Source organism: Gymnodraco acuticeps, unplaced genomic scaffold (genome assembly GCF_902827175.1).
Source record: "Gymnodraco acuticeps unplaced genomic scaffold, fGymAcu1.1, whole genome shotgun sequence".
Classification (NCBI taxonomy): domain Eukaryota; kingdom Metazoa; phylum Chordata; class Actinopteri; order Perciformes; family Bathydraconidae; genus Gymnodraco; species Gymnodraco acuticeps.
The window spans coordinates 246,475-318,563 of NW_022992339.1; the positions used below are offsets into that span (position 1 = coordinate 246,475).

A 72,089-nucleotide genomic window follows, 5' to 3' on the forward strand; every position below is an offset into this window, starting at 1 on the left:
GTTCTACTATGTTTTAATCTTCTACTAATCTGTGGATGCTTTATGTGTAAATGCAATATGCTACTCACTATCTTTTAAATAACATTCAACCTCTCCCTCCTGTGGTGACAGATATGGCTCAATGTAGCTGGTTTTCAAAACACCCTTGTGCTGAAGATGCATTACCTGGTGGTCTGGCCCTCTGAGCTTCCTCATTGTTGTGGTTGATACCAGGCTGTCAGTGGCATTTGGTTCATGTTTGGCAATGCTGTTCGTCTTTGACATCCCTGAGACCCCCTGCTTCTGTCGTAATCATGGAAACCTCCCCCAGGGTAACTACATGGAAGGCCGTTGTTTGGTGCATGTGGTGGGTGTTGCCTTAGTAGTTGCGGGCAATCTCTGGTCCAATGGCCCATTTGGTTGCAATGGTAACATCCCTCAAACCGTAAACGTCTTCTGCCTGTGCCTCCTTGGAAACCTCCTGGTTGTTGGTTCTGCATCTGATTCTCTGGCACTATCTGAGATTTAACTGTTTGAGGTGTCTGCTCTGAATTCTCTGGTTCTTCCTGAGCTTGAATTGTTGGAGGTGTCTGCCCTGCCTTCTCTGGAAGTTTCCCCTCCCTTCTCCTTGTCTTGTTCCTACAAGCTACGGTGTCTTTTGGTGACATGTTTCTTAAATAGGTGAATGAAATTATTAAGTTATCAAAGATGAAGCACCAATCCTCTGACTAGCACCTTCGTTCCTGATCGTCCGAACTTTAAATCTGTTTTTTTTATTTTTTTTATTTAATAAGGTCAATCTATAGAATATTAAAAAAAAATTATTTTTTGAAGTTAATCTATAAAATATAAATGAATTTCTCTTGTTTTTCTTTTTTAATTATGCTATTGTAAAAATTGTACAGTGTATAGTTTTGACTTTGAAATATGAAAATTAGAAATCTGGTGAAAATGTACTGTGTTCCACTTTCCGAAGTGTTTGGAATTATGTAAATGTCATAACTTGTGTTAGCTTCAATACATTTGTTTGCTTTTTTGAAAGAGTATTATGTAAAGTTTCTTATCTTATAATTAGAAACCACTTGCAATTCTATCTCGGCGATGAAGCATGTGTTTATTTATAACACTTAAACTTAATTAAACTTCAAAATGCTATTGAGTGCTATCTATGTAATAATGCTGTACTACCAGCAGAGTGCGCTATTGTAATTTCCAGCTTAATCCACTAGGGATTACTGTTGCAAAACTAACCTCTATTTAACAAGAAAAGCTTATTTTTCTTCTTAAAAATGGAAAGAGAATTACACTAGGGAAGAACATTATACTATGGTAAAACAACACAGCACATAACCGCCAAAACACATTTGCAAACTGGACTATTTAAAAAAAACGTCAATTCAAACTTCCAAGCAGAAAAGAAACTTCCAAAATCAGATCCCCACAAATACCAAACTTCCCACGGTAAAATAACCTGTCTATTTTATAGTTCCAACTCTGCAAAGAAATATGATTTGTCCTTCTCAAGATGGAGTGCCTAGCCTCATGTGAGTAGGACTGAGTACTTTCAAATTAGCATTTCACGAAATGGCGACTGCCATTGCTCATTGTAAACATGAGGGCAAGACGGCAACTGATTTTCCAACCTTTGACCTGAAGAACAAAGGGATTTGAAAACACCTCGTGGCTCTCACAGCGGAGTTGAAATAATGAGGGGGATCTTTTAGTTGTAGAAAATTCAACACAAAACAACACTGCAGTTTAAAATAACATTTCTATGTAATTTACAATTATAAATGGGCCTCATACCCTTACGTCACAGCCCTCAACGCTATCATGGGACAAAGTAAGACGCTAATCAAACACAATCAGTAGAATATCGTCTATCTAACGCACAAATGTCGCACTTCTCATCGTAATCCACACGCAATGTCTGTTTGAAAACAGAAAAAACAACCACTGAAAGCTTCAAACTTTTCAGGCCTTTTCCCAGAAAAGGACTTTTAAAAAAAAAAAGCCTCACACTGTAATTAAAACACTCACTCAACTTTGTTCTTGTCTCAAACAGTCCCCACTGTTTAATGGCCTAAAACCATTCACGTTAAATTAAAACATAACAAGAAACACTTTGAAATGATTGCCCTCATCACACAAAGGACTTTTAAAAAGAAAAACAGCCTCACACTGTCTTTAACACAAACACTCACTCCAATATTCTCAGCTTCCACTGTGATTGTGTTCTTTGTCTCAAGCAGTCCCGACTGCTTAATAGCCTCAAACCATTCACGTTAACGTAAAACGTAACAAAAAACACTTATTGGAGCGATTAGCCTTTTGCCGACATGTAATAATAGACAAACGAATAGCATGCAGGGTTACATGTAAGAAAAAGAAGAAATTTGAACTCACCCTGCTTGTGAAAATGCAACGCCACGTGTTATGGAATTCTTATTGTTATAAATTTGGTTGTTTTAACATTAATTTAGGCAGTCTTTCTCAGGAGTCCAACTTACCAGACAGACACACACTCCTATTGTTCACTATGTAATCTATTGAAGATTTTGAATAAACAGGTACTTCTTTACCTTTCTGTATGGGCCCGAGTGCACTGTTCGAAATGGGGGGGAGCCAGGGGGAGCTTGGCTCCCCTAAAGAGGGGGGAGCTCCCCTGAAGGCCGACTTTGAGATAAATAGGGGGAGCCCAAAAAACTTGTGCATATTTGTGTCACACAGATTAGAAATGTTGAGTTTCTGTAAATAAAAGTTCTTGAAATAAATAATAGTCATTGTTCATTACAGTTTCTGAATATTTGTTTTATATTGTGAATATTTCTGGGTGTTGCCATCTGTACGTGGCGGCGCTGCATTCTTTACTCTACTTACGTTACTATGGTTACGGCGGCGATGCCGGCACGGTATTTGAAATGTTCATATTGAAACTCTGGCTTTGTAATAAAAAATATGGCAAAACGAAAACAGCCAAGCCTCGCAGCTTTTGGATTCACAAGCAAAGAAGCGAAGGAGTCTAAAATTGACAACGTGAACGGAACAACTTTTAGTTGGCTAGCTGTAAGCGGCGTTAGGGTCGAGTTTGACAGCTCCACACCGAGGGAGAGGCCTGCCGATGCGGAGCCTGAAGAGGCTTCAACAACGGCCACAGCCACCGGCGTAGTGTCACCGTCTGTAGTAGTAGCAGAGTGTTTTCATAGCAATTGATCGAATCTGCGCTGCTGCGCCAGTCAACAGAGCGTGCGTGTGATTATTTAGTAGCAGGATATGCACTGAAAAATCGGCTCCCCCGAAAGCAAATGGGTAATTCGAACACTGCCCGAGTGTATATCTGCCAGCATTGTTCAAGCTCCTTTGAAAACTGCAACTGCTCTCCCGGTGCAACAAGATCACGTCGGGGGTCGTTCCAATTGTTAACTGTGTTGGTTATTCTCGCGTCCAGGAAAGAGAAGCTTAAAAAGGAGACTAAATGGAGTCTCTGAGATTGTTTCAAAATTGGTACTTTAATTAATAAAAAGCGTGGTAAAGTCACAAACAGGATATTGTTCGACAGAAAAGCAGCTGTCTCTGGCTCTCGCTAGCAGAGAAAAGAGACCGAACCCCTCAGGTCTCGCTGTTTATATATCCTCTGCTGGCTCCTCCCTGCGGGCCGGCTCACCACGTTTCAATGTCCGTTTGTTATGCATATCGGAGGATACAGACATTGTACATTCAATATATATCTAAACACACCTTTTCTCCTCCTTAACTCTTTCATGACTTTTTATTTAACACATTCTAAACGCTGTAATCAATACTTCAAAAATACAGGAAATACGTCACAGCAGTTTGGTTTCCGGTCGTGCAACATCATATAATCTCGCTGCTAAATTCACCTCTATAGTAAATGGTATATTAGCCTCATGCTAACCGGAGATGACGGATTTTCAGAATAAAGCTTAACAACTGGTTGTGCACAAGAACTTCTGGTTTTTCAGTATAAAACAGCATTTAAACTGACGGTATGTTTAAGGTACATTATGCTATCAAAACATTGATTTTAATTTCTAACACATAATATAGCTAACTTGCCAGCAAACGCTAGCATTACATGCCACCCATATTACTTCCATGCTAACACAACACTAACATAACAATAATTCATACCTAAAACATATTTAATCATTCACGCCGAGACACGTATCACTTACACTTGTGCTAGACGCCATGTTGAAGTTGACCTGTCAGCTCCATGGATGTATATTAAGAATGTCAGCTCCGGTCCGGACTGCGCAAAAAGCGTAAATGAAGCGCTACGTCACGAACGCAAGAAATCCTACCCTCGTGGGGGCGCGCTCATGTGATTGGCTTAGACTAGAGGAGACATCTGATTGGCTATAGATGAGAGAAATTACAAGTACGAATCGGGTGAGCGTCAGGGGAGTCTCAAAAAACCCACACACAAATGCACAGCGATCCGTGCACAGAAAGCGGTTTGTGTTTGCAGGTTCAGAGGTTTTAAACGGAAAACTAATATGTGTGGATCAAAAATACACATGTAAAACTTTTTTCTGTGTTTGGATTTTATTTACATGTATATGAAACGGAACACATTTGTGTGTGCATTGAAAAACACAAGTGTGGATCCGGAAATACAAGTGTGAATCCTTTTGCGGATCATGAAATACAAGTGTGAATCCTTCTGTGTGCATGTGTGTATTATGAGACTGTTCTGAGCCCATAGAAAACAGCTGGTTGTTAGTCTCTCCCGGTCCAACGAAATTCAGGTCAGCGGGTCACCAATTGTTAACTGTGCTCGTTATTCTCGCGTCCAGGAGAGAAGCTTTAAAAAGGAGACTAATTGAGTCTCTGAGAAGGTTCAAATGTATACTTTAATTAATAAAAAGCGCGGTAATGTTACAAGCAGATGATGGTTCAGTCAGAAAAACAGCTGTGTTCTGGCTCTTGTGAGCGAAGGAAGAGGGCGAGCTCCACCTCTCCAGCTGTTATATCTCCTCTGCTGGCTCCTCCCTGTGTGCCGGTGTGCCGTAGATTGAAGCCTTGCCGTAGATTGAAGCCCTGTTCGCGGGGACGCGCAAACGTGATGTCATCGCCTGTATGGAGCGTTGGCCTAGTACAGGGGTCTGCAACCTTTTTGACCAAAAGAGCCATTTTGCTCCTTTTTCCCAAAAATGTTTTTGTCTGGAGCCGCAAAACATATTTCATAGTTTTTTATTGTTATACCAGACAAAAACTACAGTTTTTTTGCATTTATTAGGCTATTTATTACATGATATAAAACTGTTAACCTCTAATAAGAAACAAAGAACTCTTATAAGGAGAATTACAAATAATACACAGGCCTACTTTAAAATAAATTAAACACAGCACTTGGGGAGTCCTCTGCACATTTGAAGGAAAAAATATTATTAAAATGAGCCCACTTTGAAATAAATAAAACATATAGCTGCACCCTAAAAAGAGTTAAAGGTAAGAATGGATAAACCAGCTCGAGTGCACTAGAATTTGAAAGTACACAACCGGAAAAAATATGCCTCTTCCTTCAGACTTTCTTACAGAGTCCCTCCTCCAACACACACGAACGCGCACATGACCAATGAGGGCACGAGATAAATTTGTGCACAGATGGAAGGCTGACAGGCAGGTAGGCCATCCAGTTATTTTAGCCGGGCCGGCTCAGATGATTGGTCGTGCTTTTTACAGTGCTACGGCTTCCAGAGATTAATTTTTGTATGTATTTATTGTCAAAGCATTTAATATATTCATAGCTATCGGGACGTTAAGAGCATTCCATGGAATCCATGGAACAAAAAGTGTTTTCTGAAATAAATTACATACCCCATTTATTATGACTGAAGATCGTCAGCTGTCTTCCTCTCCCTTGTTGTTCCTCGATACGTAAAGGCTGCACCACCGTTGACAACTTCTCTCTACATATCAAACATACCGGTAAACCAGCATCGTTTGCTGTGAAAGCAGATAACTCTGTCCACGCAGAATTCAATCCTGTGTTCCTCCGGTACTTTTCTTTGATTTATCCATAGTTCGCTCATCGAGCCGGGGGTCAGGTTATTCGCCTCCAAGAAAAGGCGCTCGCGCGGGACCGTAGCTGGATGTTACGCATATTTTAGTTGACCTAATTAAAACCGTTTTGTTTTTTAGTTATGTGTCACAGTATCACCTCAAAATACAAGATACGAAACATTTTCAACCATGCAACAAAATATAAATAGTCCTACAAATACTTTTATTTTATTTCCTTCTTATTTTTGTCTAAACTCAAGGGAGCCAGAGCAGAGGGCTTAAAGGGCCGCATGCGGCCCGTGGGCCGGGTTGCCGACCCCTGGTCTAGTTTAATAAGCTTTTCTCTCTCTTTTGAATGATATATTTCCCATCAGATTAAACAGCAAACGGCTGAATAAATAATGTGCATACAATTGCGAGGAGGCTCGTTTTAAGGACACTTTTCAGATAGTCACAATCTTCGTATTGGAACAAACTTCCGTTTTTGAGTGCAGTCCCACTCTGTTATATTCCTCCTTCCTACAGAACAGACAATGACAGGATAAATTATGTCATTTGTCAGTATAGTCCTATTTCTTAAAACCTTCTCTGTTGTTTAAGTGTCTGATAACCACGAATAGTAAGCAATTATATGACAGTAATGATATAACATATGTCAGACACTGTGTTATTTTCAAGCAAGCCTAAAAGATAATATGTTCAAACTGGCTTCACTCGCTTTAATTGCTCCTTTGAATGTAATTTTCCTCTGTGGTTTCCTACTCAACACATGTTTGTATTGTAATGCCACTCATATTTTATTTTGTATTGTATTTTAAGGTGACATTGAATGCTTTGAAAGGTGCCCTAAAATAAAGTGTATTATTAATCTTATATCTGTGCCTATATCACACTATTAATGTTCCTTATTTTAGATCTGCACTGTTCTCTATAACATGTTCAGCAGAGCAGGTATTTCTCCTGCCAGATATCGCACCCGCCCTACAACTTTGTCCAGGACAGTCACAACTTCACCACAATCACACTGGTGTTGCATGTTCCCCTCTAGTTTGTGCTCACAAAAGCATTTTACTCTGGGCCCAGCAGTTGAAAAACTAAAGAGGAGGTTCCATATCCGGCAGTGCAGTTGTTAGAGCTGCCGGATTTTGAAGCGCCCCCTGTAATTTTGGCCAGGATAGTCACAGACTCACCAAAATCACACTGATGCTTGCTGTTCCCCTCTAGTTTGTGCTCACAAAAGCATTTTACTCTGGGCCCTGCAGGTGAAAAACTAAAGAGGGGCTTCAAAATCCGGCAGATCAGGTGTTGGTGCTGCCGGATTTGGAAGCCCCTCTTTAGTTTTGTACCTGCTAGGCCCAGAGTAAAATGCTTTGGTGAGCACAAACTAGAGGGGGAATAATTATTCAAAGCTGTATTTATCATCTGAATTTGCCGAAACAAGTTTAATATTCTGAAAGCCAAGACTTTGTTTATTTGAAATCAGATGAAAACAAACTGTAACGGACCCTGCGGTGTTATCTATGATTACTATGCCTTACATTCATAATGTCAGCGGAGGGAGGGGAAGCGGCGCTGTGGAAGAGCAGAGTGGCGAGTGAGAGGCGAGCTGTGTTCTTCCCTTTACAAGCTTCAAAAATGCCTGTAGCTAATGAGATTGAATATAACAATCAAAAATAACAAAATATACACAGCTAGATCAGATGGCGTTCTTTTTAGATGCGACTTTAGAGTAGAGGGGAATTATTGAAACGGGATGTGTACAGTGTTCCGCGGCATCTGCTGCTGCGAAAATGTGGGGCAGGGCCGTAAAGTGGGGCGGCCAATGGCCCCTGGCCCCCCCCGCTTCCGGCGCCCTTGCTAAGGAGGTCATATAGAATAGGCAAATTCCTCCCCAAAAGCATCTCCACAGGCAAACGTTCAACCCCCACGTTTAACAGATACCTTTGGCCTTCTACATCAACTATAAGTTCTACCTGTGGTTCTGGCTTGCAATCACCATGTACACATAAAACATCTGTCTGCTGGTTGTAGTCAATAGCACAAGGCACACAACTTTTCCTAATGAATGACATGGAGCTTCCAGAGTCAAGGAGAGCAGTTACCGTTTTACCATTAACTTTTACAGGGATCAATTGACACCCTCCTTCCCTGTCTTGACAGTCAATCTCCTCACCCTTTCTGGGCACATAACACAGTCCTGTCAGTTTTGGCTTCTTCGGGGGCAATCTGACGCTTTGTGTCCCTGCTGCTGACAATGATAACATACAAAAGATTTAGTCCCTGACTGAGCAGAGTGTCCCCTCTCATATGCCCCCCGATTACCTTGACCAGTCTTTGGCAAGTTGTCCCTGTGGTGATTCCAGTTCCTGGTTTCCACCCGTGTTGGGCATGGTGTCACCCCCTTTCTGGCGTTCAGGAACTGCATGGCCAACTTGGATGCTGTAAGACCATCCTGAGGTTCATGTTATTTTACCCACGTACGAGTATCTGGAGGAAGCACCTGCAGCAGCTGCTCCAGGATGATAGTCTCCCCCAGCTGTTCCCTACTATTCTGCTCCGGTCGCATCCAGCGACAATAGAGCCCTTTCAACCAGTGGTATGATTCTGTCTGTGTCTCCCCCGGTGGCGATGTGGTGGCCCGGAACCGTTGACGATAGGTCTCTGGAGAGCGCCTCCCTCAGATCTGGGTAGCAGTTGGACTTGTCTTCATCCATCGCTGTGTAGGCCTCCAGGGCTTTGCCAGTTAGCAAAGGGATAAGTCGACAGGCCCATTCCTCCCTTGGCCACTGCCATGTTTTGCCATGCGCTCGAAGCGTAGAAGGTCTTCAATGTCTTCACCATTTTGATATCATTTGTCAAAGGGGCACTACTAATAGACATGTTTGAGACATATTTTGAAATGTCAGAGGTTCCTAACCATTAATCTATTCTGGATTTGTAACTATCATTTGGTTTGATCCATGAAAATTGGTTGACAGTTGGATTCCTGTCCCTCCAAATATCTATTAGGCTGTTGGAATTTTAATAAATCCTTTAAGATGGTGTTCCATTGATTAGTACTATATTTTGAAGGACATCTTTGCCTTTCATCAGGTGTCAGATTTAGATCCCCCTCCCGTCAAAACAAGCTAGGTATGATACCTTTCTTTAAGCCTTCAACATTTAACACCACAACAAGCCAATGGCCGAACTCATCAGCCTTAAAACTGACTACCTTCCCAGAACATTTGGAAAACATACCATGAATGAGTCTCTTGTAAAAATACTGCTTGTGTTTAAAGAGATGAATAATACACTTATCTTTAACGTGAACAAAGTACAGAACTGCTGTAAGAAAAACAACAATACAATTTACAAATTAGCAGTAGCTCGAAGAGTGCATAATACTATTAAAGTTTTTCTTTTATTTCTTTTTAGAAGTAGAAAAACAAAAGAGTGGGTATTCCTCTTACATCCGAACAATGTACTCTACCTTATATATTTGAAAGACTTTCAATGTCTATAGTGATTACATTCTCACGCCTTAGCATAGATGCAGCGATTATTTATGAAACCAAAAGGTCCACGGTAATATGCCTTCTCACCGGCATCTCTTGCTTGCAGAATCTGTGGCAAAAGTTTCTCCCTTTCCAGCTTGTTGTCTTTATTCAGATCCCCGGTGAACCGAATCCCCTCAGAATCCTCCAGATGCCATCTCTGTGCTGACGTTTTGTAAACTCACCTGGCGTGTCTTGTCTGCCTCCATCCTCCCGAGGCGATCTACAGTGTCCACATACTCGTTCATTTTCTGGGACCATTTTCTGGGACCATTTTGGGGCGATTTCCCCAAGCAAACGTATCACATCTTGCCTGATGTTTTCAGCCATCTTCTCTTTTATTCTGTGTGACTGTATATTATTCAACATACTTATTGGTGCGAATGCTGTGCAACAGTATTCCACTATATTTCTTCTGTTTCTTTATTAGTGTGAATGCTGTTTACAGCTGTTTACAGCATTCACACTATAGTTCTTCGAATCTTCTTCTTATTTCAACCAATACTTTGGCTCTCAATAACTTCAGCATACTTTCAGCTACAGAACCCATTCCAATATCAAACTATTCAGCCTTTTCAGCACATGATGGGACACGTTCAACTTTTTCAAAATATGTTGTACTTTTTGAAATATTCAGCTTTTTAAACTCTTTTTAAACTCTAAAAATTCAAAAAGTCAAACTTTTATTACTTTTACTTCTGTCACGTAGTGATCATCTTTTCAATAAAACATCTTTGCTGATGTTTTTTAGAGTCCTCTGGCCAATCAGAATCAAGATTGTTGCCGGAAGTCCCCACGGAGAATAACTTTTTTTTTCTTTATACATCCATGGGTACAACTTCAGATAAAAATGAACACATAATGAAATATGACCCCCAGTTTGATGATTGACAGGTCACAGAACAATGGGGACTATCTACCCCACAATTCACACAGACAAGTTCAGCTGTCAGAAGTAGGGGTGTAACGGTTCACAGAAGTCACGGTTCGGTTCGTACCTCGGTTTGGGGATCACGGTTCGGTACGGGTTCGGTACAACAAGAAAAAGCAAAAAAAAAGTCCCAAATGCATAATTCCAGGTTAGTTTTTGATTTATTTTGAAGTACAAGTTTCATTATAAAAATAAGGAACTCTAACATTTTGAATAATTAACTGTATTACACCGATAAAAACAAACCACAAACAGTACCACACACACTCAGATGGCCAGATTATCTATAATGGCTGATGTCAAACAAAAAGGTTTCATCAAGCTGTAAAACTAGAAAGAATGTCTTGAAAATATTACAAAATAAATAATAAGGAAGTGTTTCAAGAGCGCATAGTCGTTGAAAAACATATGCCAAAAGCTTCCGTTATTTATGTCGGCTCTCATGTCTCTTGGCTTCTTACAAACAGCGGGGATCAGCTGTTGAACTGCTGTTGTCTTTTGCCGGGCTCCGGTGAGTGGCAAATCTGGGTGATCGCTTCTGATATGATTTAGCATGTTTGGCGTGTGTTCTCATTAGCATACCGCACCGCTGTCGAACAACGCCGACACACCGTCCTCGTCCGATCCACCACTCGCGCACTTCATCGTTATTGTAGTCCACAGGGAACCCGAAATGTTCCCACACAGCTGATTTAAAAGAAATAGGTGGGTTCTAGCTCCTGTGTGTTATCTGAAATCACCATACTAACTTTTCTTCTTCTTGTATTTTGTTCGTTTTGTTGTTGTTTCTTCTTGTTCTTCATTTGTTGTTTAAGGGCGGCTGGCAAACAGCTTTTAGGCGCAATACCGCCCCCTAGATTATAAATAGTGTAGTGGATACTGCTCTGAATGACAGACCTTTTTCCCACTCGTAAAAAAAGGCGTATTCGCCGTGTGACTGCATGTGCCGAACCGTGACGTCCGAACCGTAACGGTACGGGACGAATACGGATACCGTTACACCCCTAGTCAGAAGTGGTTTAAATTTCGGATCACGATTTATTGACAAAGGAAAAAGTGGGTCCCGAGGCCTGACCAGTAGAGAACCACTGATCTAAACAACACTCAGAGTCCTTTACCTCACTGAGCTGTAGTTATCAGCCTCTCAGTCTGTCAGGAGAGAGCTCTCATCCACCCTTGTTGTAGAAACATCTTCTTCTTATATCCGTTAGAGCAGCTAGCACCAGATTCTAATAACAACAGCGCCGGTACCGGTGCGCACTCCCTCTCTCCCTCTCTCCCTCTCTCCCTCTCTCCCTCTCTCCCTCTCTCCCTCTCTCCCTCTCTCCCTCTCTCCCTCTCTCCCTCTCTCCCTCTCTCCCTCGCTCGCTCCCACGCTCACTCACACTTTGGCTGTGACATCGTACAGGGCAAATGAAAAGTGTAACCGGGGTGAAAAGGGTGTTACATTTACTTCATTATGAATATTGTTACATCAAGGCCGAAAATTAGGATGAGTACCAACGGTCAAAAATGTGTTTTCTCTCCCAGTGCTGCCAGCGCAGCGCCTCCCCAGATCTGGCGCCCTAGGCGAACATCTATAACGCCAGTGCTACGGGCCGGCCCTGGTTATGCTACTGCAGCACTACACCCCTGAGCTGTTTGGGGTTCAGTGCCTTGCTGAAGAGCTCCTTTACAGTACCACAGTACAGTACAGTACAGGGTATTGAGCCAGTGTGTTATCTGTCAGTATCTGTTGGTGCTTGACATAAAGCTGTGTAATTATCTTGAAAGCTACAACTTCTTGTCATCCCTGTCAGTTTGAAAAAAGACATGTTATATTATTACTTTCCAACTATAGAGACTAGATCTATAATGAGAGGCTTGACCTCAGAGCTCACTCTACAGCTGCTGCACATTGGCAGGTGCTATCGGTCCGTCCTGCATAGTGTTAGGCTTACAACAGAGATTTATTGCCAAAGTCCCTCCCTTACCTTACCCACTGGTAGAGGACTACTATTTTAAGTCAAGGACACTCATTAATAATAGTTATTTCTGTGTTTCCATTGTCATGTAGACACACGACTCTACTCCATACTCTATAACATCATAATATATCAGGAAAGTAGTAGAATAGAAGTAGTAATAAAAAGTAAACATTTTGTTTCCTTCTATCAGACTTAAGTGGCTGCCTTTCAACATGTTCAAATATGGAGAGCTCATGTGTTTATGATGAAATGGATATGAGTGACCTAAAAAACATTCTCTCTGATGCTATTCCAATTGTCGCCAGGGCTATCAAACATGATTTTCCTGTGAGCACATTTCACACTGACTGATGATTAGATGCTTATATTATCTTATTGCAGATAAATTGGTTCTGTTTATGTCAGTCAGTCATCTGATACTTATATGATTTCTCATTATTTTCTTATCTTATGTTTAGTTTTATAGATTTGTCAATGTAACCAACAGTTAAACCACAAAATACTAATGTAAAAGCAATTATCTTAACCTGTATGTGTTAACCAGACGTACTCATAAGTTACAACGGGGGGGAGGGGGCATTAGATAAGCATTAACTGTCGTAAGAGTGCAGAGAAACTACTGTTCGCTAGCCACTCACAACCACATGCAGCCTGGCCACGTTAACAAAGTGCAGTAAAGGTCGGATTACAACACACACATGGAGAGTGACTTTATTCTCTGCTCAGGTTTGCTGCAACATTCATGCTCTGAAAATCGTAGGTAACCTTTAAAAACAAATGTATAGGGGTTTATATTTGGTTTATGTCAGAAGAGTATTTAATCAAAACAAGGATTTGTCATACAGTATTATTTTGCCTCATTATTATAACAGCCTCAGTTATTAAGAGGTCACTTTTATTTTGTATACTAACAGGAGAGAGTAGTTTAATATAGCTATATCTAAGGTTAGCTGTGGCTTTAAATAAGCATGCCATGTGCCGAGGTGAGAAATGAGCCAGGGTTTGAATTTTTAGGGTTAGGGTTAGGGTTAGCCCTAACCCTAACCCTAACCCTAACCTGTATTTTTCAATTACATACACAATAATATCTGTAACTCTTTATGTGATAAAACATGGGCAACATTTTCTCCAGGGTGTAACAATACTGCGTTTCACCCCTCTCTTGACAGTTGGCAGGAATAAATAGAAATACTTTTGATTCCCACGTGTTTGAACAACAAGTCATACAAACTAGTTCTGTTCAAGCATAATCAGCAGTGCAGTACAACAGATCAGTCATTTCACCAATCATCTAAATACTTCAATATTTACACAGTGTTTTATACCTAAAGGTGAATTCAAAGAATATGTGTCAAAATGACAGGTGGAGTTTCATTACAATTATTGTTGGTTGGCTTCTGTTGTTTCCTATTTATAGATCTCTCTCTAGTTACTCCTCCCTCCATCATCCTTGGAGAATTTTGAGTGCCACCCTCCTCCAACAATAAAGACTGAGGCAGTTATTGCTCTCAGTATTTTTGCTGTCTCTGAGTGCAGTGGTAGGTGAAAGGCAGGGAAGGAGCAGCAGTCATGGATGATGTATATAAAGCAGCGGTGAGTTCTTTTAGTTACGATAATTCCATTGGAGATGTTAACTTTTGAACATTTAATAATCAGAACATTTTGAACATTCTGATCCTATCTTTTTGTGAGATTCGTAAAGATTCAAAATATCGTATGAATTCAAAATATATGTTTAACACACAACGTAAAATCCAATGCAGTACATGTTTTCTTTGAAAAGATACATCAAACCAATGTTGAGACTGTTTCAACTGTATGCTCTTTACATTTGTGCAGCTCTATTAATGGTTTAGATTATATTGTCAGAATGTGTGCAACTATACATCAGAGAAAAAGGAACAGGAATGTAGATTACAGAATAGTTTTTAACATTTTAAGACTTTGACCTTCAGCAGAAAATATAATGAAACCTAACTAATAAAACAAGGAAAAAAAGAAATTGGAGTAAATGAAATGGTATCCTGACTGCATACGTATTTTCATTATGTTTTAAAGTCTTGTTAAAGTGTGTTGATTCAACTTGTATAACATTCAAACAGTATGTGTGATGAGCTCAGACAGAGGGAGGCTGCTGTGCTCAGTCTGTGGCCGACACAAAGACAGCTCAGGGAAAGAAGAGAAGGGACAGCTGATTGCTATTAAAACAAATGACCCAGCCAGACAGCAGCATGTGTCAAAAATCCCCCCTTTGTACTACAACAAGAATAGTAGGTGAGGAAAGCAGAGTGACATTGCAGTCCTTCTGCACTGAGAGCAGCCATCGTTCTGGTAGTGATTTATTGACAATAATCAGCATTATTTGCTTTCCTTAAAGGTTGAGAACTTGACAGAGGAGCAGAAAAATGGTGAGGAAACTTTAACTGTTAATACTTTGACCCATTACTTTCATTTTATCCATAATAATCATTATACTCCTAAGCTAATATACTTAATAGTTTTCTTCAAATATGAATACATCTACTATTAACAAGACTATTTTATAGTATAGACTTCATTAAAGTCAGTGAGAGAACTTCTAACTGGTTAGGGAAAAAGTCTATATAATACTGATGCCTTTACATGACCTATAACCTATACGTGACCATAAGTGAGAAGATTTGCTACTTCTATAGAATGTGTCTTAATGGTTGCCACCAGAGACAATAGGTCTGATTCCATAGAAATCAGAAAAATCCTGTTGCTAACTCCTTCAGCTCCAGCCTTGCTGCTACATGGTTTTCATGACAGCCATCTTGGTGTTATATTGTGCTCATGGATTCTCTTCATTAGTTATCAGCCCTGTCTGCGTATCAGTAACGGTTGCTGTGTCCCATTCCAGAGTTTAAGGCTGCGTTTGACATCTTCATCCAAGATGCAGAGGATGGCTGCATCAGCACCAAAGAGTTGGGGAAGGTGATGAGAATGCTGGGACAGAATCCCACCCCAGAAGAGTTACAGGAGATGATCGATGAGGTGGATGAGGATGGTATGTCAGCAGTAACCCCACTGTAGGCATTAGGGGCATGGGAGTTTTATTGAGTGGAAGAAAATTATTTTTACATTGAACATTAGAGAAACTTTACTCCAAATGTAATGGAAGAAAAACTGGATCTTAAGAGATTAAATAACTGCATAACAACTGCAATATAACTAGTGTATGTTGACAGGCAGTGGCACTGTGGATTTTGATGAGTTCTTGGTCATGATGGTCCGCTGTATGAAGGAGGAGAGCAAAGGAAAATCAGAGGAGGAATTGGCTGAACTGTTCCGCATGTTTGACAAGTAGGTTCTGCACAGAGCTGCTGTATTTCGAAAAATCTGCAAGTTGATGAAAGAAAAATGAGTTGACTAGTGATACTTAAAATATTTCTCAAAAAAACGTTGAATAAGGGTCAACATTTTGGAAAGAAATGACGTGGTTCATTACAGATGAGAATAAGACTGATTTGTTTATCTTGTGTTGAGGAACGGAGATGGCTACATAGATTTAGAAGAGCTGAAGGCCATGCTTGAGTCCACTGGAGAGGCCATCACAGAAGACGACATTGAAGAACTGATGAAGGATGGAGACAAAAACAACGATGGAAGAATTGATTATGACGGTACAGACATCTATAACATGTTATAACAATGTTCATAGATATACAGTCACTTAGAATTTCCCCACCCTCCTCAGTTGTACCTCGGCTGGCCGTAAGGGGTCCTTTCAGGGTCATTGCTGGGTCCTTGGTAAAAATAAATCCCCCCCCAGATGACATAGTGAACGCGTGGCTCACTTGTGACTTGGCTTTGGTGCATTATGCAGATATCAGTTACAATGATTCATCTATCCACCAGATGGAGGACAGATGGAAGCTAAGGGAGATGTAATGTGAGGAAATGTGCTTCATCATGAATGACCAGGTCAAGACAACATTACGCTGAAGCTTGTTTATGAATGTAATAGCCAGATGGTGAAAGAGGACACGCCTGTAGTGAGTCCTCAGAACCATTATTTAGTCTATGAAAGCTCTAACAACAATTAAAAACATTTTTGGCTAGCATAGTAAACCCTTAAAAACGTGGCGACGCAAGTAGCCAGTTCAACAATAAGAAGAGAGACAATGCGAGCGGACAGCTGTAATTCAGACTGGAGAGGAAATCAGCATTAACAATGAAACGTGCTATTAAATGCATAGTGTAGGTTTCAGTTTGTAGGTCTCTGCTCTTGTCCCCCTCAACTCCTAATGCTGGTTCCTTTTTGTAAACATCGCAGCATCTGTGCAAATAGCATACAGTAATTTTCAGTAACCAGGATTCTACTATTAATCATGTATATATGGGATATAAATAATCTTTCATATTTAACACTATATCTCAAATTTAGAAAACCAGGATGAGCCTAATAACCATATATTCCCTTCCTCATCGAAAAAATTATTCATTTATTTATTTGTTCATAACCTGGATACTCATTTGGAGAATAATTCAAAAAGGGATAGACAATAGAATCTCAAAGTTCTTTTAACGCAGAACTAAAAATATGGAAAGCTGAATCCTGAATTGTCATCATACTTGATGTGAGGGAGTCTGGTCCGGCAACATTTACTGTTTATCATAGCCTGGCATGATCATATCTAGATGATCAGGTTAGCACAATATCATGCAAAATAATTTTGTAAAACGCAATGTGTTGCGTTTTAAATGCAGTGTAAGTAGTGAGACATGTCTCTAGTTACTGATTTGTGGTTATGTTCTTTATAAGTAAGCTTTGCAAATGTATTATTCAACGAGATTCAAATGTAAATAGTATGCATTTAAATTGAATGATACGCAGCACTTATTTGATCAGAAATGTTAACTGTCAATGACATTATATTGTATTAATCTAGTATACAGTACGTAGTAACTTCTAACTTTCCTATATCAGTCTCACAAACACATAAACAACCAAACACACACACACACACACACACACACACACACACACACACACACACACACACACACACACACACACACACACACACACACACACACACACACACACACACACACACACACACACACACACACACACACACACACACACACACACAAGCTATGGTAGACAAAGCTGGTCATAGTGAAGTTTAGGAATACTCCTGAACAACCAATACATTCCAGGCGCTAATAAAAAAAAATTGGAAAAACATTGCGTATCTGATTGTTAGTGCACTCTAATAACCGTCTGTACACTTTTTCAGATTAGACTGTATTGCGGCTCATATTAGCAAAAGTATGCAGCCTTGCCGCATTGCCTCTATTATTTCAAACTGACTGACTATTCTTGCTCCCCCCGAGGGCAGTCAGATCAGATGATAGCTGTATGAAGCAGCTCGAAGAAACAAAACCACAGAAGTAATTAGCTGTTTTTTACTGCAAGAATCGCACCCAACCTCGTGCTGAGCAAAGAGCAAATCACATTTCATACGAATGCAGCTTTGCAGAAAGCTTAGGATGAGCTTTTAAACTCAAATCCCCAGAAAGTGCCAGTCACACTCAGTATTTGTGATCGGATCGCTAGAAACACGCTGTCATCAGACTGGCAGGGGCTGTTACTTGCTCTGCTCAACCCCCCTCCGTTTAAATAGACTCAGTCGTGCCCCCTGCTTCTGTGGAGAATAACTCAGGACATTTGTGAGAAAATACTCACAAATACTACTATATTTTCCTGCCAAAAGTCACGTGATATTCTTTTTCTCTGTAGGATTGATTTGTTGTAAAAGGTTTTGTATTTGTAAAACCTATGCTATATTCGTTTCTGCATTTGTATTCGTAGAAAATATTTGTGTGTACTTGTAAAACCTGTGCTGTATTTGTGACTGAAACATGATTTATTAGAAGAATGTAATGTTGTTGTTTGATAGATACGCTTTATTTGCAAAACTTAATGCATTAGTTTGAAGATGGTGATTTGATGTCTGCAAACTACACTGTGTTTGTTAGTGAATCATAAGGCATTTGTAAAACACGTTTATTTTGTTTGTGGAGTAATGGCAGGATATTATCTCCATACTAGAGAGGGGAAATTCTTGGTCACTGTATGAAATACAAATATTTTGGATTTGCAATTCAGGTTTGCAGGAAATGTAAGTCCTCTTCAGGTTTGCCACTGGAATTAAATACACCTTTTACTTAAACCTGTGAGTCCTAGTCCTGTATATCACTAAATGCTTTCATTTCATTGTGGAGATATATAGATCACTCACAGACTGTATTATGCTTTTCAGTCATAAAGTGCATTATGATTATATCAACAACAAAAAATACTTAAATTGAACAAAGCTACCCACTGTTTTCTTTTGAGTTAAATCATCTGTAAAATACATTTAATGTGATCAGTACACACCATTTTGTTTTTATAAAGATGATATATCAATCTATTTTAACTTTGTGCATTCTCTTTGACAGAGTTCCTTGAGTTCATGAAAGGAGTTGAATAAACAATCCAGCGTCCTCAAATTGCAGCATCTTCCATTCCTTAAGACATCATTCCACCTTGTGTCTGCGTCTAACAAAACCAACTGTCCTGTCACCTATTCTCAAAGAACCCCACCCAGGCCCTGAAAGGTCATTGACCGACTGACTGAAATAGCTTTACTTCTGATAGCGATGATTCATCAAAATGTCATAAAGACTGTTAATTAAAAAGATTATTATAATTGTTTCTTGTGTCTGTTTGACTTATTTGAGTATTACAAAGATGACACAGAATTTACTCTCTTAAAGATCCTACAAATCTGAAGGCGTTTACAGCCAGTTGATTATGGTAATGAATGTCTACTTGTATGCATTCTGTTGAGATTAATCAAAGATCAAAAATACTTTATATTTCGCATTGATTTATGGTTTGCATTATTAATTACACTGTTAAGCACGCTGAAAAATAAACGAAAATAGTGTTTAGTTTTTCTTGGGCTCGACATTAAGGACTGCCCGATGGCCCGGGGCCATCTAGTATTTAGCTCGGGCAATGAAGCCTCACCTGCTGGTTGCCCGATCGGGCAATCTATTGTGCCAGTATCATGCAACTTGCGGATCCAGTAATGAGTGACCCGACAGTAAAACTAAACATATCTATAACTAGTTTAGGTAGTTTGAGAGGTAATTAAAATAGCTACGTGTGTGTTTTGTCCGCTCACCGCTGCATGTGATCATGCAGAGCTGCTTGTCCACTTGTCAGCCTGCTCAGCTGATCTCTCTCTCCCGTCAGATTAGACTTCACTCGCGTTTATGTCCATATCGATCAGATCCAGCTAGTTCTAGCTAATGATATGACTACCTGTTTATTAAAAGACACCTACACAATAAGTGTCGCTATGCAACTGGGTGAGGCCACAAAGTATAGCGCAGCATTATGTATTTGTTTACATGCCCACCGGAACCCCGAGGCATTACCAACAGATCAACGCACAATCAACCCACACAGGACATCTCTTTCTCCACATTACGTGTTAGACATTAGAATTGACTATTCTCGTCTGTCACATACTCTTTTGTCTGTCACATAAGTGGCGCAACTGAAGCGGTATTGCGCTAAAGGGAAATTATTTTGACCGGACATTTAGATTTGCCGGCTCATGGGAACTATGACGTCGCCATTTTGTGTGCTTCGCGGATGCGCTCGGCTCCTCTCGACTGCTGCTCGGGTCTGCTCGGTCAGCTTCCGGATGAGGAGGCATTCGTTCGACCAACTTACAGTAGATAACATTACAAACATTTTTAACAGGGTTCATACCAGTGTAAATAATGTTTGTTTTGGCATTAATAACTGAATGTAATGTTTTCTACTTTTTTACATCTGGGAAGGCATTTGCCTTCATCAGATGGAAAGTGTCTTGACCAACAACTTAAGTGTTTCTTATAGCTATCCAGGGCATGCAAGCGAGCAAACACAAACAAGAACAAACAAACAAGTGAAATGAAGAATACAATTGAAATTGTACAATACAATATTGTGGTGGTTCATCTTATAATTCAGTCTAGAGAATGCACCAGACAGCATCTAAGACCTGCACAAATCTAAATTTTCTAGGGGGACGGAGGCCCCCCAAACCCTTCGTGCCATTTCGTCCGCGCGCATTTTTCAGGGCAATCTCTATTGGGCTCAGGGCCATCTGTAAATTAGCTTAGATGGCCCACAGGGCCATCTCCCAAAATCCTTAATGTCATGCACTGCACTATCAATTGTCTTGTCGAGCTCAATACATTTAGCATTACCATAACTGAAGGATTTAAACGTTGTTTCAGCAGAAACATGACTATATTGAAAGTCCCTGACCAAATGAAGTTTCCCCACAGTTAAAAAATATACATTTTTGACATACCTAGGAAAGACCTCTGCATGAGTGATATCAAAAGAAAAGATTGTAACAGCGATGCCCTCTGGAAATTGACTTCAGAAGAAAATATATCATTTTCACATTGTGAAGAGACGCATTAAACCCTGAGCTATTTCTTTCAAATAAAAACATCCCACCCTTTTTTATTGTGAGATCACCCTCTCCTGCTTTAAGGAAGGAGGTTTTCTTGTCTAAGCAACCTTAAACTTAAAGATCTTTTTTTTTAAAAACCAACATTCTCACATTCACAGGGTAGCAAAGACTACCTGTCCATCATGAGCGTTAAATGCACATCTGAGATGGAAAAAGGGAGACCAAAATGCATAAACATAAACGTAAAATAAAATAAAAAAGGCACAATAATACATTATATAACAATAGCAGACTTCACACACATTTGACATGTCAAGGTTATAATTTTACTAAAATGGATAAATATATAACAGCAGTACAAATATATACAAGTAGTTTTTAAACGGAGCAGAAATAGAACTAGTCTCCCACTCAGTGGCGTAGCGGAGGCCCCCGCACCCCCCGCGGTGCGGGGGAGCCCCGGAGCTTAGGGGGCCCCGCCCCCACTGTAGGCTATCCTCTTAGATTTCGTAACGCGGGAACAGGGTGCAGAGGGCGGGGCCCCCCCCTCCCTGCTATGTTGCTACGTCATGTGTACGCTGCCTGTAGTAGTACAACAGTGTATCATTATAATTATTTGTTCATCTGCGATAGGGCTAGCCGGCTGATAACTAATGTTCATTGGCAGGCTGGGCAGTGTTCAAAACAAAGCGGGAAGCATTGCTCATATAAATAACGTTCATTAGTTGCGTTGCCGGTAAACATGAAAAATGAAGCGCCACTACCCAAGCGGTGCTCAGAAAAGCAAAATGAGAGCGAAAGCCGAACAGGAGAGGGCAAAACTACCTAAAATAACGTCATTGTTCCGGCAGGCAGCAAAGGTAGACGTAGACTCTAACGTTACTGCAGATAGACCGCTAGCAACCCCCCCCGGCCCCCGGCCGTCAGCTCCGAGTCCAGGCAGACAGCCCAGCAGCCCCGTTACAGCCGAGCCAGCTAGTCGTGCCTCGCGCTTCGAGACAGGTAGACATTAGAATAATATAAAGTTTTATTCGCCATAACCAGTAGGCTACAGGTTACATTGGAATTGGAATCTAATCCGTTCATTTTTGCAGGTCAGCAAGAAGTCAGCTGTGCCCCCTCCGAGGCCAGTTCAGACATAGGCATAGACAAGGCTGCCCAGCCAGCTAGCCGTGCCCCCACAGACCCCAGCAGCCCCGTTACAGCCGAGCCAGCTAGTCGTGCCTCACGCTTCGAGACAGGTTAGAATAATAGAAAGTTTTATTCGCCAATCGCCATAAACAGTACGAGTCAGTATGCTACAGGTTACATTGGAATTGCAATATAATCCGTTCCTTTTTGCAGGTCAGCAAGAAGTCAGCTGTGCCCCCTCCGAGGCCAGTTCAGACATAGCCAAGGTTGCCCAGCCAGCTAGCCGTGCCCCGACAGTGACAGCAGCTCCCACCCACCCCAGGGACACGTTGGCCAGCGACAACTCTGTGACTGAATACCCTACTGATAGGGGGAAATTCCCTGTAGATTTAGAAGACGATGATGTTAAACGGTACATTCTGAATAACGGGCCATGCAAGCCTGAAGGGCCATTCAAAAGGGATGGGAAGGGAAGGTGCTTTTCAAAAGAGTTCTATAACAAAACATCCAAAATTGGATGTAGAATTCCACGAAAGTGGCTATGTTACTCGCCATCTATGGACCGGGTGTACTGTGAGCAGTGCTGGCTGTTCGGTGACAGACCGTCTGCCCATCACCTCCACCAAGCGTGGAGAATAGGAATAAATGATTGGCAGGGTCTCTCTAAAAAGATTAAGGAACACGAATTCTCTCGCTCTCATTTGGCAGCATGTGTCGTGTATGATACGTGGAAAAATAATCTGACCATTGACGCGCAAATATCATCTGAGTTTAAGAGAGAGGTGGGGTTTTGGACCGAGGTCCTAACCAGAATAACTGATGTTACACTAACACTGGCCTCTCGCAACTCTGCTTTCCGGGGTCACAGAGAGAAAATAGGTGATATAGATAATGGTAATTTCTTATCTACCATATAACTTATGGCGCGTTATGATCCAGTTCTGCAAAGGTTTATTGAAAGCAAAAAGAAGGTGAACTACCTAAGTCCTCAAACTCAAAACGAAATAATTTCATTGCTATCGAAAAAAGTGCAGGACACAATCATTACAGACATACAGAATGCAGAATTCTATTCGATTATAATGGATACTACCCAGGACATTTCAAAAGTAGACCAACTGAGTCAAGTGTTCAGATATGTTACTATAGCAAATGATGAAAATGGAAACCCTACAGAGGTGAAAATAAACGAAAGTTTTTTGGGCTTCCATGCAGTCACAGACCAAACTGCTGCAGGTCTAGAGAGAGAAATTCTCGAATCGATGGAGAGAAAGGGGATACTACTTGGGAAGTGCCGCGGACAAGGATATGACGTGGCTAGCAATATGAGTGGCGTCTACTCCGGTGTACAAAAACGCATAAGGGATAAAGAGCCCAACACAGTGTACATTCATTGTGCTGCGCACAATTTAAACCTTGTACTCAATGACGCATGCCAAAATATACCTGAGATAAAAGACTTCTACGACACTGTTGAAAGGCTATATGTATTCTTTAGTGGAAGCATCAAACGATGGGAGCTTTTGGAAACACACCTCTCAGTGCCCAAGGCTGGCCAGCCTACACTGAAGAGACTATGCCCGACACGATGGGCATCAAGACAAGACGCCGTCCAATCATTGCGGTTCCGTTATGCTGACATTATGCAAGCGCTAACTAAGATAGACTTGCTCTCCAAAAAAAGCGAGGAACGTGCCGAGGCGACTGGCTTGAAAAAGGCCATGGAGAGCTTTGAGTTTGTTGTAATGACTGTAATACAGGGCAAGGTCCTTGAAACAGTCAACATTGTGTCCCAAGCTCTCCAGCGCAAAGACGTGGACCTCTTACAGGCGACAGCAATGCTTGGTAACGCAACCGATACACTTGCCCAACTCCGAGGAGAGTTTGATGGCTTAAAAGGGCACGCGCAAGACCTGGCATCCTCATGGGGTGTCCACAGTCTCTTCAAAGACAGACGCGCAAGGCGCACAAAGAGGCACTTTTCAGAGCTTTGCGAGGACCAGCGGCTCCAAGACCCAGGGGAGCATTTTAGAGTGGCGGTATTTTACGCAAATATCGATATTGTCGTTGCCCAACTCAAAAATCGATTTGTTGGAATGAGTGAAGTTACACAGCGATTTTCTTTTCTGCTTCCCCGCGAACTTTTGCGCGCAACAGACAAGGATCTGTCTGAGTCCGCAAGTGCTTTATCAGGCCAGTATAAAGACGACCTGTCAGCCGAGTTTCCTTTCCAGATCCTGTCCCTCCGTAATGCTCTTAGGCCTACTATAAAGAAAATTGAGCGTGGAACAATCAAAGACCTTGCACAAACCCTGCTCATTGAAAATCAGTCCATTTTGCCAAGTATCCCCGATGTTGCCACAGCACTGAAATTGTTTTTAACTATACCCGTGACTGTTGCCAGTGCTGAGAGATCTTTCTCAAAACTTAAATTAATAAAGACATATTTGAGGAGCACAATGTCGCAAGAGAGACTGTCTGGGTTAGCAGTCCTTAGTATTGAGAGCCGACGCGCGCGCAGTATAGATTTAAAGACTGTTATACAGGACTTTGCGCAGAAGAATGCCAGGAGACGTGCTCGTATAAAATAATAGGCCTACAAAGCAGCTCCTGATTGCATCCTCTTTGTAGCCTATATAGGATGTGTTTTATTTGCTTGTTTTTTGTAGGCTACTTTTCTTTTATACAGAATGTTATGTGAACCGTTCCGTTGTGTGAACTCCAATGATGATAGGCTATAACGTTCTACAATATACCTTCATGTTACAAAAAATACACAGCCACTTGTTTGTATTTGTCAATTATGTTTCAATCAGATGTATATTATTATACAGTTCCTACTGACCTTACTGTTTAAATCAGATGTATATTATACAGAAAGTTCCTACTGACCCTATACTGTTTAAATCAGATGTATCTATACAGAAAGTTCCTACTGACCTATAGGCCTACTGTTTACAAAAGATGCCTGAAAAAATAAACATTTAAAAAAGTGGCCGCGATGTCTATCCCATGTCACTCTATTATTGATTTAGGGGAGGGGGCGGGGCCCCATGGTCCGACCTGCGGGGGAGCCCCGAAATATTGCGCAACGCCACTGCTCCCACTTCAAGTATCTTGGAGTCATACTGGACTCAAACTTGACTTTTAAGAAACATAATAAGAAAGTATCCAATACCATTAAATTCAACTTGCAACAAATTAGACCTTTCTTAACTGTCAATGCTGCAAAGTAGTACCTCCACTGTATGATTCTATCCCACATTGAATACTGTTTATACTTGTGCCACAAACCTGAAACCCATAGAACAGCTGTACAAGAGAGCTATCAAGGTGTTTGACAGAAAGCCATATTCATACCACCACTGTACCATCCTTGAAAAACACAATTTCTTGAGCTTTGACAATTTTAAGACTTTTTAAAGTATGTGTTTTTTTTATAAATGTTTACATGGACTTTTTTAGAACATTTTTTTAGAGCCAACAATGTTGTTCAATACATGGTTTGTGGTACTTTGTGGGTCGAGGAATTCATATTTGATGTTGTTTTGATGATTTTACCTATTTTTGACCTTCAAATCCAAGATGGCCGCCGATTTTTCCCCAAAGGTCAATTTTCCAACATTGTCGTAGAGCCTTCATATTGGGCTCTAATGAAAGCTATGCTCATGCTGAGTTGAGTTATAAACAGTAAAACTAGAGTTATTTATTCTATTTATAAAAATGTTTGCATTTTTAAGCGGGGCAGCCGCTTCTATAGGTAACACGTGTGTGTCCGTCCGTCCGTCTGTTCGTAGCATGAGATTTAAATCAATCAGGACTTGCCTATGCATCACATGACCGGTAAGGCAATACTGGCTTGAGAGAAGCATACCCAGCTATATCTGTGTACCTTAAAAACTGCAAGTTAGAAAATCGGTTTCAAATTTCGAATTACCAACTGCCATTTACTTAGAGCGAACATTCCGCAACAACTCTATAAATGTCATAGCTTACAGTTACACCGTACAAATGAACATATTTATGTGTAGAAGGTTACTAAATCTGGATCACTCTCAGAGCTAAGGCTAACTTAGCTCAACAGTTTCACACCATCCAAGAACAAGACTACAATTCCATTGAAAGGATTCAAAGGAGTAAAGTTGGGTGAGCATAAACTTTCACGCATGTATTTTTTCATGTTTTCAATCATTATGTCACACTCTTAAAGTTGGTCCGATCAAAAATATTTAAAACACATATTTGATATAGTTATAAAAGTTATGTTTACGTGCAGAGGGTTAGCTAGCTTACCCATAGAGCTAAGGCTCAGCAATGTCCACCCTTTAAGCTTAATTTCCTTTTTATATAGCACATGTAGGGTGGGCATCTTTTTTTCTATGTTTCATGATGTTAATTTGATTGTTACACTCTTAAAGTACAGTACATCAAAAAGATGTAAAAACATATTTTGATATAGTTATAAAAGTTCTGTTCATGTGTAGAAAGTTAGCTGGCTAAATCAGGATCACTGACAGAGCTACGGCAAACAGCATTTTTTTGTATGACAGATGCTTTATAAATAGAGTTTATTATGCAATAGAGTTTATTATGCATCAGTGTGCATCTGGACCCGGTGACAACATTACCTATTGACGCAGCAACCACTGTAAGTTATATTCTTGTTTAATTAGACTTCTCGGTTTCATTTATTCGACTCTGTATAATTGTTACTGTAGCTAAAACGGCTAAATCGCTTTTGAGAGATTTTAAATCTCAGATCTGCTCAGGCGAAACCTGCTTTACAGCTCTCAGCACTCAAGCCTGCATTATTAACATAGGCAGGGGCCAGTCTATTGATTGCGTGAAGTAGAACTGCGTGACTCAGTCATCCTTTAGCTCAAAAAGCATTTAAATACCGCATTTAGAAACTGATGAACTCAGTGTGCATCTGGACCCGGTGACAACATTACCTATTGACGCAGCAACCACTGTAAGTTATATTCTTGTTTAATTAGACTTCTCGGTTTCATTTATTCGACTCTGTATAATTGTTACTGTAGCTAAAATGGCTAAATCGCTTTTGAGAGATTTTAAAATCTCAGATCTGCTCAGGCGAAACCTGCTTTACAGCTCTCAGCACTCAAGCCTGCATTATTAACATAGGCAGGGCCAGTCTATTGATTGCGTGAAGTAGAACTGCGTGACTCAGTCATCCTTTAGCTCAAAAAGCATTTAAATACCGCATTTAGAAACTGATGAACTCAGTGTGCATCTGGACCCGGTGACAACATTACCTATTGACGCAGCAACCACTGTAAGTTATATTCTTGTTTAATTAGACTTCTCGGTTTCATTTATTCGACTCTGTATAATTGTTACTGTAGCTAAAACGGCTAAATCGCTTTTGAGAGATTTTAAATCTCAGATCTGCTCAGGCGAAACCTGCTTTACAGCTCTCAGCACTCAAGCCTGCATTATTAACATAGGCAGGGCCAGTCTATTGTCGCCCATCAGCTGTAGATAGTTAACTAATTAACTTCAGCTGTGAGAACTGAGCAATCAGGCGTCCATTTCGGGTAGCTCTTTCCTGGAGCGGCAGCTTCAGCGGCAGACAGGCTAAGACTGACAAAGACATTAGAGTCCTACAGGAGTAAGACTGACAAAGACATTAGAGTCCTACGGGAGTCACGAGGGAGGCAAAGAGGAGGCAAATCCTACTTTGATTGAGCTAAGTATCGTTGGCGTTTTTAATTTTTACTTTTGTTGTTTAGCCCCTCATGCTATAATCATGTGTATTTTCTCCATTCCTGTTCATGTGTCTTCTCGCAATTATCACTGGCCCCGTGTATCTCCTAATCGATATAACCGGCCTGCTCTCGTCTATCCCACGTGCTCCACTGAGATCCATCATCTAGTTTCAGGTGGCCTGTGGAACTGCCAGTCAGCTGTTCCTAAGGCTGACTTCATCTCTGGCTACACCTCCCTGCAGTCTCTGGATTTCCTTGCTCTCACTGAGACCTGGATTACTCCATCCAACACATCCACCCCAGCAGCTCTCTCCACTGCATATTCCTTCTCCCATACACCCAGACCCACTGGCAGAGGAGGTGGCACTGGTCTCCTGCTCTCTCCCAAATGGAGCTTTTCCCTCTTCAAGCTACCTAACTTTACTCCTTCCACCTTTGAGTTCCATGCCGTCACAGTAACCCATCCTATACAGTTAACCATTGTTGTTCTCTACCGTCCACCAGGCGCCTTGGGGGACTTCTTGGAGGAATTAGATCATCTCCTCTCACACATCCCTGAAACTGGCCCTCCCGCTGTACTTCTCGGAGACTTCAACCTCCAGATGGGGAAGATAGACGAACTAACATCTCTGTTAACCGCCTTTGCTTTCTCACTCTCTCCGTCCCCACCGACTCATAAAGCTGGCAATGTCCTTGATCTCATATTCTCAAGGAACTGCGCTACTTCTAACCTCTCTGTAAACCCGCTCCACACATCCGATCACTTCTTCATTTCATTCTCTCTATCCCTTTCCAAACATAACAAACTAATCTCTTCCCATCCTACACTTGTCCGCCGTAACCTTCGCTCCCTCTCTCCCTCTACCTTTGCCTCGTCGGTGCTCTCAGCCCTCCCTTCCTCTGATTCATTCCAACTACTGCCTCCAAACTCTGCTGCAGAAACTCTCCTCTCTACTCTCTCATCCACTCTGGACTCGCTCTGTCCTCTGACATCTCGGCAGGCTCGTCAGTCCCCTCCGGCTCCCTGGCTAAATGATGCACTGCGTGCTAATAGAACCGTCCTTAGGGCAGCAGAGCGGAAATGGTGGAAATCCAAACACCGTGACGACCTCCTAACCTATCAAGCTCTCCTCTCCTCTTTCTCTGCTTCGATCTCTCAGGCAAAAAGCACTTTCTTTCAAGATAAGATCCAATCTTCCTATTCCAATCCTAAAAAACTATTTTCCATCTTCTCCACCCTCTTGGACCCTCCAAAAGCTCCTCCCCCCTCCTCACTTCTGTCAAGCGACTTTGTTACCCACTTTGAAAAAAAGGTTAATGATATTCGCTCTTCTTTTTCTGACTCACCTTTACTCACCGCTGGGTCACCAGACCTTCCTTCCACCAACACACTAACCTCCTTTTCCCCTCTCTCTCCAAGTGAGGTTCTTACCCTCATTACCTCTGCCCGCCCTACCACCTGTCCTCTGGACCCTATCCCTTCAAACCTCCTTCAGACTATCGCTCCTGATATTCTACCGTTTCTCACCCATTTCATCAACACTTCTCTAACTTCTGGTCACTTTCCAAACAGTCTCAAGGAGGCAAGAGTAAACCCTCTCCTAAAGAAACCCACTCTCAACCCGTCTGATGTTATAAACTACAGGCCTGTCTCTCTCCTCCCGTTCCTGTCTAAATCACTTGAACGCGCTGTCTTTAAACAACTCTCCTGTTATCTCAATCAGAACAACCTTCTGGATCCGCACCAGTCTGGTTTCAAGGCAGGTCACTCCACAGAAACTGCTCTCATTGCTGTCACGGAGGAACTGCACACTGCCAAAACTGCATCCCTCTCCTCTGTCATCATCCTGTTGGACCTGTCTGCTGCATTCGACACGGTGAATCATCAGATCCTCCTTCGCACTCTCCAAAAACTTGGAGTTTCTGGCTCTGCACTTTCCCTCCTCACCTCATACCTGAAAGACCGTACCTACAGGGTGACTTGGAGAGGGTCTGAGTCCGACCCTTGTCAATTAACTACGGGGGTCCCTCAGGGCTCTGTTCTTGGTCCCCTCCTCTTCTCCTTGTACACAAACTCTCTCGGATCAGTCATTAGCCCGCATGGTTTTTCTTACCACTGCTACGCTGACGACACCCAATTAATTCTGTCCTTTCCCCGCTCAGAGACCCAGGTCGTCGCACGCATCTCTGCTTGTCTAGCTGACATCTCTCAGTGGATGTCTGCTCACCACCTCAAGCTCAACCTTGACAAGACTGAGCTGCTCTTCCTCCCGGGAAAAGATTGTCCAACTCTTGACCTGACAATCAACATCGGCACCTCAGTTGTTTCCCCGACTCAGACTGCAAGGAATCTGGGTGTGACCCTAGATAACAACCTGTCCTTCACTGCAAACATCGCTGCTACAACCCGCTGCTGCAGATACACGCTTTACAACATCAGGAAGATACGTCCCCAGCTGACTCAGAAAGCGACTCAGGTTCTGGTCCAGGCTCTCGTCATCTCACGCCTAGACTACTGCAACTCCCTCCTGGCTGGTCTACCTGCATGTGCCATCCGACCTCTGCAGCTCATCCAGAATGCAGCGGCTCGTCTGGTTTTCAACCTTCCTAAATTCTCCCACACCACTCCGCTCCTCCGCTCCCTTCACTGGCTTCCGGTAACTGCTAGAATCCACTTCAAGACACTGGTACTTGCTTACCGTGCTGCGAATGGATCTGGCCCTTCCTACATCCAGGACATGGTTAAAACCGTACACCCCAGCGCGTGCACTACGCTCTGCATCAGCCAAACGACTCGTTGCGCCCTCGCTGCGAGGGGGACCCAAGTTCCCATCGGCGAAAACACGTGGGTTTGCTATCCTGGCTCCAAGATGGTGGAATGAGCTCCCCATTGACATCAGGACGGCAGATAGCTTGCACATCTTCCGGCGCAAACTGAAAACTCATCTCTTTCGACTCCACTTCGAGCGTTAGAACGATTAACGAAGCACTTTTATACCAATAAAGGACTGGATTACCTAAAGCCAGTTGAGTAGCACTTGAAATGTTTGGCTCTATGAAACCTGATATACTTATATGATTCTGTTTTCTTCAAGGTTGTGTCTTCCTGGTCGAATGTACTTATTGTAAGTCGCTTTGGACAAAAGCGTCAGCTAAATGCAATGTAATGTAATGTAATGTAATGTAATTATTATTATCCACATATTTTAACTGAGTTTTGTATTTTTTTTCCAGGTCTACGTGTGCACTGCTCCATAGTTCTACAGAGAGAGAGAGAGAGAGAGAGAGAGAGAGAGAGAGAGAGAGAGAGAGGAGAAGATAGAGAGAGAAAAGAGATAGTAGGAGAGTAGAGAGAGAGAGAGAGAGAAAAGAGAGAGCTCGTCTCTCTCTTCATCCTCTCTCTCTCTCTCTACGTTACTCCTCTCTCTCTCCTTGCCTCCTCTATCCTCATCTCTCCTCCTAGTCAATCTCTTCTACTCTCTCTCTCTCTCCTCATCTCTTCTCCTATCCTCTCTCTAGACTCTCTCAACTCTTCTCTCTCTCTCTCTCTCCTCTCTCTCTACTCTCTCTCTCTTCTCCCTCTCTGTCTACATCTCTCTCGTTCTCTTCTTCTCTCATCATCTCTAGCTCGTTTCTACCCTCTCCGCCTCTCCCTCCTCTCTTTTCTCTTTATCCTTCCGTTAACTCAGGGCCGCCCGTAGCTCATGCCGTTAATAGATGTTCGCTACTAGGCGCCAGATCTGTGGATGCGCTGCGTCTGGCAGCTCTGGGAGGGAAAAAAAAAAAACATTTTTGACCGTTGGGGCTCAATCCTAGATTTTCGGCCTTGAATGTAACAATATTCCATAATTAGGAATTAAATGTAAACACCCTGTTCAATAATTTCACCCAGGTTACACGTTTCATTTGCCCTGTACGATGGGCGCTGTAAGTGATGAAAATGGGGGATGTTGGCTTATCTTAAAATTATTTCTTAAACTCACAAAAAATCACCTCTTCAACCTGGCTTTTAATGTGTGATTGTTTTTGTATTATTTGACTTTAACTTTAACTATATATTTAGTTGTTGTTCCTTCCTTTTCTTTTCCCTTCACTATATCTGTAAAGCGTCTTTGAGCACCTGTAAAAGCGCTAACAAATTAAATCTATTATTATTATTATTATTATTATCTGGCACCAGTGGCGGCGCCAGAGATTTTCTCTATGGCTGTGGGGTAGCTTGACGTTTCATAGAGGGTGCTCAAACATTAAGGGTTTCCCATTAATACACCAGTGCTACAGTTGAATTTTCTACTGCAACACTCCCCACACGCACACACAGTGTACCCCCGACTGTTACAATGAAGGCTCGATAATCAGCTCACGGCATATAGGTGTAAGCAGGGGTAAAGTGCTATTTTTACAAGTGGGGAGTGGACCTCACCTCCTCTATGAGGGTCCTCACTTTCTCTAGTGGGGTCCGGGGGCATGCTCCCCGGGAAGATTTTTTTTTAAATATTGAAGTTAAAAGCATCAATCTGGTGCACTTTGAGAGCAAAATGAAGAGATCTATGGATACATCTCTCAACATACATATGAAACAGAACTGTAAACAGATTTTCTATTTCTTTATAGATATTTTACAAATCACTCCCCTTTTAAAACAAACCGTTTGAGACCCACTGAGATAACTAGACTAAAGTTAACTATCTAAACACTGAGAGTCCTTTACTTCACCTGAGCTGAGGTTACCTGAGACTCTCCGTCTGACAGGAGAGAGTTCTCCCTCCACCTTGTTGTTGAAAAAGCTCCTTATATCCGTTAGCTTGGCTAGCTAGCACCAGATGCTAACCACAACGATCTCCGGTAGATACCCACCGGTGCGCGAGCTCTCTCTCGCTCGCTCGCGCACGCACACAAAATGGCTCGTGCCACACACACACAGAGCAGAGCTTGAATGAAACACAGAGACCCAGAAGTAAGCTACTTGTACTCATGAGGCCTATTATGTGCAGAATCCCAATCCCAGTTGGTTTTGATTGAGTGTCCACATGTGGACGTTTAAGGACTAAAAAACGATCCATTTGTCACTTTGCTGTTAGCAAATAATGTGGGGCTCCAGCTAACAGGAAGTCACTCAAGTGTCACAAAGTAATTTACCCTATGGGTAGGTCAAAAATCTAATGGGTGCTGGCCATTGGCCTAATCATATCACCTGTGTTGGCTTTATGTTTTTGGTCAAACATTTGTTTGTTTCACATTTGCAATGATGTAATCAATAATTTTTCTGATTTAATTTAATAAAAATAATAATTTTCGAAAAAAGAAAAAAAAAACACATATTTCTTGGGGGTGCTTAGGGGGTGCTTTGGCAATCCTGGGGGGTGCTACAGCACCCACTAGCTCCCCCCTGGCGCCGCCCCTGTCTGGCACCCGCAGCTCACAGCCAAAGTGCAAGTGAGCGTGGGAGCGAGGGAGGGTGCACCGGTTCCGGCGCTGTTGTTATTAGTATCTGGTGCTAGCTGCTCTAACGGATATAAGAAGAAGATGTTTCTAGAATGATGTGGAGGGAGAGTCCTCTCCAGTCAGACTGAGAGGCTGATACTACAGCTCAGTGAGGTAAAGGACTCTGAGTGTTTAGATCAGGGGTGCCCACACTTTTTTGGCTGGTGAGCTACTTTTGAAATGACCAGCTCACCGAGGTCTACCAACCAAAAATAAAATCCCAAATTGCAAGGGTTGCTGAATAACACGTTTTATTTATACATGGGATAACTACAATAGGGCTGCAACAAACTACTAATTTGATAATCAATTAATCTATCGATTAATGAAACGACTAATCGACTATTCAGACTATTACTGTATGCCTTGCACAATTTCTCAAGCGCTCTTATTTAGCCATCAACTTTTAGATTTAGCTTGAGGTTGTTTTAGGCATGTGGAAACTAACAATGAAGACAATAAAGATTAATACTTGATTCAAAAATACATATAATATTAAATTAACAAATTGTTTACAAAATTAACATTGCTTTTTATTTAAATTAAATAAATAATATTTCACCTCAAAAGAAACAACAATGTTTTAACAAATCATATTAAATAATCTGATGACAGAACTGTAAACAGAATAGCTGAAACTTTAACAAACTAAATAACTCAGTTTCCTCTAATCATTAACCCATGTTTGTATCATTGAGTTAACTCCGTGTGTTGCTGCTAGCATACATAACACCTGACGTGGAAACGTTACTCGTGGATGGGGCTACAGAGCTGCTAGAAAGACAGTGGAACCCGGTGCATTCCTCCGTCTGAATGTGGTGCACTTTTGCTAAATGTTTAGACAAATTGCTCGTGTTACCGCCCTTACATGTGTGACCGGAGGTCTTCCCCCTCTGTGCCACTGCTTGTGGATGCAAGCAGCTAATCGCAGACTCAACCAGAGAGAAAGTAGTAGGCCTACATCATCAGCTACCATGTCTGACAGAGTAAGACAGTGAGGAGAACAGTCAGGAGGGTAGTGATGACAGCTTGTAGGATTACTGGTCGTGCTAATGTTGTCTTGTGTTCACCTCTGCATGTGTGTTCTGTGTTCACCTCTGCATGTGTGTTCTGTGTTCACCTCTGCATGTGTGTTCAGTGTTCACCTCTGCATTTGTGTTCAGCGCGTGTGTCTGGCAAATAAAGTCAAGAAGGGAGGTCATTACATGCATCAGTCATGTTATATCTCAATGTCATCTTCAGACAAGCTTGAAAAAGCCAGACAGCGCAAAAACAAAGAAAGTGCTCAGTGTTCGAGTCAAACATCAAGTTCTGAAATGCAAGCGCGTGATGATAAGACAGACGGACCATTGCCTCATCAGTGGGTGGAACTCTCAATGACAGAACTAAATGTGTATGGTGCATGCAGGGTGTGGACATGAAGCACCCGAATAGAGTGCGGGGTAAACTGTTCAGACTCAACACCCACTCAGCATGGCGCTCTTTCAAGCGCCACCCAGTCCTAATAGAAGATGTGGACCTGAGGGATCGCCTCACACGGCTCGAGTCAACGTCTGATCCTTTCGCAAATGATATAATGTATCACCATGCTTGTTGGAGGAAGTACGTCAACCACACACTTCAAGCCAGATGATACAATGCATCTTCGAATGTGTCTCTCAGAGGCAAGGAATTTATTCTTTAGACACGTGGATTCCATCATCTTCACTGAGCGAGAGATCCGTTCACTGCTGTCTCTTTTAGCAGAATACAAACGCATTGTCGGTGACTATGGCTATGAAGTGGGTGATGTCAAATCGTTGTATGTCAAGGGCCTGCTCATTAATGAGTATCAAGAGACAATTGGCTTCAAAGAGAGAAATCAAATGAACAAGAGCCAGTGGGTCTATGATGTTGGGGGAGGAGGTGACTACATTGAGGCTGCCATCTCATCCCTTGGCATCAGTGATGAGTAGCTGCTCCAGAACCTGGCACAGCGGTTATCAGCCAAAGACACAACTACTGTCCCCTGGCCACCTCGCATTGATCATCTCGAGGAAGGCGAAGAAGTATGTGAGTTGCTGTTGAAGCTTTTGACCTGGCTAAAACAGCCTGAGAGAAAAGATCTGGTAGAAACTCTGCACAAGAGTGGTGTCAGCATCAGCTATGCAGACACACTTCTCCTCTATGAACACTGGGCTCTGATGGATCTTGAGGCATCAGCAACCTGCCCACAGGAGATTGCAGAGAGCAAGCCAGCCATTGTGATCGTCGACAACAATGACTTCAAGATTGATACCTTGACAGGCAACTCAACTGGAGCACATCGAACAAATGTTATGTTCGTGCAGCCAGAGAGCTATGAAAAGAAGCCAGATGAAGAGCCTGCTGTAAGGCTAATCAAGAAGAAAGAAATCTCTGCATAGCTGAAGCAAAAGTGTATGGAGCTGACAAATGTTCACCAGTACAGATGCCCCCCTGGCAGAAAGAGTGAGCCACCAGCTCGTACCAGGGTAGATCCACCAGTGAACGGCACAGTTCTGCAGCGTGCTCGCTGTGTGATACATGCACTGTCTCGCGTAAACAATAATGGTACAAGACCACCACCTCATGAGCAGCAAGTTCCGGCATACAGTGGTGCCCAGTCCTGCCGTCATACACCGCCCAACAAGAGCAAGCTTTACTACAGTGGTTCTCAAACCTTTTCTGTCAGGCCCCCCCTTTGGAGAAAAAAAAAAGTTGGGCCCCCCCATCACAAATAGTCAGGCTCAGTGGCGGCGCCAGAGATTTCTTTTGGGGGTGCTGTGGGGTAGCTTGACGTTTCATAGAGGGTGCTCAAACATTTAGGGTTTCCCATTAATGTACCGGTCGCTACAGTGGAATTTTCTACTGCAACAATCCACACGCAAATACACAGTGTACGCACAACTGTTACAATGAAGGCACGATAATCAGCTCACGGCATATAGGTGTAAGCAGGGGTCAAGTGCTATTTTTACAGGTGGTGTGTGGACCTCACATAGGGGGGTCGGGGGGCAAGTTCCCCCGGGAAGATTTATATTTAAATATTGAAGTTAAATGCATCAATCTGGTGCACTTTGAGAGCAACAAGATCTATGGATACATCTCTCAACACATATGAAACAGAACTATAAACAGATTTACTTTTTCTTTATGGATATTTTACAAATCACCCTTTTAAACTTTATTCTTTTTTTACTGTCATATAGTATTTCATACCTGTTTTTCATTTATTCTCTTATTTTTGTATAACTATAATGATCATATAAACGTGTGCCTCGGAAATAATTGTTTACATTAATGGTGACCAAAACATTTGAGACCCACTGAGATAACACTGAGAGAGTCCTTTAGCTCACTGAGTCTCTCAGTCTGACAGGAGAGGACTCTCCTCCACTTTGTTGTTGAAAAAACTCCTTATATCTGTTAGCGTAGCTCGCTAGCACCAGAAGCTAACAACAACGATCTCCGGTACCGGTGTGCTCTCTCTCTCGCTCGCGCACACAAAATGGCTCGTTCCACACACACACACACACACACACACACACACACACACCCACACACACACACACACACACACACACACACACACACACACACACACACCACACACACACACACACACACACACACACACACACACACACACACACACACACACACACACACACACACACACACACACACACACACACACACACACACACACAGAGTCAAGCTTTAATGAAACACAGAGACCCAGACGTAAAAGTACTGTACTGCATCTATTATTTTCAAATCAATAATTTTTCCAATCAAGATTTTTATTTATTTTTTTATAACAATTTTTCCTCCTGGTCTCTCGCGCCCCCCCTGGCATGCCTCTGCGCCATAGCCGCAGGAAGTAGGGGTGCTGGGGGTGCTGCAGCACCCCCTGTTGGCAAGTGGTGTACATTTGAAAAACTGAGTGACCACCTAAATAAAAATGATTAAACTACATAAAATAGTTATGATTTTACTTAAAATAAAATTAGCTGTATACAGTAGCATATAATAGTCATAGTATATATTTGTATATATCAGGTGGCTTGAATTTATTTTCCAAATAAATAAAATCCGATTCATCTAGGTCGTAGGTCGTGGGAGAGTGACGTAATTGACGCGACACACACACTGCAGAGTGACAACTTTCTAGAATGGCGCAAAAAAGGATTTTGGATTTTGTTCTCCAACAAACAACGCAATAAAAAGAGTGGACTCCTCAGCCCACCACCTCTACAACTAGAGTAATATGACACAGAAGAGACTGACACATCTGACTTTAATGCATGTCCATAGTAACATTTTGAACAATGTGGATGTATCTGCTCTAATGAGGGTCTTCATTAGTGCCACCCCAGGATACATTTGGAGTTTTGTGAAGCCCCAACACAAGGTAAGACGATATGTTTCCTTTAATGCTGCTGCCGCTGTGCAGTGTTTTGCCTTGTCAATCAGTTACAATTGAATTCATAGTTTTATTAATATTGTAAATAATATTTTCTGACTATTTGTTATGTTATGTAGGTTTGTAAGACCCATAGTTAGCATGTGGGCATGTGCAGCTGTTGCTAAGGTCTATAGGCTAATGGTTTATTAAAGTTAAGGCGAGACACCCCAGGTGAATAGGGTAATTTCTCCAGTTAATTACCTATAATAAGGCAATAGTTTCTTATATTATAAGTTTTCTGAATATGCAAATGAGCCATTATCTCATTAAATTTGCGCATATTTTAACACATTTCAGGAACCGAAATCTGAACTTTGGATAAAGCCAGGTTCAAAATTCTCGTTTCATTTTGTAGTCATATTAGTATCTAAGGCTTTTACTGAAGGGATTTTGGATATCTCTTTTGATCACTCCATAAATCGGAAAATACTGTCAACAGCCCTAAAATATCAATTTTCGCCATGTTTCTAGGTATAACATCTTATATAATTCAGGCTATGAATGATATATGAACAAACCCTTCTGTAAAAGCCTTCATAATATTGATAGGAATATAACTGGAAGGTTTGGTGTATGTAAGTGCAACTGAAGTGGACATTTCGAACTCAGAGTAGGAGAAAAAACTCATTTTGAGAAAACGACCTTTAAAGATTGCAGTGAGGCGCTAGCTAAACCCTCCTGTTCGTTGGATGACAGCTTGCGCATCGACGCACTCCGTGAAGGTATTTCATGTTCGGGGTCATTTGTTTTTTGTATAACCTTGCTTCGTGCAAGTGACAATTGTTGTTGTCTTCTCTGTGAACGTTTTTTTCGCCGTTTTTTTGCCATTTTGAGATCTAAATTTCTAGCGGAAAGCTAACCAGGAAGTGTTTTAGCACATCACGTGACGCATCTGAACGAATCACGTTGTCAGAAGTTGACACCAGCCAATGAGATTTCGTTTCTTGGTTTAAGACCCTTTTGTACTTTCACGATTGGTTGCTGATACAAAGGAAATGACCATATTTGGATCCGATGAGATTGTGCAGGAGAGACGGAGCTTTCCAACGATGACATTGTGCAAACAGCGGTCGCGGTACTTTATGTTACATTAGAATGCTAACTTTTGGTGAATTTAGGAGAAATATACAGACGCAAATAGACAAACTATAGTAAAATGAACATTTTAAATGTGTATTTTGTACGTTTTACTTCCAAAAGCCTGAAAGAAAACATGTTATGGAATCAAAATAGCACAACATCTCAAAATTGACCAGTGCATGAAAAACGATGTTTTTGCCTGCCGTGTCTCGCCTTTAACAAACAATGTATGCGGCTCGTATCGCTGACAGCTGGGCCCGGCCCGGCACCGCCTTTTTTTTTTTTTTTTTAAGCGGCTACCTCCCCACTTTTGGCAGCACCCCCTGAGCAAAATGACTTCCCGCGGCTATGCTCTGCACCCCCCAGGGGGGTCGCGCCCCCCACTTTGAGAACCACTGCCTTACTACCACACAACCTACAATGAACCTCCAAGCAAGTCAGTGGTGTATGACATTATGGTGAAACTAGTGGAAGCCATGCGCAAGAAGAATATTCCCTTCTCTTTTCTCATTGGTGACTTGCCCACCTACAAGACAATAGTTCAGTTGAAGGCGGAGAATTCGGAAATGTACAAGGGCCTCATCCCAATTCTGAATTCTCATCAGCAGATGTCCTACATCTATGCTATCTACAAGAGATTTAAGGGATCTGGCATGGCAGACACTCTGGTCACAGCAGGGGTAATAATGGAGGAGTCTGTTGAACAAGCACTACGAGGGAAGCACTACAGGCGGGGCGTGCACTGCATCCTGCTCTGGAGAGAGGTTCTGATCCAGCAACGTTGACAAATATTCTGGAGCATGAGGAATTATCAGAGAACATAAAGGAGTACCTCAACACTCTGTGCAATGCACTCACTGACACTTGGGAGGCTCTACAGGCAGCTCACATTAATCTTGAGGATGATGATGGCATGAAGGACTGGAGCACTTAGTTGGAATAAAAGGGAACCGCTTTAGGCTGGTTTAGGTCCTATCTATCTGAACGCTCTCAGTTTGTATGTGTCAACGATGAATCTTCCATGCAAACCAAAGTTAGCCATGGAGTGCCACAGGGCTCAGTGCTTGGACCTATTTTGTTCACATTAAATATGCTTCCGTTAGGCAATATTATAAGGAATGATTCTGTACATTTTCATTGTTATGAGGATGATACTCAACTATATTTATCAATCAAGCCTGATGAAATTAATCATCTAAATAAAATTCAAGACTGCCTCAAGGACTTAAAAACATGGATGACTTTAAACTTTTTGATGTTAAACACGGCCAAAACTGAAGTTATTGTACTCGGCCCAAAGAATCTACTAAACAAATTATCTAAAGATATACTAACTATGGATGGCATTAATTTGGCCTCCAGTGAGACTGTAAGGAATCTTGGTGTTATATTTGATCAGGATTTATCCTTTAACGCCCACAGAAAATCAATTTCAACTTTCCATGCTCGCTACCGATGTTACACGACCGCTCCGGACCAAACAGCTTTCGCCGGTTAGTGACGTCACGCACATCACGGTACGTCACGAGTCGAACACTTGTTGAATAATACACAAACTATATGGCTGATGTCGGATTCTGGCTCGGATATTTCGACAGAATCGAGTGACAGTGAGTCGTCAATAGACTCGGTGCACTTTCAAGAAGAGGAGGATTTTATTGAAGAGGATGCCGGTGTGGTGGAATCAGATCATGCGGGCGAGTCTAACGTGGTGGAACCATACCAGTTTGAGCCACAGTATTCAAGTAGCGGTAGAGATACAGACGGGAGCGAACATGGGGATGATGATCCTGGATTTGGCGGAGATCCGGTGCGGCAACAGAACACAGACTGGTATATACATTTGACTTTAATTCATAGAGATTCTCAATAAATAGTAAATAAATAATAATAAATAGCAGGCACACTTGGCTCAGGCAACAGAACTCAGACTGGTATACATTTAATTATAATTCATAGAGATGTTCATATCAGAGGTCGCGTTAACCGAATATTTTCCGTCTATGACGGAATTTTTCCAAGAATGACGGAAAAATCTGAAAGCAGTCCGTCATTTTTGACAGATTAGAACACAACTCGGAACAGCACCAAAATGTCCACCAGCGGCCCACATTATATTACATCCTTAGTGGCCAGGTAGACTGAGGGTGATCTACTGTAGCTACTCTACTGTAACTATTATTTAGTCATTCACACCCCTGTCCAGTTGGTGGCGAGTGTGTGTATATTAAGTAGCTATTGTCTAGTCTGGTATTTGACCTTGTTGATTACCTCGTTGTTTAACCGGCTTTAGCAATCGCAAAATGTCCGAAGCTTTTTTAATAAGCCCAGTAATTGTGATGGTGTGGATAAACGAGGTGAAAAAAGAGGGATTGATGCAGTGGAGGATGAAGGACTAGCCAGTAAGACTAAAATTGACAACGTTCAGCCAGCAGCAGAGGGGCAAGCAAGTGGCAAGGAAAAATAAATCATTCATATTCGTTTTGACATGAAAAGTGAACGCACGGTCGGTGTCTCGGTTTTTCTCCATGCCCTTAAAAGTTCTGTATGAACCATAAAAAAAGGAATGAATGAACATTTGCTGCTTAGTACCCAAACATAAATATTAAATATGTCTCATCATTAAAACATGAAAATAAAATGACGGGTAATAATGGATTATGAAGGGAAATTTTATAATCCTGTCCGTCAAAATGACGGACAACGAAAAAGTCTAACGCAACCACTGGTTCATATATAGTAAATAAATAATAATACATAGTAGGCAGACTTGGCTCAGGCAACAGAACACAGACTGGTATACATTTGATTATAATTCATAGACACTTGGCTCAGGTAACTGCATCACACTCTGCTAGGCTTGGAACTCACCACAGAAGTAGGTCTCCTCCTAAAAATGCAATTATTTCTCAACTATTTTTTGAAAAATGTACAATCATGGAAACAATTGAAGAGTGCCAATGCTGCCAAGAAAAGAATTTCATGATGGCCAAAATGGAGGAATTCAATGAATATGAGGGAGATGGTGCAAACATAACCTGCGTAATAGATCACCCAGGATTCCAATCAAATTGTCTGGATGTTTGGGTGTTGCAGACAGCCTACCATCATTATTCAAAGAGGGACAGACAACAAGCAGGTGATCAACCACGTAAGTAAGTTACTTGTGTTCACAAATGTGTAGAGCTCAGAAACGTTGATGTATTTTTGGGAAGTCTAATGGTCACTCTGGCAAAGTTACAGAATAAATAGATAAATAAGCAAATAAGGTTGAAGTGATGACCATTGACATTTATGATCTTGTATTTTACAGAATGTATCGCTATGTGGCATACCGCCAGCTAGTGAGATTTTGCTGGGGAATACTTGGTAAGAACCACAGAATCCCACTGCCATCATGTACCATTAAAAAGATCCAGGCGACGTTTCCATCTGACATATACACGTCGTTCAAGTATCCAGCACTTGATTAGAGTCAATAACAAAACTGATTGTCAGTTCAGTGATTAAATCTGCTTCTAAACAGCACAACAGCCTCTCTCTTGTCTGGTTTTTCCCACCGACTGCTGAGTGGATCTGGGACATCGAAAGCTTCCTCATCGACATTGTTTTCGCACAAGCGTAGAGTCTCGGTCAAGAGTTCGGTAACATACTCTGCAAAAAATATGTTTTATAATCAAGAATTATATACTATATTTTCTAGTGCCCAAATTATGCATAGCATGCCCTGAGGCACTTTTCATAATTAATCATTGTAGTTGAAACTGACAATAATGTTGTCCAAGATTGAATATTTTTCATTAATTTGGTAAAACGGTATAATTAATGTTATTATACTCTCACTTTCACTTTCTTACCATATGTAGCTGCTGTATTCACACGTCTAACTACATGACCACCTTTCTTTGCTTTGGGGAATTTCACAGTGTATTGGAGTTGTCCTGTACTGGTTTTGGCATGCTTCCTGCCAGAGTTCTCATTGTAGTGCAGTGCTGCTAGGATCAACCTACAAAATAAATACATGTATTGTATTGTATAGAGAGAGAAAGAGAGAGAGATAATGTAGCAGGCACACTTGGCAAATAGATAAATAAGCAAATAAAGTTGAAGTCTCTAGTATTTTCTGATGAGATTCATATTATACTTTACCTGCAATACATGCCAGTGTACAAGTATGCATACATCTTTGGGGCAAACTGGTTGACTATACTGTGGTATACTTCCACCCCGTAGGTTTGCTGTGAAGGTGACATCTTCTTGACATCTCTGACAAAAGCTATCTGGCTGACAACTTTTTTCAGCTTTAGTGCTGGCACTGAATCTGAAAATACACAATCAAAAAAGGATATAGGATACACGATAATAGAAAAAATATTAGTTCTTCACTGCATATCATTTTTCTTTACTGAAGACACAAAAACATTCCAACACAAAATGTGATGTGTTGTCCATTGTCGTAGAAAATATTATTACCTGCTTTGAGCCATTTTTTCTTGCGGTTCTGAGCTGCAGGCAGCCGACCATGGGCACATTTCTCGAACACTCTGCCCTGTTTGGTGTGAATGTTTATAATGTGGTTGTTGAGGGACAGCCATTTTTCAGCAATCATTTCTCCATTTCCATCCGGAGTTGATACGGCACACCAATACAGATGGTTATTTTGGATATTTTACACATCAGCAAAAAAAAAAACATATTTGATTTTAAAAATAAGCTAGATACAAACACATACAGTTTTAAATACATATTTACTCACTTTCCACAGGGAATGAATCATATGGGGTTCCACCAAAAGAGTTAAGCCTCTCTAATATTCCAATTCGTATTTGGTTCAGACTTTCCTGAACTGAGACACACACAAAAAAGATTTGATTAAAAATCTACACCACATTATTTGTACATAGAGGGGTACTTTCCCAAAGACAGTCTCCCCCAACTTTACTGACAATGTGTTTTAGAGGGAACAATACAAGTGTAAGGTAACTGTTTTTAAATTCCATCCCCCCTCTCTCTACTGATAAGATGGCAGGAAGGGGGAGGAGGACAGGATCACACAGTCACACACACACACACATACACACACACCTTCACAGACACTGTGTGAGACTCCATCCCTTTATAAACTAAAGTACTTCAACATTAGTTAACAGTCTCCCCAAAAACTTAAAAACCATTATGAATCATAGTGCTAATACACAATAAATACAATATATACACAGAGGTTGTTTAACACACAACATACAACATTTAATAATTATATGAAGTACTTACCATAGTTTTTCAGGATCAGATCCAGGTCGGGAAAACGCAGAAAATAAATGCCAGGATGGTTCATCATCACCTTTCTCTTGCTGTAGAAATTAGATCTCCTTATAAACCCAGGTAGACATATCACACACGCCGTCTATACATGCATCACCACAGAAGGAAAGAGGCTTTGAAACGATAGAAGATTTTAGCTTAGATTCCCGTTAGAAAGGGCTGTCTGATGAAGAAGGAAAGTGGTAACATACATCAATACTATTTTTTAATTATTATGTTTATGGGGGGCTTTTCTTTAGGGGCTAAAATAAGATTGTATGTAGCCCCGGTCCACAGCAGGGGTTAGGGCAGTGGTTCTCAAACTTTTTCTGGCATTCCCCACTTTGAACAGGTGGGCCTTTTTAAGCCCCACCTGTTCCTCGCCGCTCCAATAAAATGGTAGGCCAAGCTCAAAATGCAGGAAAAAAAATGTTTTTTTGCAGTGTATATATTTAGCCCATTTTAACATTATTATATGCTTACCTTTAACCTTTGTGTGCTGTTTGGGTCTGTGGGACCCGTTTTCACTGAAAAGAAAATGTATGATTTTTTTTAAAATGTTGAAGTTAAAAGCATCAATCTGGTGCACTTTGAGCACAAAATGAATTTATGGATACAGCTCTCAACCCTCTATGAAAGGGAGCTGTATACTTTTCAATAATCCAAACATCTTTAGAATATGATCACAACCAATAACAAATCATTTAAACTTGTGTATTCTTATCTTATGTTACCTATATAGCATTCTTTCTTTTTATTTGTGCATATTTTACTAATCACTCCCCTTTTAAACTGTTTACTGTCCTATAGTACACATTGGAATGATTTCTCACTTTATTTTGTACAACTAGGCTATATTAAATAGATAAAGGTGTGTTCTCTCTCTCTTTCACATGTGTGTATGAGAGATTTTTACATATGTCTGCAAATGACTTTGGTTTCAGTTGTGTGTGTGTGAGCAGGCTCGGATTGGCCATCGGGAGATTCTGGACTTTTCCCGTTGGGCCGCTGCCGTTGGTGGGCCGCTGGCTCTGGCATAGGTGGGCCGTGGACTTTCACAAACACCTGCCGTTGTGAGGCTCTGGCGGCTGCGGTGCTGTGAAAGTCCACCGCCGTTGCGAGTCTCCGGCTGTGTGATGGCCACAGCCACACAGGGTAAACCAACTACACTGCATCCTCATCTTCAGTAGTTTTGCTCCAGTGCAGCTACAATAAAACATGCCAATTAACACCACACATTTGCTCTAAATCAGGGGTCCATCCATCCATCTTCTCCCGCTTATCCGTGGTCGGGTCGCGGGGTAGCAGTTCCAGCAGAGAGCCCCAAACTTTCTTTTCCCTGGCCACATCAACCAGCTCTGACTGGGGGATCCCAAGGCGCTCCCAGGCCAGCGAAGAGATATAATCCCTCCACCTGGTCCTAGGTCTACCCCTTGGTCTCTTCCCAGCTGAACCGAGAGCTACTTTTAAAGTTGCCAGTCTGCCGAGATCTACCAGTCCAAATAGAGAGGCGTAGCCATTACTGACAGACTACAACCAGGTATAAATACACACTTCTACTTGTATAAAACTGACCTTTTTACAATTAATACTTCATAAAATCCTGCAGATCCTTTATCTTACCTCTTTCTAATCTACACACATACAAGTATTCAACTGAAGTTACACAACAGTGTTGTTGATACAGAGTTGGAGTTTATTCACACGTCACATACTACAGTGGGTAATGTTTTCAAGAACCATTGAACAGTGCTGCCACATATGACACAGGACAAAAAGAAAAGACTGAACCCTTTCTTTGCCATTATATAAAAATAGTGTTGCTACAAAAGTATACATTAGGCTTACTAATAAGACAACTCAGATCTGAAGCTACATCGGAATCTGCTGCCAAAGTGTAATAAAAAAGATGATCTAAAAAATGTATAGAATCAAACCCTTTTTTTGTTGCATTTTAGTAGATTATAAAAATAAATGCCTTTAAAATAGGATGCAAGCAACTCTAGTTTCTTAACCTGAATTGATAATAGACTATAATCAATTTAACTTTGCATTCTTATACCATTTTGTACAATAATTATAATGAATAAGTTCAAACTTACAGCTGATTAATAACGGTATCTAACTTTAGTTTTTATTATATCAAAAACCTGTTGAAATGCTTCTGTTATTTTTTACTGTCCCCATCGGCGCATCGGCAGCCTCCAGGAATGCTTCTTTCACAACTTCGCCGTCTTTGAAAGACTTCATGTGTTTCTCAAGAACGTGACTGACACAATAAGATGCTATGGTAGCAGCCTTGCTCTTGTTGTTGGGCCTGGTGAAAATGGACTGCTGTGCATTTAGCTGTCCTTTCAGGCCCCTCCCCTTTTGGGAGCGTAGGGCAGAATTAGGAGGGAATTCCGTCTCGTAGCGTTTGTGCTCCTAAATTACTCTTCTTCGATAAAGCCACGCTCGCATTGCAGATGAGACAGATGGACTTTGAATTGGAATAGATACAAAAATAATCATCCTCCCACTCGGAGTGAAAATTATATATTTTGGGCTCTTTTGCTTCTGCCATAATTGCGGTCTTGTGTGTGTGCGGACTGTCACTCCTGTTGACACGGACAACGTCAGCGAAATAGTGCCCACTGCCCACCAGCCACGCCCCGACACATGGGGTCACGCCGGCCAATCACAAAGCTTTGATGCGTCAAGTGCATTATGCTGGCACAGGAAGATTATGTCATAGGACATTAACGATAAAACCGAATATTGTTGTTCTATTTTTAGACACATCTCGCGATCGACTGGTTGGGCACCCCTGCTCTAAATGTTACCATGTTCATTGGGGGAGGTTACTTCCTGGTTCAGCAAAGGGTGTGGCCGAGCGCTGAGGACTCATAAATACTGCAAGGTGCCAATTGGGACAGATTGGGACAAACCACCTGCTTCCATGTCAAAGGGGGGATTTGGGTTTTGTCAGTGTCCTTTGTGTATGATGTGACTATTAATTATCCTTTGGGTTCAACGTGGTTTGGCCAAGCCGCTATATAGGTTCCTTGGTTTTTCATTGTAGGAGGTCCATTTTGTTGAGTTAACACCTGTTATGTTTCTTTGAGGTATTTTCTGTTGACCTCTTTTATAGGCCTTGCTATTATATGATGTTTTGTGGATTTTTGGGTAAATAAAAACCCTAGTTTATTTAAACCACTCCTGTGTCCTGTTGTCTTACTGCTTGGTCCCTGACAGGCTGTAATAATCCACTACCGCCCGCGAGGACCCAGGTTCGATTCCGGCCTGAGGTCCAAACTTTTTTTTTTTAAATAAAAAAAAAAAATCTCCCGTTCATCGCGTCCATTCGCGACCCACCTATCACATCTCTGCGCCCCACCAGTGGGGCGCGCCCCACACTTTGAGAAACGCTGGGTTAGGGGAAGACACACACACACACACACACACACACACACACACACACTTGGGGGCGGGCCCACCTGTCAGTTTCTATGCATACTAATGTGATTGAAGCAGCATTTTATTATATATATATTTTTTATTAGGCACAATAAGGCGCAACAGTGGGGGCATTTCACACCTGTGAATACACATCACCCCCTCCTATCGACGGATCTCACACCTACTTGGGAAATCACACCTACTTGGGATATCACACCTCGACCAAATGGGAGGCGGGACTTAGCTCATTTGCATAAGTAGTAGAGGTGTGACCTGTCACTTTTGTATGCATACTAATGAGATTGATGCAGCATGTGTATTACTACTAATGGCGACTCAGCTGTGTTCTACTCAGCTGTGTTCTACTCTTGACGTCACCGCCGGAAATGACCAAGTTGTTCTTTCCAGCGCGACGAACGATTGTTACTAACTGACAACATTTGTATGCTGTTATAATCGTGATTTATTCAAAAATACATCAATAATAAAAAAATCTTATGGCACATTTCACAATACAAATGCAATCTCTATCATATACCAAGCCCACTAACAGGTGATAATAGCATTTCGTAAGCTCTTTAAAGAACTCATTATACCCTACTGTCCTACTAGGGCATTGCGCTCCAAGAATGCAGGGTTGTTGGTTGTTCCTAGAGTCTCTAAAAGTACAATGGGAGCCAGAGCCTTTTCTTATCAAGCTCCACATTTGTGGAATCAGCTTCCAGTTTGTGTTCGAGCGGCAGATACCCTATCCGTTTTTAAGAGTGCGCTTAAGACCTTCCTTTTTGATAAAGCTTATAGTTAGGGCTGATTAGATTCAGCCCCTAGTTTTGCTGATATAGGCTTAGTTTGTCGGGGGACACCTTACTTCTTCCTTCTCTCTGTCTGTACCTGTGTACTCTCATGTTCCGATTAACCCAGCTTCCCCAAATTTCTTTTTTGGTGTCTATATACGCCGGGATCCGGAGTCATGGATGATCCTGCGGTCCTGTGTCCTGGATCATGAGTCCTGGATGGATATCCTCATGGATTCATCTTCTTATTATAGACACATGCATTTCCAAACATTTGGACTACCTATGTTGTAAATGTATTATCTTTTCAATTTACACACGGCATCTATTGCAGGTATGTCCGTCCTGGGAGAGAGATCCCTCCTCTGTTGCTCTCCCTGAGGTTTCTCCCATTTCTCCCTTTAAACTGTGGGTTTTCTCCGGAAGTTTTTCCTTGTACGATGTGAGGGTCTAAGGACAGAGAGTGTCGTATTGTCATACTGATATTCTGTACAAACTGTGAAGCCCACTGAGACAAATGTAACATTTGTGATATTGGGCTATATAAATAAATATTGATTGATTGATGAAGGAGCTGATCACCAGAGTTTATGAGAAACCTGGCACAGACATGGGAGACGTCTGGATCTCATTCATGGAGATGTCTGACCCTCTTGTACAAAATATTGATGCATGTCATGCAAGAAATGGCTCAGATGACCTGTCATCAACATACAACATGTTGGCTGGACTGATGGCCTACGACAACCATGACTATGGGAGGTGGTTGCCAGATTATTGGGCAATGCTCTCTTCACTGACAGATGAGCAAATGGCCTTCTTCAACGATCCTTTCACCCAGTCATTGACAGGGCATTGACTGCATGACCTCGAGTCCGCACTTCCACATGGCCAAGCTCAAGCTGGAACCCTCATGCAAGAGCGAGTGTTCACCAAGATCAAGCCTCTCACTGCAATTATCCACAGGAACAAGAAGCTGCATTTTGCTAGTGAAAGGATCTGTGCAACATCTGGTGCACTGATGAAGGTGGCCCAGATGGAGAGATCAGGTCTGGCAGCCTTGGTGGACCTTGCAGAGGGATCAGGTCTGATCCAACTTGAGTCAGCCCTTGAGGGGAGAGTGACTGAGGAGTGCCTTTCACTCTACAACGTAGATGGTTCAATGGGCAAGACAGTTAAGAGCAAGTTGTTAGAGCTCTTCAACCTAGACTCAGTTATTGAGGATCCACGAGACCACTGCAGCCTTGTGGACATGGGGCTGATATGTTCTATGGCACGTCTCTACTGGGAATTGTAGTTTTAAAAGACATTTTCGTATTTCCCATAATAAGAAGTTGCCAGTATTAAACTGTGTACATCCCTGGAGGTTTAGGGGATAGGAAACACTCAAATTTAAAACATATAATTAATAAATGGGTGAAAATTGCTTGTGCCCATAATTGGCAGTATTAATATATACCCACATGACAGCTAAGGTCAGAAGAGCTTTATTTAACAGCTGGTCTTATGTATGTGACCCCTCCTGTTGTTAATTGATAAACCTGAAACATGCACTTGTCAAGGTTCAGAGGCAAATTTTGCAAATATGGCAGTAGCCATCGATCATCTTAAGATAAGATATACTTTATTGATCCCAAGTTGGAAACATTTGCGTTACATCAGCATGTGTAACAGTTGTAAATATGCAGTGGTGTTTATTTGTAAATCATTTAGTATCCTGCAGGTCACCCTTGAAAAAGAGATATTTTGATCTCAAGGGGCTTTCACCTGGTTAAATAAAGGCTACAAACAATACAAATTCTGTGTTTTATATTTAATAATTCTGTGTTCTTTATTTATTGAATGTTCAATACCTGACAAGGTCAGAGATGAAAAACTGTTTTATATTTAATAATGCTGTGTTCTTTATTTATTGAATGTTCAATACCTGACAAGGTCAGAGATGAAAAACATCTATCAATATGTGTGTATACCTCCACCATTAAACTGTCGTATTCTGCACATTTATTATACTATCTACCGTGCGGAACAATACCCCAACCCATAGATCCGTGGGTGAATAATGTCAATCACCACATTACACACATCCCTTCACATTTACATTTTAATTTATATTAAAGTATTTCGTGAGGCCTTCTAAAAATGTTTTTAATATAATTAGGGTTGTAGTTGAAGAGTTTGTAAATTATTGTGTTGCCTGGCGATTTAATACATTAATGTAGCCTTTGTTTCTGTTAAAAGAGGTGTCGACCAGCTGGGGCAACAAGAAAATTGGCAAAATCGAGTGACTATTGTTAGAAATTAAAATCAATGTGTTATGGCATAATGTATCTTAAACATACCGTCAGTTTAAATGCTATTTTATTCTGGAAAAAACCGGAAGTTCTCAATACCAAGCTTTTATTCTGAAAATCCTTCATGACAACATCCGGGACTACCGCCCATTAAAGTGGCTATTGACGCCGTTAACATGTATTACATATAAAGTTATGAAAGAGATAAGGAGGAGAAAAGGCATGTGGAAGTAAGCAATGAATGTAAAATGTCGAAATCCTCTGTTTAACGCGATATCGGACACAGACGAACGAGGGGGGAAGTCTCCTACGTCACTACAGCTCACAGAGAGGAGGAGCGAACAGCGAGCAAGCGGGAAGGACGAATGCTTGTAAGCTCTCTTCTGCAAGGCCGGCACCTGGGAGAGGAAGCTGCAGTCTTTCTCTCCTGAATGAACAATATTCTGTAGTGATGGCGAGATGAAGCCTTATGAAGCTTTGAAGCTTTCCAGCCAATTGGTTCGCAAAGGGTTCATCTCATGAGGCTTCATCATGGGCTTCATTTGAACACAAACCCCCTGTTTGGTCAAGTGTGTAAAACAGGCAGATTGGACATCTCAACAGTGGTGCTCCATCTCATACCGAGTTCCCAATGAGTAAGCCTTAGAATAACTCTAAACAACCAACATTAAATCATTTTCATGTTAACAATATTGTTTTTATTCCAGTTGAATGATTGTGATTGAAAAGCCTAAGGAGGCTGGTAAACATTGCAAAGAGGGATTTGTTTTCCTTACTAATATTCATAAACGTAACCATGTTGTAGCCTGAGAAAGGCTAAACCATATCAAAGAATACATTTATTAACTACATTATCTCATTTAGCTGTAGCTTTTATAAACAACAAAAAAGACGTATTGACGAGTCATTGAACCAGGAACCCTGCGATCGTGAGTCAACTGCTTTCCAGCTGAGCCACAGCACACACGCTAAATCTCCCTGAAAACACTGTAACATATTTATTCCTGTATTTATTCATTCATGTTTTTTTTCCTACATTTATTTATGCTTGTATCTATTTATACTTATGACATGTTCCGACCTCTATATAGGTGAGGTTTTGAGCTCTTTTAATTCCATCGTGTCACCAGGCCCGGGTACAGGAGGGGTAATATCGTTCTTATTATACATCCATGGGTATTATGAGCGTTGTGGTTCAACGGTTCAACCGATCTGAATAGCTTCCTGAAGCAGTCACGTGGTATCGACAGGCAGCGAGGCTTCGTTTGTCATCGATGACGTCACTGGCCCAAAACGATACAAGCCTCGATACGAGCTTCACAAAAAGCTTCGGGGATTACTCGACACACGCTCCGAAGCCTCGGCGCAATACGTAACATCACTAATATTCTGCTTGTAACATACCCGCGTCTTTATTTGTAATTAAAGTACCAATTTGAAAACATCTCAGAGACTCCATTTAGTCTCATTTTAAAGCTTCTCTCCTGGACGCGAGAATAACCAACACTGTTAACAATCTGGTGACCTCGAAGACGTGATTTTCGTTGGACCGGGAGAGATTAACAACCAGCTGTTGCCTGGAGCTGCTGGCAATCCCGTTCGACACACAAAGAGCTCAAACAAATCGGTAAGAAGAAGCCTGTTATATCAAATTCTTCATAGTTTATGCAGTACAAAATAGGTTTGTGTTTGACGGAGGCCATCGGATCCTGAAAATAGCTGTGCATTTAATGATAAAACAACCAAAATTGATAAATATAAGCATCCTAAACCTCGTGGCGCTGCTCTGTCGCAAGCAGGGTGAGTTCACACTTTCTTTTGTTCTTCTATTTAACCCTGCATGCTATTAATTTGTGTGTGTGTTTGTATTTTAAATATATAATATGTGTTGTGGCCATTGTACTTCGGGTAGGTGTCTTGTTGTGTTTTCATGTAGGTGTCTCTTGTTACGTTAGTAGTTAGTTAGCCTATGACGTAAGGATATATAAGTCCATTTAACGATTATTGTTAAGATCTATGGGACATAGCGAATTGGTTAAGGACCAAGTAATTGAAAACCAACAAGGCATAGCGAATCAAATTTAGGGTTGAGTAACTGAAGACAGTGCTAGTCGAAAACAGTTGAGAACTGTTGGAAAAAAAGTCCTTTTTGAGGAAAGGCTTGATTAAGGTGTAAGCCTTTATCAGTGGTCATAACTGTTCTATTTTCAACCAAGATATTGCGGGTGGAATACGGTATTTGGGGTTTCAGCAGCATTACGTTAAATTGACGACGGTCATTTAATAGTCGCTGATAGGTTTCCATATTACTCCCACCTAACGTGTCTAAATGGCAGCAGTTGACCAATAGTGGACTATAAAGTCAAATATTACGCAGATAGGTTTATAGCTTATGCGTAAGGGTTCCTAACTTTAAGTGATGATATCAATAAGATAAAGACCATTTTTTCATAGTAAACTAGATAGAAATATTATTTTAAACTGCAGTGTTGTTTTGTGTTGAATTTTCTTGACAAGATTGCACCCCGCCATTATTTAAACTCCCCTGTGAGAGCCATGAGGTGTTTTCAAATCCCTTTATTCTTCAGGTCAAAGGTTGGAAAATCAGTTGCCATCTTGTCTTGCTCTCATGCTGAAAATAAGCCACACGGCAGTCGCCATTTCGTGAAATGCTAAATGAAAGTACTTTGTTTGTTTTTACACACTCAGTCGCACTCACATGAGGCTAGGCACTCCATATTGAGAAGGACAAACCATATCTCTTGGCAGAGTTGGAACTATAAAATAGACAGGTTATCTTACCCTGGGAAGTTTGGTATTTGTAGGAGTCTAGTTTTGGAAGTATTTCTGCTTGCAAGTGTGTATTGGGTTTCTTTTGAGATATTCTTGTTTGCAAGTGCGTATTGGCGGTTTATTTGAGATATTCTTGTTTGCAAGTGTGTATTGGCGGTTTTTTGAATATTCTTGTTTGCAAATGTGTTTTGGCGGTTATGGGCTGTGTTTAACCATATTCAAATTTTCTTCCCATTTTTAAGGAAATAAGCTTCTTCTTGTTAAAAAGAGGTCAGTTTTGCAAAAGCTATCCATAGTGGATTGAGCTGGAAATTACAACAGCGCACTCTGCTGGTAATACAGAATTATTACAAAGATACTATAACATTTTGAAGCTTGATTTTAAGTGTTATGAATGAACACATGCGCCAATCGCCGGGATAGAATTGCAAAGTGGTTTCTAATTAAAAGATGAGAAACTTTACATAATAGACTTTCAAACTAGACTGTAGAATATTCAAACACCAATTTATTGAAGCTAACACAAATTATGACATTTGCATAATTCCATACACTGTAGATTTAGATTTTCACCAGATTTCTATTTTCATATCTCAAGGTCAAAACCATACACTGTACCATTTTTTGTTTAACATTTCAGATTTTAAAATTTGCATAATTTTTATCTTTTAATTTAATTTATTAATATTTTACCAAAAACTTTCTCGTAAAAAAAAAAACCTATAACTTTTAAAAAAAATTATTAAAAAAAACAAAAAACTTTTAACAACTAAAAAAAAACCCAAGATTTAAAGTTAAGTTCGGATGATATAGGATATTATTTATCAGGAACGAAGGTGCTAGTCGGAGGATTAGTGTTTCAATCTTTGATAACTTCATAATATTCATTCGAATAGGAAGAGAGCATGTCACCAAAATAAACTAAGTTGAGATCAGGTTTTGCAGTTGAGCCAGGCTCATATCAAGGAAAGGGTAAAAATCAGATCAGATGCTTTAACCTTTCCAATTAAAAGACAGAAGACATGGAACCAAATAGAGAAACTGTTGGAACAGTGGCAAACAAGAGGACTGATTCCAGCAGAAGATCAACCTGGACCAACAAAAGCCCATAGAAGAGCAGTACTCGCCTATGAGCACGAACAATGCCTACAACAGCTAACTATATGGAGGGAAGCTGAAGAAAGATTTATAAGAGTTACAAGTCTGATACTCCATCTGGAATATTCCAGCCTATTGGCACACAGCATAAATGTGGTCCGAGTAGCAGACCTACCAGTGAGGGAAGACATAGCAGAAAAAACAAAAGACACCGTAGCTTGTAGGAACAAGACAAGGAGAAGGGAGGGGAAACTTCCAGAGAAGGCAGGGCAGACACCTCCAACAATTCAAGCTCAGGAAGAACCAGAGAATGCAGGGCAGACACCTCCAACAATTCAAGCTCAGGAAGAACCAGAGAATGCAGGGCAGACACCTCAAACAGTTACATCTCAGATAGTGCCAGATAATCAGAAGCAGAACCAACAACCAGGAGGTTTCCAAGGAGGCACAGGCAGAAGACGTTTACGGTTTGAGGGATGTTACCATTGGCAACTTCCAGAACATTATTGGGAGTAAGGACTGATTTGGCAGAGCTGGAACAAAACAATAAATAGAAATAAGATAAAGATAGAAACAGCTCAAGAGACGAATTGTCTATAGATTTGTATAGATTGTACACTAAAGTGAAAACCTATTTTTGCTTTACATCTGAAAAAGAGTCACATTTTTGTATATGTTATTATAGTACTCATTATTTAAATTCTGTAACTGACACAACCAGGGAGAAAATAAAGATGATGTCAAGAACAAAGCCAAACCAATTGTGGGGTCCCCTAGGGATAAGAGTCAGAATAGCATTGCTGATTGTGCTCATTACACTTGGCACCTTTCTGGTTAGATGGGGAGTACAATATCAAGTAAGACATGGATCCATTAGTCCACTCATAGAGAATGCCCACATCACTAACAAAACTCCAGCTGTGTTTCAGAAACTTTCACTTATCCCCAGAGCCAAAAGATCAGCTGAGCAACAAGAGGAGGAGTTAGAAATACTCGTTCCCAAAGGTGAGGTGGTTATAATCAAGAGGATTCACCCCCTATATGCAGTTCTTGTATCAAATGATGAGATGGGTTTAAGTCAGGGGTACTCAAATACAAATCTTAAAGGTCCAAAATAAATGTTTCAATAAGACAAAGGTCCGTTTATTACGGTCATTCAAACTTTTAAACAATTGCAACAAGATTCTTAACACGAGGTTGCAAAAACAAAAATAATCTGTATGCAGCAGTTTTCATTGTTATTGTGTCTGTGCTTGATCCCTCAGAGTCGCAGAGCTGCACAGTTATGAATAAAGGCAGCTGCACCCTCTTTCATTCAGCATTCCCATTATTGCTTTATAAATGTCTTGCCCCCTTGTGTGTCCACTGAGGTTCGTCAGGCCCAACACATCTTCAACAAACTCCCCCTTTGCCTCATCATAAAAACTCACAAACACCAGCAACTGAGCATTGTCAGTGGTGTCAGTGGAAATGCACTGTGCATTTTTTATTCCATCACAAAGCTGATGAATCAAATCACCAGCCAGTATTTATGTTCTTCTGGTTGCTGTGGAATCTGAGAGGGGGATTTGCTTGATTTGACCTGTTATTTCCTCTTTTTGTTTGCCTTCAACATGGTCTCCATCACTTCAGTCATGCATTCTTTTATACTTCAGTTATTATCCAGTGGAAAGTCCTTACCTACTGGCCTAGTTAAATCAAAGTGGTTACTTTTTTTTGGCTGGGCAGTGTAGTTTTACACACCGTCTTATTTGACTTTCTCAGGACTTAAAACAGTTTTTTGGGGGCAGACCCCCTTAAAGAAAAACATATATTTACACACGTAAGGTCATCATCTTAATAGTTGTGTATGCTCATCCGTGAGCAGAGCATCAAGTTGACATGTCTATTACAGCTGAATGCGGCGATTACCATTTTGTTCAGCAAAACGCCTCACAAACGTATTAAGATCAACAGCTTCAGTGCGTTTTGATTCAATGCTGAGTAGTACAGCCAAACTGACAGTCTCTTCTCTGTCAGTGTAGACCGCAAATACCTCATTCCTTCAGTGCTTGGGTCCGAATGCTTCTCGTTTTGCGCCGTCCAGTTCAAAATGAAATCGCCGCCAATCGTATGTCCACGCTCGCGCCAGGACCGGGGTTACATGACGTGCATCTTGTGCTGCATTCACTTGCACTCGGACATTAGAGACTTTCTCTCATAAATGTCCGATGAGCCACAACTTTTCTTTCAAAACAAAGCTGCCAACTGGGGTGGCAAGGCCTATTTTTAGGGTGTCAGTTGCCACCCGGGTAGGTGAAACTAGGCTACTAGCTACAGTACAGATGGAACTAGATGAGCTGTTAACTCTCGCTCTGAATCTTTTTTTTTTTAATTCTCGCTCTGACTTAGACAGGTTGAAAGAGACACACACATTTTTCCCACCCGCATTCCGCGAAGACCCGCCCTACTGTGCCTCTGATTCGCAGATTGTTTGGGGGGAAAAAACGCTGACTGGATGCTGAATGTGATTGGACCAAAGCGTTGACACACACAGGTGGAACACAGTGGAACAGTCAGACATGCAGAGCGCTGTTTGCAGTGGACATAGCGGATAATTTTGACTCGTTGTAAATGCGTTGTGGCGATGTCTCACATATAATACAGAGAGATAATACATATGAAAAGTATAATTTGCTCAGAGTCCGGAGACAGTGGTGGTTCGGTCCGGATCCGGACCGGAGTCCGTAGTTTGAGGATGCCTGGTTTAAGTGATCGGGATAATCAGTGATGGGGATTTACAGATTAGGGGAATCTCCAAATACACTGGATCCATGTTTTAGTCTGTGCCAGAAACACCCCCTGTTAAGTTTATGGACAACCAACCGGTGACCTGAGAACAATTATTGAAAATGATTACAGTAGAAACAGGCTACTAACCCACAAGTACAGCTTTGTACGTACAAACTCTATGAACAAAATTCCCCAGCAGATTGTGACAACATTGCAGATATGTCCAGTCACAAAAGTTACTTATGTTCTAAATAACAGTGAGATTTAAAGTGATGGAGAAAATATGGGGATGTTATTTTATAGTGTGTGAAATATGTTGTGCTTGAAACATGTAGGTATTTTTAATTTATAGAAGAAAATGGTTTCCTGAAAGAGTTATTTGGAGTAGCCATGTTACAGTGGGTGGAAACAATGTTTAGGGATATGGCACAACCATTAGTAGACATTAATTGGGTTTAGATGACATTTAACATCTAAGACAGATAGTAAGATTAGGAAAATAGAGTGGAAAGGATTGGATATATTTTACCTCAGTGTGTTAGAATTAGCTATAGGTAATGCGTCCCGAGATCTCTCTCTCTCTCTCTCTCTCTCTGCCTGTCAGAATGCTACGACCCCATCTTCAGACAAATGACCTCACCACAGGAGACTCCTCCTCCTCCTCCTCCTCCTCCTCCTCCTCCTCCTCCTCCTCCTCCTCCTCCATCGAACAGACAGAGAACCCGAGCTGAACCAACAACGACCTGAGGCATCCAGAACCAGCTCCACCTGAGGTATCCAGAACCAAACCAGCATGCTGACAAAGAGGCAAACTCTCATCGGTCCCTCAAACAGGACGTGAAGTTCCAAACTGAGCCGTGAGATTTGGCACAAGAGCAGAGTGTGGGACATGAGAGCGGAATACGCCCTCCAGGCAACAGCGTAGAGACTGAAAAGGAGGAGATGAAATGCAAAGCAGTTGGGCCACAGAAAAGAGTTACAGCGGGAGGATCCAAGAGTGGATGGACTGAGGAGAAGACAGGACAGAGGAGAGGACAGAACCAGAGGAGTTGGCATGGGCCAGCAGAACCTGAGGGGGTCGTGGCTTGACAACCAGAGGGTGAGAGAAGGAACACGGGAGTGAGTGAGTTTACACATAAACACACTTATTAGAAAATAATCCTAAAAACACACTGAGGGTAGAACATATTATTCAATCTTTTCATCATATAAACAAATTATTCTTATAGAGATTCTTATTCATGTGAGAATTTGGGGAAGATTTAATTTGTTACAATATAGATAGCAGGCAAATCTTTATTTGAATGGAAAATGTTAAAGGTACAGCTAGTACCAAGCCAAAGAAAGTATTCCAATCTAGAGTATTGGTTTCACCATTGTAGCATGGATATTACCATAGGAGAACTGTTAAGGTGGAAACAACATTTGTTTGTCGTCCAAGATGTAGAGTTTTAAAAAGACACTAGGCAAAGAGAGATTGAACATTTTAATTTTGAAAAACTAGTATAATTGGGAGTAATACATGCGGGGCCTTGGATCACTCATTTTATTGGTGCATATTTTTGACAACAAATATCGTTCAGGGAGAAGGGGTTGCTCAACCCACCCTGCAGATGTTTTAAATCTTACTTGCAGCTTCAGAGGGAGCGCACGGCACCAGAGTATGAGTTTTAAAAGTGCCACCACCTCCTAATGCTCATCCATTTAATCAGTGATGACCTGACATTTAGAGATGTTATTTAAAGGAGAAACATATCTGCCATAAGTGAACATTCCTGAATTGAACTACAAACCATTAATGAAATGACTTCTGTTTTTAAAGTCCTTAAAGGAGGGAGTAATTATCACATGCTCGGGCACCCAAGGTTCCACACACTGTTAAAGGGGGTCAGCATAGTTATTTAAGTAGACCAGAATTGAAAATAAATTAGTGTAATGCGTTAGTGATATTCCACCGGTTTTCACACCATTTCAGGGACTTTATCACTGCATTAGAACAGACCACCCAAAGCTACTGAAGTAGGGACTTTTAAGTGATGAAATTCTACAACTGTTGTAACTGACCAAAATCTTCTCCCAGAAATGACTGTCTAAAATGCCGTACCCCAGAGTAGATGTTTGGTGATATCGTGGAACTAAAACCTTGTACTCAGTCTTGCCACAGGATTGGACTGGGACCTGTGCACTAGCACAGCCAGTGATGTTTTTTATGCAGTTAATCAACATGGCGAAACACCCCAAAGCCAGTAGGGCTAAGAGACCAGTCCCAGGGGGAGTTTAGGCTCCACAGGGTACAAGGATAACATAGGGGGGCCCAGGAGAGGCCTAGATGTTGCATTTCCATGTCCTAACGTACCGATTGATCACGACGGCCTCTTCTAGAGAACATATTACTTTCATACCTTAAATGGTATGAAAGGAGGGAGGGTACATTTCTCATGAGGAGACGGTTACAAATGCTAGCAGAACAAGACAACCCACCCCCATATACAGATGTTGATGAAAATGATGAGATTGTTCAATGAATGTCCAGCTGATGTGATACTTTAAATTATGAAATCATGTGAAGAAGTGAGCAAACTAAAATGCTAAAATGGAGTGAATCCATTTATTCCAAGAAAGTTTATTTTATTCTTTATTATTTTATACTATTCTAATATGGTAGATCTCATGATTTATAAATCATTGCTATTCTAAAATGGTTTGTTTCTTTTCACTTTGTAAAAACAAGTGCCTTAACACTGAGCGTGGTATGAGAAAGGTTTCTGTGAAAGGAGGGAGAAATAAATGTTCTAATACCAAGCAATTGCTGCTATTTTGGAGAATGATATTGAATGTTAACACTAGAAGTTATGCACAAGGGAAAACTTTTATGTTTAAGCACAGTCAAAGTATGTTTTGTATTTTTGTAAAGTTGAGGCTATTGAACCATTCCATTTTGATTGTATGTTTTTGATATTAGTTATGTACTATGCAAAGTTCAGATGAAGAACTCATTGATTTCAGTATTATACACACCTTTTAGGTGTGTAAGGAGGGACTGTTAGAAATTAAAATCAATGTTTTATGGCATAATGTACCTTAAACATACCGTCAGTTTAAATGCTAATTTATTCTGGAAAAAAACAGAAGTTCTCAATACCAAGCTTTTATTCTGAAAATCCTTCATGACGACATCCGGGACTACCACCCATTAGTATCATTAAAGTGGCTATTGACGCCGTTAATATGTATTACATATAAAGTTATGAAAGAGATAAGGAGGAGAAAAGGCATGTGGAAGTAAGCAATGAATGTAAAATGTCGAAATCCTCTGTTTAACGCGATATCGGACACAGACGATCGAGGGGGGAAGTCTCCTACGTCACTACAGCTCACAGAGAGGAGGAGCGAACAGCGAGCAAGCGGGAAGGATGAATGCTTGTAAGCTCTCTTCTGCACGGCCGGCACCTGGGAGAGGAAGCTGCAGTCTTTCTCTCCTGAATGAACAATATTATGCTTGTAACATACCCGCGCCTTTATTTTTAATTAAAGTACCAATTTGAAAACATCTCAGACTCCATTTAGTCTCATTTTAAAGCTTCTCTCCTGGACGCGAGAATAACCAACACTGTTAACACTATTAAAGGAATGCTCCACTCATTAGATAATTAATCAAAACTTCAGTATTTAGTGAAACATTATGTTTAAACCATACCCTGAAGAAATCAGCGATATTCCCCGGTAAATAATGATTTTATAGCTCTTTTTGATCAAAACCTGTATATTCCGTCAGGCCGCTGCCATTTTGGCCATTTTCAGTAGTCACGTGATGGTCGTGACGTCATCCATGCGTTCACTTTGTAAACACACGAAAACATGGCGGAGTATTTGAGTTCGGACTCGTCAGCCGAGGAAGAAGTTTTGAGCAATATGAAGAGATTGGATGGGGGAATTCAGCCATACAGGTTCGAGCCAAGTAGTCAGAACCGTCAGGAATCCAGGGACAGTGACGATGAGGATGAACAGCACGGTGATCTTGCTGGAGACGATCCCTTTACTCGTGCAATTGATTTCGGGAGGCGAGTAGGAAGACCTGTACATGAATGGTTTACCTAGAACCACGCTTTTATGGGGCCGAAAAAACTAGGGGAAAATACCCACTAGCCGGTACTACGCTATATGGAAAGGCCACCAAAAACTGGCCTGGCCTGGACGATAAAGGACGTTTAAACGGGGCTACCCGCTGCAATGGAAATGCGCTATAACATACCTTATTCTTACTCCGAGCACTACTTCTGGTCCTCCGTCGCTTCACACTTGCAGAGGGCGATTTCTCAACTGGCCGAACTGGTGTCCTGGTCGGTGATGACACCAGAAAGACCGATGGTACTGCATCTCCATTAAGTAATGGTTGTTCAATAAATCCCATGTTATGTTTTTATCATACTCTCAGAGTAGTCGTCCGGAAACTTGAAATGTTCGCTGCATACATGCGCCTGTGGATCTTTCGGTTCGGGCCGGCCACATTTCGCTAGCCACTGCCTCCGAACGTACTTCCTACGCTTACCTTTTGGCAACAGATGGAACCGAGCATTCCGTGGATTGTTCCTATCAGAATTGTGGCAATGTTTCGCGATACAATGAGGCATATTTGAAGAGAGTAACTACAGTAAATAACATGAACATCAACGTGTCCTCGAAACCAAACGCATGGTTTACGTCACGTCTGGTAAAAATGTTGATGTTATTTCTGTAATTAATCAGTTTAAAATCACTGATAATGTCATCGGATTAAAAAAAAAAAAAGAAAGACTGGCAGAGACTGGTCTGTTTTATCGGATGATAATTATTTAAAAATGAGTGTCATGAGCATACCATTCCTTTAAAGAATAAATAATTATTATATTAATATTGACAATAACAACCGACCGTCGGGGAGCGTTCTCATGGCGTCTATTATCAACGCTATGGGAGGTCTATGAAGGTCTATGGGACGCCCTGCCTGTTGAAAACTGACTCAAGGGGTTCCCTGTGCGTAATAGAGTGACGGGGAGGGGCCCTGACCGACTGTCAACATGTGACGGGTTGGGAGTGTGTGTTGGGCACACACAATATGAATTCCTCGACCCACAAAGTACCACAAACCATGTATTGAACAACATTGTAGGCCAAAGAATTGAAAAGCTAATTTTCAACCTGTGGTTGATGGCAGCCATTTTGGATGTAGGGCTCTAAAAAATGTTGCCCGCTTTTTTCCGAGGGGCATGGAGGCTAATTTTTAAAAAAAACCTTTCATAGAGGACAAATCCACTGAGAAACGAACCTCTGCTCTCCACGGTCACGGAATTGCTGGAGATGACCCAACTATATGCACGTTAGCGCTCTCTCGTGTGCTCTCTCTCTCACTCACTCGCTCACACAAAATGCGCTCGTGGCACACACACAGCCGAGCTTGAATGACACACAAAGACCCAAAATAACTTTTAATGCTGTATCCTATTATTTTCGATGGCTTTATTGTGTGTGTATATATATATATATATATATATGAAATATGAACAGATTGCCACTGGGCTTATGTTACCGGTCTCAGGATTGGGATCTGAGACGGCTGAGAACAATGACAAGAAGTCACACACGTTAGCGTATGGAATGTTCTGCTTTATTCAAAATCATAAAATATATTTATATCTCTCAAAATAACATAGTTCTTTATGTTTCTCAAGCACATATAGAATTAATTAAAACAATAAACTCTGAATTAAAATAAATCACCTTAAATACATGTGTAATATTCCCTTTTCTTTACACAATAAGTGAATTATCTGTATATTGTGCATATATACCTTACATGTTACTACACAGACTCTGAGTGTGTCATTCACATGTTAACTATTACAAACTCATTCCTTATAAAGCTACACATATTAACAAGAACACAATAAGTGTTCTTCATAACTTATGAAACATTTACAATGAGCCTTAGCAAGGTGCTTAGTTAACCACAATAGCATTTTACATGAATACAACACACTAGGCCACTTCTGTAATGAATTCATGTGGTAATAAACTTCTCTATTAACATTGGATAACTCTTCTATTCATCTACCAACATTTCTCTAAAGCCCACATTAAATTACAACGAAAGGCATTATATCATTGCATCACAACCGTGTATCGCTAACCAGCTACAATATGAAAGCATACCAAGCTAACGGCTAACTCGCGCTAGCATCGCCAGCTAAGCTACATGCTAACCGGAATTGGCAATTCTTATCATAAATACCTCAAATTGCATTTAATTGCTCATTAACCGTGTCACGTTTTCCCAAACTGTTACTGAGTTGATCCGTTAACATTTTATAACATTTACTGATTATTTATGCATTTCTAGACAGTTTACCCACCTGAGAACAATGACAAGAAGTCACACACGTTAGCGAATGGAATGTTCTGGCAATCCCTTGACTTCTTCGCTCTTATCCCAAACCAGAACGTCAGACCTCAAGCCAATGTAAGTGTAGAGCACCATCTACAGGTTAAACTGTATAACAGCACACAAACTAAATATCAGTAGATACTTGTAACGAAGCTTGGTGAACATGAAATTGTAAATAAATGTAAATAACAAGATTAAATAGTAGGGTGTCTGCTTGTATGTAACTTAAGCATTACATGCCTCATATTTTACAGTCCGGTACACTCTCCCCCATTTTTTATTTTTTTTTAAATGTCTCCTGGCATCTACACTATGTCATTATTTTCTGAGTCAGTCATCTAATATGTCCATACCGGTATCAACTGTAACCAGAAAAGTGAATGGCAGTATCTGAACTGGACTGATTCCGAGTCATCCTTGTACATGTGTTAAAGATGTAACCCAAATGTCCCGTAGCCTCTCTGAACACCATGGGACTCTGCGTTGTGTTTGTTATTGGTGATGGGATGTTATGCAGAGGGGTGGAAAACAGGACACAGCAGATCGGATTGCGGTGGAGACGCTGAGTAGCGATTTATTCTTCTGACACCTTTTGCGGAGTGAATATAAACATTTAAACATATATAAACTTTTTTTCCCGCCGGAAAGGACGCTGGCGTTGACTGTTCGCCGCTTCTCCGCCTCTGTTACCCTCTATCAGCCTCAGCTAACATTCGTTCTTGCAAAACTTTCGAATTGGACTACTGCCCTGCATTGCACATCTTTACTGCACTGCACATTGTTTTTAATTGTCACTTATTTTAGATTTCTGCCTCCGTTGCCGGCTGCCCTCACTCAGCCATCAAAGTGCCGGGTGGCTATTGCTATCTGCTACATCGCCTACTTGTCTGTCTCCGTCCCACGCAACAACCGTGGACTCTCTCTGCCTCCTGTCTTCATCTCTGGGGTACATCTGTCCCGTCCCGCTGTTCACATCCTCCTGCCATGTCGTGGATCTTCCTCGTCTCCACAACAATCCTCCACCTCTGTGCACCTAGCCCGCTAGCCGCTATCGCTGCTAACACACTGCTCCCAGCATTCCCGCCTTTCATCAAGCTGACATACTCCATCTCACAGCTTCTGTCATTCACCAACTCCTCCACCCCGTCTTCCATCTCAGTCATCAGACATCTTGGACTCCTTCGTCGACCCCGCTACAAGCACCCGCCGCAGTTTTGTTTACTTTCAGCACGGACAATCCATAGCATCCATCTGCTCTACCCAACGCACTGTCGCACACCTGACGCGCCATCAGAACGCAACTCCTAATGCTCCTCTCTCCCCCGCTCACCTACACTCCCAGCTGCATGAAATACCTGGAGCGGATCCCACTCCCCTCCGCCTCCCAACACATATAACAAGCCATTTCTCCCCACCATCAAGCCCCCCTCCTCTGCTCCACTGCCCCCCCTCTCGTGCCCACCCCCGCGCTGCTAACCTGGCCAACCTCATACCTCTCCAGCCTGCCACCACCCCTCCAACCCCCCACTTGACCAATTTTGCCCTCCTCAATATCCGGTCACTTAACAATAAAGCCCACATCCTCCACGAAATAATTCTGGACAAATCCATCGACTTCTTTCTGCTCACTGAAACCTGGCAACAACCCAATGACTTCTTCTCCCTCAACCAAACATCCCCCCCTGGTTTTAATTACATCACTAAACCCCGCCCCTCACGCCGTGGTGGTGGGCTGGCTGTCATCTACAACCACAACATCCAGACTACAGAACTCACCCTCCCCTCAGTACCATCCTTCGAATTCCTCGCCTTCAAAGCCCCTCCCTCACTGACAGTTATCCTCATTTACCGCCCCCCCCAAACCACACCCTTCCTTCCTCTCTGATCTCACTGAACTCCTCACCATTGCTTCATCCCTCTCCCCACGTCTGTTACTCCTCGGCGACCTCAACATCCACATGGACTCCCCCACCTGCAAACTCGCTTCTGAATTCTCGTCCCTTCTGGACAATTTCTCAATTACCCAATATGTCACCTTCCCCACCCATGATAAAGGACACATCCTTGACCTTGTCTGCTCCACCAACCTCCCAGTACTCGACCTCCACCCCTGCCCCTTTCCCCTCTCTGACCACAAACTCATACAGTTCACCATCGCCTCCCCCGTCTGCCTCCCCCGTCCGCCACCCCCCCCCCCATCCAGGAACATCACCTTCCGTATCGAAGGTACTGCACTCAGGTGGCTCCAGTCCTACCTCTCCGACAGATTACATTACATTACATTACATTACATTGCATTTAGCTGACGCTTTTATCCAAAGCGACTTACAATAAGTACATTCGACCAGGAAGACACAACCTTGAAGAAAACAGAATCATATAAGTACATCAGGTTTCATAGAGCCAAACATTTCAAGTGCTACTCAACTGGCTTTAGGTAAGCCAGTCCTTTATTAGTATAAAAGTGCTTCGTTAATAGTTCTAATGCTCGAAGTGGAGTCGAAAGAGATGAGTTTTCAGTTTGTGCCGGAAGATGTGCAAGCTATCTGCCGTCCTGATGTCAATGGGGAGCTCATTCCACCATCTTGGAGCCAGGACAGCAAACCCACATGTTTTCGCCGATGGAAACTTGGGTCCCCCTCGCAGCGAGGGCGCAACGAGTCGTTTGGCTGATGCAGAGCGTAGTGCACGCGCTGGGGCAGATCCCACTTCATCTCCCTCAACAACCACTCCTCTGTCACAGCTTCAGTCACGCAAGGTGTTCCCCAAGGTTCAGTACTCGGCCCCCTCCTCTTCATCATCTACATCCTCCCCCTTGGTCAGATTCTCCGCCAATACAACCTGGACTTTCACTGTTACGCAGACGACACCCAGATTTACCTCAGCACCAAATCCTCCAACAACCCCCCCCTCACCCACATCGAATCCTGTGTGTCTGCAATAAAATCCTAGATGCAACACAACTTCCTCAAACTCAACAGCAATAAAACTGAACTCCTCCTCATCGGCTCCAAATCCACCCTCAGCAAAACCCCCAACCTGACAGTCACCATTGATGGCACCCCTGTTTCCCCCTCCACCCAGGCATGCAACCTTGGCGTTATATTTGACCCCACCCTCTCCCTCGAGCCCCACATCCGTCAAGTTGTAAAAACCTAATTTTTCCAAAAATATTTTAGTAAATTGTTACCACAGAACATTTGCATAATGTTTTAAACATAAAGCATGTTATCCTTCTCTAAAATAATAACATTCTGGCAACATAAACAAATCTAACTTGCAGCTGAAAACGTTTTAAGAACAGTAGGGCATAATGTTCTAACAATGTTATCAAAAACATTTTAGGAAGGTTATCACCAAACATTTTAAGAATGTTTTTAGAGAACGTTATCCTACCTTTCAGAAGAACGTTCTGGGAACCAAAAGAAAACTTCCTGCTGAAAACATTCCTAGAACAATGAATGTAACATTCTCAGAATGTTTTTAGAACCAAACATTTCTAGCTGGAGAGGCAGCTGAAGAAATTCAACCTGCCAAAGACGATGATGGTGAACTTCTACACCTCCATCATCGAGTCCATCCTCACCTCCTCCATCACCATCTGCTGCAGCTACAGCCAAGGATAAGGGCAGGCTGCAGCGTGTCATCCGCTCTGCAGAGAGGGTGATCGGCTGCAATCTGCCATCCCTCCACAACCTGCATGCCTCCAGGACCCTGAGGTGGGGCAGGGAAGATAGTGGCCAACCCCTCCCACCCTGGACCCAAACTGTTCACCCCCCTCCCCTCTGGCAGGAGGCTGCGCTCCATCAGGACCAAAACCTCTCGCCACCTGAACAGTTTCTTCCCCTCCGCTACCGGCCTCTTAAACAAGGCCCGGCCCCCCCACTGACACTTACCTCAGCCACAACGCAGACTCTATATGCATTACATTAATGCACACAATATTTAAATATTGCTTACTGCACATATTTGATATTTGATATGTGATATTCTATAATTCACTGCATTCTATTTCGCTGTAAATGACTGCTTTATTTTATTGCTATCTAACTATATTTGTTGACAGTGTTCTTAATATAGTTCGCTATCTGTGTACTTTCAAAAAAGAAAATTGTTTTATATTTTATGTCTGCACAAATCAAATTCCTCGTACGTGTGAACCTACCTGCAATAAACCCGTTTCTGATTCTGATTCTGGATAACATATCCATATTTATTTATTTCTCCAAGTTATATTTTTGTGTGCATCGGTGAGCCGCAAACAGGCGTTTGTTTAATCATTTTAAGATTGGCTTTAATCCATTTTTGCAAATGAATTCTTCATATATGATATATGAGAGGTAATATTTTATTTATCGTATTATATTCCCATATTTCTCTCCATTCTTCCTTCTGCCAACGGTGTCACAGTTTCTCATCCCTCCCGTTTTTGTGCATTGGTCAGAGTGTCCGTGGAGGATCGCACATTTTCCCGTCAAGTTTGTTTTCTATAAATCGCAAAGATTGCTTAGAAACTGGAGTACGCCACATTTATAAATGAGGCCCCAGATCTCAGCTCCTGACACGCCCCTCTCCTCAGCCTGACTCTGCTCACCTACTCACACAACTGCATCACATCCAATCAGCCTGGTATTTAAGCTCCTGTCTCACTTCACCTCTTTGCCAGATTGTTTCTTCGCTATCTACTCTTCTTGCACTAATTCTATTTCTATTTTATTTGTATTTACTTGCACATCTCAAAACATTCTCTTGCACTATTTTATCTGTTCTATTTGTTCTATGTCCTATATACAGGGCTGCACATAACTGGTGCACAGGTGCGCATGCGCACCTCCGCCAAAAAAAGAGCACCGGGTCATTTGATAAAAGGCGCATTTGCGCACCAACATTGAGAGAGGGAGAGAGGGAGAGAGAGAAGGGAAAGAGAGAAGAGAGGAGAGAGAAGAGAAAGAGAGAAAGATATTTGCGAGTTGCATATGAACTCAGGGCCGGCCCGTGGCACTGGCGTTTTAGAGGGCGCCAGATCTGTGGAGGCGCTGCGCTGGCAGCTCTGGGAGGGAAAAACATTTTTTTGACCGTTGCTGCTCATCCTAATTTTCGGCCTTGATGTAACAATATTCATAATTAAGTAAATGTAACACCCTTTTCACCCCGGTTACACGTTTCATTTGCCCTGTACGATGGGCGCTGTAAGTGATTAAAATGGGGGATGTTTGCTTATCTGGCGCCCGCAACTCACAGCCAAAGTGCGAGTGAGCTAGGGAGAGAGGGAGGGTGCACCGGTACCGGCGCTGTTGTTATTAGAATCTGGTGCTAGCTGCTCTAACGGATATAAGAAGAAGATGTGTCTCCAATAATGTGGAGGGAGAGTCCTCTCCAGTCAGACTGATAACTACAGCTCAGTGAGGTAAAGGACTCTTGAGTGTTTAGATAGTTCACTTTAGTCTAAGTTCAAACGGTTTGGTCACAATTTATGTAAACACATATTTCCAAGGCACTCCTTTATAATTATTGGGATAAACAGGTTTGAAATCATTCCAATGTATACTATAGGACAGTAACCAAAAATATCCTTTAAAACTGGAGATAAAAAATGCATAAATAAATAAATGTTAAGGTAAAATAAGATATGAATGAACAACAACAATAAAATAAGTTACATTAATTTGTTATTGGCTATGGTAGGTTATTGGTTATGTTCACATACTTATTTGATTACATCCACTTGTCTAAGATGATCACAACAGAGACTTTCGACCCAAAACCAGCTGTTGACTTGTGGATGCAAGCAGCTAATTGCAGACTCAACCAGAGAGAAAGAAGTAGGCCTACATCATCAGCTACCATGTCTGACAGAGAGGAAGACAGAGAGGAGAACAGTCAGGAGGGTAGTGATGACAGCTTGTAGGATTACTGGTCGTGCTAATGTTGTCTTGTGTTCACCTCTGTATGTGTGTTCTGTGTTCACCTCTGCATGTGTGTTCAGTGCCGTGTGTCAGGCAAATAAAGTCAAGACCCCCTCAAAAGTTACGATTTATTTCATTTTATGGATGAGCACCAAGCAACATCTCCAGGTGCTCCTTTGAGAACCAGGGCAACAAAGTTATGTGCACCCCTGCCTATATATATATGTTGCACTGTTGGAGGAGCCTGTGACTTAAGTTTTTCATTGCCATATCTACACTGTAGCTAATGTGCAAATGACAACAAAGCCTTGAAACTTACATGCAGGCCCTTCCTGTATAGTCTTTTCGATTTAGACTGATTTCTCGTTGCCGACTCTGCCTGTTTTGGATCTACCTGTTATCTGGATTCCCCATTGATTGCCTCAGCCGTCTGTCCCCGACAACTATTCCAGCCCATGTGTTTCCTGGTTCCTGTTAGCCTGTTCTGGAGGCTGCTAAGCGTTTCCCCGGTTTGTGTTCCAGTGTGAGTTTTTATTTATTTCCTGCTGTGGATTTATCCTGCCCTGAACTGAGAGGCAACCTCAGTTCTCCTGAGTGTTTCCCTTGGATGATTTTGTGTTGGACATCGCAAACACTGCTTGTTATACATATACCATCATCAAGTTTAAAGTCATTACGAACTAAATTCTGGTCTATAGCGTGCTTCAATTGGGTCCTAACTACCCCTGTTACATTAATTCAATATGGTTGGTTCTAGTTTTCAAAAACATCAAACTAAACGTGTGATGCTGAAATTTGCTAAAAAAAGACAAGAGAACACACAGCTGTTTTGATCTTGAGGAAAACAACGGGAACCAGATGAAATTCATTTTGGTTTGAAAAGCCATTCTTGACATTTTAGCAATGTCATGCTAGTGTGGAAGTCTTCTTGTTTCCCTTTTATTGACGATCTTCCTCTTCTAACTGAAAAGCACAAGTTCACTACTGAACTCAGTGTTTTATATGTATATGAGAGCTTTTCACATGTTTATATGACAGCATTTCATGTGTATATTAGAGCATTTACGTGGGAATCTGCGAGCATTTCACATTAGTGTGTTAGGGAGTGTTTCACTTAAGTTTGAATGATTTCTGTTCTGTGTGTGTGAGAGTGTTACATAAGTGTATGTGAAAGGTAATTCTGAATATAATTTAGAACATAATTCGGGGTAATAACCATAGAGTGATTTTTCTACATACTGTGACTTTTCTAGATATTTCCGACATTTCATTGTCACACCCCATAGTAGTAAGTAGTAGTATTCATCCCGCTTCAATCAAATGAGTGACATGTGCTGTGACAGGTCACACCTGCTACTACTTATGCTAATGACCCCCGTTGTATGCTAATGACCCCCCTGTGTATGCTAATGACCCCGTTATGACCCCCTTTGTATGCTAATGAGCCCGTTATGACCCCCTTTGTTTGGCTAATGAGCCCGTTATGACCCCCTTTGTATGCTAATGACCCTTTGTGACCCCCTTTGTAACCCTAACCCTATTTAGAGACAATGGACGTCCACTCTCGGGAGACGTCCGACAGTGGTGCGGTTACCCAAAGTGACAGACCTAATTTTACCCCTATTTAGAGACGATGGACGTCCACTCTCGGGAGACGTCCAACAGTGTTGCGGTTACCCAAAGTGACAGACCTAATTTTACCTCTATAAAGAGGCAATGGACGTCCACTCTCGGGAGAGAGACCTCCAGCATGTGTCCCTGAAATGGGGACTCAGGTTATTTCACACTTCCAGGAGAGACGACGGGTAAATCCCCTCTCTTTGCCGGCTCATAGAGCCCCGAAGGACGGACTAGAGACCTCCAGCATGTGTCCCTGAAATGGGGACTCAGGTTATTTCACACATCCAGGACAGAGACCGGGGAAATCACCTCTCTGTGGCCCCTCCAAGACCCCCAAAGGACGGACTACAGACCTCCAGCATGTGTCCCTGAAATGGGGACGCAGGTTATTTCACACATCCAGGACAGAGACCGGGGAAATCACCTCTCTGTGGCCCCTCCAAGAACCCCAAAGGACGGACTAATGACCTCCAGCATGTGTCCCTGACATGGACACCTCCATAACCTTGCACACCGTGAGTCCCCGGGCCCCCGGACTTAAGCATTCCCCCACGGACTAAACCCAGATGATCACACCCTACAGAACCTCATGCCCCTGGTAACCCAAAAGGGGGGTGGATTTTGCGGTGCTTTACCGTCCGCCCATCGGCATCCATATTCGGCCTTATTCACGGCACCACCACCCTTTCTGTGGAGCATATTCTCATGCTCCTGGTAACCCTTTAAATAGTCTGATACTACCAGGGTTCATCACTACACTTTACAAGCCAGAAATAATGTTTAAATGGTCGGGAAAATTGTTTTTAAATGTCTGGAAGA

The 72,089-nt window shown here is 41.7% G+C and overlaps 3 protein-coding genes across 3 annotated transcripts; 2 read left to right on the forward strand and 1 right to left on the reverse strand.

The window, feature by feature from the left end:
* The first annotated feature begins 13,909 nt into the window (after positions 1–13,909).
* tnnc1b (troponin C type 1b (slow)) lies at positions 13,910–19,173 on the forward strand. Its single transcript, XM_034208675.1, has 6 exons — positions 13,910–14,036; positions 14,821–14,851; positions 15,325–15,471; positions 15,653–15,767; positions 15,951–16,087; positions 18,918–19,173. The coding sequence occupies exons 1-6, from the start codon at positions 14,013–14,015 to the stop codon at positions 18,947–18,949; spliced, it is 486 nt and encodes a 161-aa protein (XP_034064566.1). The 5' UTR covers positions 13,910–14,012; the 3' UTR covers positions 18,950–19,173.
* A 2,510-nt stretch (positions 19,174–21,683) lies between these two features.
* On the forward strand, positions 21,684–23,119 carry LOC117541509 (zinc finger MYM-type protein 5-like). The gene is made up of 3 exons (XM_034208694.1): positions 21,684–21,712; positions 21,989–22,182; positions 22,286–23,119. Exons 1-3 carry the CDS (start codon positions 21,684–21,686, stop codon positions 22,987–22,989), a joined length of 927 nt encoding a protein of 308 aa, XP_034064585.1. The 3' UTR covers positions 22,990–23,119.
* Positions 23,120–42,201: 19,082 nt separating this feature from the next.
* LOC117541510 lies at positions 42,202–43,442 on the reverse strand. Its single transcript, XM_034208696.1, has 4 exons — positions 43,307–43,442; positions 42,983–43,154; positions 42,691–42,839; positions 42,202–42,487 (listed from the first exon to the last, which is right to left on the reverse strand). The coding sequence occupies exons 1-4, from the start codon at positions 43,440–43,442 to the stop codon at positions 42,333–42,335; spliced, it is 612 nt and encodes a 203-aa protein (XP_034064587.1). The 3' UTR covers positions 42,202–42,332.
* Positions 43,443–72,089: the final 28,647 nt, after the last annotated feature.

Coding starts and splice junctions, on each gene's coding strand:
- tnnc1b (XM_034208675.1), top strand. CDS start 14,013: ATGGATGATGTATATAAAGCAGCG. Junction 14,852..15,324: donor GACAGAGGAGCAGAAAAATG/GTGAGGAAACTT, acceptor GTCCCATTCCAG/AGTTTAAGGCTGCGTTTGAC. Junction 15,472..15,652: donor CGATGAGGTGGATGAGGATG/GTATGTCAGCAG, acceptor GTATGTTGACAG/GCAGTGGCACTGTGGATTTT.
- LOC117541509 (XM_034208694.1), top strand. CDS start 21,684: ATGAAAAATGAAGCGCCACTACCCAAGCG. Junction 21,713..21,988: donor GAAGCGCCACTACCCAAGCG/GTGCTCAGAAAA, acceptor CATAACCAGTAG/GCTACAGGTTACATTGGAAT. Junction 22,183..22,285: donor TGCCTCACGCTTCGAGACAG/GTTAGAATAATA, acceptor TCCTTTTTGCAG/GTCAGCAAGAAGTCAGCTGT.
- LOC117541510 (XM_034208696.1), bottom strand. CDS start 43,442: ATGATTGCTGAAAAATGGCTGTCCCTCAACAACCACATTATAAACATT. Junction 43,155..43,306: donor GAAAAAATGGCTCAAAGCAG/GTAATAATATTT, acceptor GTGTATTTTCAG/ATTCAGTGCCAGCACTAAAG. Junction 42,488..42,690: donor GAATACAGCAGCTACATATG/GTAAGAAAGTGA, acceptor TATTTTTTGCAG/AGTATGTTACCGAACTCTTG.